The sequence below is a fragment of the Bombina bombina genome, chromosome 2 (assembly GCF_027579735.1).
Source record: "Bombina bombina isolate aBomBom1 chromosome 2, aBomBom1.pri, whole genome shotgun sequence".
Lineage (NCBI taxonomy): Eukaryota > Metazoa > Chordata > Amphibia > Anura > Bombinatoridae > Bombina > Bombina bombina.
In genome coordinates this window covers 659752367-659824455 of record NC_069500.1, presented here as the reverse complement: position 1 = coordinate 659824455, position 72089 = coordinate 659752367, and positions in this window count along the sequence as shown.

Sequence of the window (72089 nt, the reverse complement as noted above, 5' to 3'; positions counted from 1 at the left end):
AACGGCTTTTTCTTGTTGGAGCAGGCGGTCGAACATTTGGAGTGTTGAATTCCAACGTGTCGGGCTGTCGCAAATCAAGCGCCTCACTGGCATGTTGTTTCGCCGCTGGATATCTGAAAAGAGCGCCATGGCCGTGTAGGAACGCCTCAAATGGCCACATACCTTCCTGGCCTGCTTCAGGACGTCCTGTAAGCCTGGATACTTATGCACAAAGCGCTGTACGATCAGATTACACACATGTGCCATGCACGGCACATGTGTCAACTTGCCCAATTCAATGCCGCCACCAAATTACTTCCGTTGTCAGAAACCACTTTGCTGATCTCCAGTTGGTGCGGAGTCAGCCACTGATCCACTTGTGCGTTCAGGGCGGACAGGAGTGCTGGTCCGGTGTGACTCTCTGCTTTCAGGCAAGTCAACCCCAAGACGGCGTGACACTGCCGTATCCGGGATGTGGAATAGTACCTGGGGAGCTGGGGGGGTGCCGTTGATGTGGAGCAAGATGCAGCAGCAGAAGAGGACTCAGCTGAGGAGATTATGGAAGAGGATGGAGTAGGAGGAGTAGAGGAGGTGGCAGCAGGCCTGCCTGCAAGTCGTGGTGGTGTCACCAACTCCTCTGCAGAGCCACGCATTCCATGCTTGGCAGCCGTCAGCAGGATTACCCAATGCGCAGTGTAGGTGATATACCTGCCCTGACCATGCTTTGTAGACCAGCTATCAGTGGTCAGGTTGACCCTTGCCCCAACACTGTGTGTCAGACATGCCATTACTTCCTTTCACACAATCGAGTACAGGTTGGGGATTGCCTTTTGTGCAAAGAAATTTCGGCCGGGTACCTTCCACTGCGGTGTTCCAATAGCTACAAATTATTTGAACGCCTCAGACTCCACCAGCTTATATGGTAAAAGCTGGCGGGCTAAGAGTTCAGACAAGCCAGTGGTCAGACGCCGGGCAAGGGGGTGACTTTGTGACATTGGCTTCTTACGCTCAAACATGTCCTTGACAGACACCTGACTGTGGGCAGATGAGCAGAAACTGCTCCGGAAGAGAGACGGAGTGGCAGATGGTTGAGAGGGGGCAAGGAGGACAGCAGTGGTTGACAAAAAAGCAGACTGATGTTTCACAGTCCAAAAAGTTTTTTTTGTTTTAAATGTACACTTACACTACTATTAAACAAGATATATTAGTGGTGGCACTGGGCAAGTGGGCACAGTATAAGCTGTGAGCCTGACACAAAAAAGCAGACTGATGTTTCACAGTCCAAAATTTTTTTGTTGTTTTTAAATGTACACTTACACTACTATTAAACAAGATATGAATGGTGGCACTGGGCAAGTGGGCACAGTATACGCTGTGAGCCTGACACAAAAAAGCAGACTGATGTTTCACAGTCCAAAAAGTTTTTATTTTTTTAAATGTACACTTACACTACTATTAAACAAGAAATGAGTGGTGGCACTGGGCAAGTGGGCCCAGTATAAGCTGTGAGCCTGACAAAAAAAAAGCAGACTGATGTTTCACAGTCCAAACATTTTTTTTTTTTAAATGTACACTTACACTACTATTAAACAAGATATGAGTGGTGGCACTGGGCAAGTGGGCACAGTATACGCTGTGAGCCTGACACAAAAAAGCAGACTGATGTTTCACAGTCCAAAAAGTTTTTATTTTTTTAAATGTACACTTACACTACTATTAAACAAGAAATGAGTGGTGGCACTGGGCAAGTGGGCCCAGTATAAGCTGTGAGCCTGACACAAAAAAGCAGACTGATGTTTCACAGTCCAAAATTTTTTTTTTGTTTTTAAATGTACACTTACACTACTATTAAACAAGATATGAATGGTGGCACTGGGCAAGTGGGCACAGTATACGCAGTGGATTCAGGATATTGTTTCTCAGGGGTATCGAATAGGTTTCAGAATAAGACCTCCCATGGGAAGATTCTTTCCCATGTTCCAACAAACCCTGCAAAGGCTCAGACTTTTCTGAAGTGTGTTTCAGATCTAGAGCTTTCAGGGTGATTGTTCCAGTTCCTTAACAGGAACAGGGTTTGTATTTTTATAAAAAAATCTGTTCATTGTCCCAAAGAAGGAAGATTCATTCAGACCAATTCTGGATCTGAAAACTCTAAATCGTTTTGTAAGAGTCCCAACTTTCAAAATGGTGACTATAAGAACTATTCTGCCTTTTGTTCAGCAAGGTAATTTCATGTCCTCAATAGACTTATAGGACGCTTATCTTCATATTCCGATTCATCCAGACCACTATCGGTTTCTAAAATTCTCTTTTCTAGACAAGCATTACCAATTTGTCGCTCTTCCATTTGGCCTAGCGACAGCTCTGAGAATCTTTTCAAAGGTTCTCGGTGCCCTTCTATCTATAATCAGACAGCAGGGTATTGCAGTATTTCCTTATTTGGACGATATCTTGGTACTAACTCAATCTTTTCATTTTGCAGAATCTCACACAAAACAACTTGTGTGGTTTCTTCACAGACATGGTTGGAGGATCAATTTACAAAAGAGTTTCCTGATTCCTCAGACAAAGGTCACCTTTTTAGGTTTCCAGATAGATTCAGTGTTCATGACTCTTTCTTTGACAGACAAGAGAAGAATGAAGTTAGTTTTAGATTGTCTAAACCTTCAGTCTCTATCATTCCCTTCAGTGGCTATGTGCATAGAAGTTTTAGGTCTCATGACTGCAGCATCGGATGCGATCCCCTTTGCTCATTTTCATATGAGACCTCTACAGCTTTGCATGTTGCTCCAATGGTGCAGGGATTATACTCAGATATCACAGTTGATATACTTAAATCCCAACATTCAACACTTGGTGGTTAAACCATCACCTTATTGTTCAAGGGGCCTCTTTTGTTTGTCCTTCCTGGACTGTGATCACAACAGATGCAAGTCTTTTGAGTTGGGTAGCTGTCTATGGGTCTCTGACAGCACAAGAGGTTTGGGAACCTCAGGAGGCGAGGTTACCAATCAATATTATAGAACTCCATGCTATTTTCAGAGCTCTTCAGGCATGGCCTCTATTGAAGAGAGAACTTTACATACAATTTCAAACAGACAATGTCACTACAGTGGCATATGTCAATCATCAAGGGGGGACTCACAGTCCTTCTGAAATGAAAGAAGTATCCCATATACTTTCTTGGGCAGAATCCAACTCCGTAGACAATTGGGAAGCGGATTATCTCAGTCATCAGACTTTACATCCGGGAGAGTGGTCTCTCCATCCAGATGTGTTTTTTCAATTGGTACAGATGTGGGGTCCTCCAGAAATAGATCTGATGGCCTCACATCTAAACAAGAAGCTTCCAAGATACCTTTCCAGGCCCAAGGATCCTCAGGTGGAGATGGTGGATGCTCTAGCAGTTCCTTGGTTTTACCAACCTGCTTACATTTCTTTGCCTCTGGTTCTTCTTCCAAGGGTGATCTCCAAGATCCTAATGGAATGATCTTATGTGTTTCTAATAGCACCAGCTTGGCCTCTCAGGTTTTGGGATGTGGACCTTGTCAAGATGTCCAGTTTCCAGCCTTGGCCACTTCCTTTAAGGCCAGACCTTCTGTCTCAGGGACCGTTTTTCCACCAGGATCTCAAATCTCTAAATTTAAAGGGATAGAGGTTTCTCTGACTCAGTGATTATCACTATGATACAGGCTCGTAAGTCTATTTCAAGGAAGATGTTAATTGGGTTTGGAAAACGTATATTTCATGGTGTTCAACTTGTTATTATTCTTAGCATTGTTTTAGAATTCCTAGGATTTTACAGTTTCTTCAGGATGGTTTGGGTAAGGGTTTGTCTGCAAATACTTTGAAAGGACACATTTCTTCCCTTTCTATTTCATAGAAAGATTGCTAAACTTCCTGATATTCACTGTTTTGTTCAAGCTTTAAATCATATCAAACCTGTTTTTAAATCTATTTCTCCTCTCAATTTGATTTTGAAAACTTTACAGGCTCCTCCTTTTGAGCCTATGCATTCTCTGGACATTAAATTGCTTTCTTGGAAAGTATTATTTCTTTTGGGTATCTCTTCTGCTAGAAGAGTTTATAAATTGTCTGCTCTCTCTTGTGAGTCTCCTTATCTGATTTTCCATCAAGATAAAGCTGTTTTGCGGACTTCATTTACATTTTTGCCTAAAGTTGTGAATTCTAACAACATCAATAGGTAAATTGTTGTTCCTTCCTTGTGTCCTAATCCTAAAAATACACTCTTAAAAGGTCTTTACATTCTTTGTCAGGGTTTTTTCCCTGTTTTGTTTGCCATGTGCTGCTGGCAGTCATTTTACTCACCTCTTTTGCTGACTCTGGTGCATGCTGTGTGATGCTGCTCATTTCCTGCACTTCCTTTTATGGCCAGACTGGTGTACATCATCCGTGTGAGACAGGATGCAGTCTCAGAATTGTGATGTCATCACTTATTATTTAAAGGGCCTCTGTTCAGTATGCTTTGCCCTTGCGTTGTCTCAGACCTGTTTGTGAGAGCTCCTGTGTATTACCTGGCTGTCTGATGTCCCTCCTGGTTCCTGATCTCTGGCTTGTTCCTGACTCGGCTGTTCTCCTTGTTCCTGATTTTGACTCGTCTGACTACTCGCTTTGGCTCCTGACTCGGCTCGTCTGACTACCAGCTCTGGTTTTGATTCCTGGCTTGTTATTTGACTTGTGGACTTTTTATTATTTTTTGCTATTAATAAAGGTGTGATTATTTTTGCACTTCTCATCTCAGTCTGATTCCTGGCACCTTGACAAAAACTACTGCTTTATTTTATAATGGTAGCATCAGCTAAACCCTTATCATATGTAATTATCTCAGGTGGATCACTTTCAAGAACTGATTATCACTGCAGCTTTGAAACTCATGTTATGCTTTATCTTTTTCAGCATGTGGGTTAGCGCTTGTATCACAAGTTGAAAGTAAAAGTTTTTCATGTGAGCAAAACCCATGACGCTAACCAAAGGACTTTGGATATCACAACCGCGTTAACGTTAGCATGCCACTTATAATCTAGCCCTTATTTTTTCATCATTCCTGATTTGAGTATTTTGTATCTGTATTAAATTATACTTAGACACCAGCTCCTGAATTCCTAATATTACTAAAGACCTTTTGTGTTGTATGTTGATTTTATCCAAATACCCCCAAAAAAAATATTCAGTTGTCTTTAATTTATCGATCAGCAAAGAATTGTACTATTTTGTAGTCTTTAAAAAAATTTTTTCTAAATGTGTTTAATTTGCAGGTGCATATTTTGTGCTTGGATCAGAGTAAATGTGTACTCATTGTTTTCATACCTAATTGTGCCAAAAAAAACATTGTGGTCACTTTGTAGAAATCCTTTAGTTTCAGTAGAAGAATACCTTTCTGTTCTGCACATTGTTGACTGAGGAAATAAAGAGCCATAAATTTTGAGAAAAAGAATTGAATTAAAAAGACGAAAATAGATATTTCAAATATTTCTAGCCTAAATAGCAAAAACCTATTAAACCACAGGAATTTAATAGCATTCATTTGTTAGGTTATTAAAAGGCCATCTGATTCCACCTAGTGGTATGTAATAACTAATTTAAAAAAATTATTGAAAGGTATACTTATGTACACAATATATAATATATGGCGAAAAGTATGGGGACACACCTACTAATTATTGAGTTCAGCTGTTTTAGCCACACCCATTGCTAACAGGTGCATACAACCTAGCAAAAAATCATGAAATCTCAGTAGACAAACATTGGCAGTACAATGGGTTGTACTGAAAAGATTGATGAATCCAGACATGGCATTGTCATAGAATGCCACCTTTGCCACAAATCATTTTGGGAAATTTCTGCCCTACTAGATCTCTGCCAGTTAATTGTAAGTGCTATTATTTAGAATTGGAAATATCTAAGAGCAGCAACAGTCCAGCCATGAAGTCATGGACCAAGCAAACTAACAGAGCGGAATGATCGAGTGCTAAAGCGTATATCATATAAAAATTGCCTATCAAGCGTGTTCTCTGGAGTGACCAATTAATGCTTCACTATCTAGCAGTATGATGGAAGAATATAAGTATGGTGGATGCCCAACATCAGCGACTGACCTCCCAAATTCTTTTTTGGCTGAATGATTACAAATTACTAAAGACACACTCCAGATGCAAAGTGGGAACTAACTCCATATTAATGTCCATGGCTTTGGAATGGGACATCATATGAGTGTGATTGACAGGTGTCCACACACTTTGGGCCATATAGGGAATATTTAAAGGAACATTCATTAAATTATTTTGTAATGCATTTGGAGGAGCATAATTTAAAAACAAAAAAAGTTATGAGGAAATACATGCTTGAGTAAAAATTGTTCCTAGTAACAAATTGCTCACTAGCTGGCGTGTACTATTCTCTCAGCGATATTGGTGTGCTTTGTGATGCCCTAGAAGCAAAACATTATAAAGTATTTCTTCAGTACAGCAATATCCGTTTGAAAAAAAAAAAAGAACTTATACAATTTAAAACTATTTAACTGTGTAAGATGAAACAAATAAAACAAACAAAAAAGGACTTAAATGTCATTTTAAGAGCAAAAAAGGCAGATACTAAAATGTCATAATAACTTGTTGCAAATATGAAAACTAGACAGGTGTACAAACAAAAATGTTGTTTCAGAAGAATCATTTGTGACAAAAAAAATGTTTTGTCCTATATCTGGCCATTCAGAATTCATTTGTTAGTAAAAATGTGTTCATCTACTATTTACTATGGGTACAATGCTCAGGGTAGCAGAGACAGTATATAAGCAGAACAGTATCTTAAAGTTCAAGTAGAACAACAGCACCAAAAATAAAACAACCTTTTTTTAAAAAAATGTATTTATTTATTTTTTAAAGGGGTCAGGATTGTCAAGGACAAAAATGAATACTTTTTTTTTACTGACACAGAAATCAATCAAAGGTCATTGCTGGATTGCTATTGAATAGTTTAAATATAAAGTCTACTCCACCTACAGAAAAGACTTTCCAGCCTTTAGAATAAGACATGAAAAAGCATGTATGTCAAATACATTTTATTCATTAAAAGACTGCTTGTTTTGTGTTTTCAAACAAATGCAAAGAATACAGAAAAACTAGTGACTTGGTGGCGACCATCACACAATATTAACACAAATTTTCACAGGCTTTTCAATTGCAAGGCCATTCCCATTTATTAAACACAATTTTGGCATGGTTTTCTATTTTTCCTAAAAAAAAAAGTAATTTGCTTTCTCTTGATTTTTTAAATAAATCAAACACAACAGCTTTAAGCTCTTGAAAACCAATTTTGAACTATTTCAAATTGCTAATCTCAGCAGTTTTTATGCTTTTTACTTGTTCGATTGTTAATAAAACATATAGGGCTAGATTGTGATTTTGCGAGACATTTCCTTCTTCTGATATTACAAGTCGGGGAGAAATCACGATTGTGCTAGTGTCGCTTCAATCCTTACCGTGATCTAAGAGCTGTGGTAAACTGGGTTCCAAAAATAAAAAGTTGCACAAAGCACAACAAAAATACATTACAAAGTACACTTACACCCATAAACTACACTATTGACCCCAAAACCGTCATCCCCCCACATCGCAGACACTAAATAATACTATTGACCCCTAAACTCCCATCCCCCCACAACACAAAGTATCTAAATAAACTATTAACCCCTAAACCACCATCCTCCCACAATATAAGGTATTGAAATAAACTATTAACCCCTAAAACACCACCCCTCCACTACGCAAAGTAATAAACTAACATCTAAACCCCCTAACCTAACATCCCCTAACAACCCAAATTAAAATACCCATACATATACTAAAATAAATCCTAACTACCTTAAAATAAATAAAAATTACCTGTAAAATTAAATAAAAACCTAATCTTACCTTTAAAAAAAAGTACCATTACTGAAAAAACTACCATTACAAAAACAAAAATTAAATTACAATGAAAAACTAACATTGACAAAAAATAAATCCTACCATTACAAAAAAATAAAAACCTACATTTACAAAAAATAACAAATACCCCTTAAAAAAACAACACCCTAAAATAAAAAACCCTATTTTAAAAATAAACTACCAATAGTTCTTAAATGGGCCGTTTGTAGGGCATTGCCCTAAAGTGATCAGCTCTTAAAAAATCCTAAACTACCCATTGCCCGAAAAGGGTCCATCTTAAAAGGGCATTAAGCTCTTTAGCTGCCCCCCAAAAAATAAAAAATTCTAATTTAAAAAAAAACACCACAAAAAAACAACAAAAAGCTAACACTAATCCCAAAGTTGGTACTCACCGGTGATGATGATGGGCGGCGTTCCATCTTCATCCCGTCAGCACTCATTCTTCATCGCGGGTCCATCTTCTTCTATCTTCATCCCGGTGGCAGGGGTTCATCTTCTATTTTCATCCTGGTGGCGGCGGCGATGTCAGTGGTGGTGACGTCGATGGTCCCCTTCTGATATTCAACACAGAGATCCCTCTTCATGTGGAATTCATCTGCACACTGAATAGTGAATGTAAGGTACCAATTTATTTAGGGGTACCATTGCATTCCTGTTGCCCTATTTGAATCTTCAAATTCAAATCAGTCAATAGTATGAGAGAATTTTTCTATTGGTAGTTTATGTTTAGAATAGTGTTTTTCTTTATTTTGGGATGGGGTTTTTTAAGTTTATTTTTGGTAATTTAGTTTGTTATTTTTTGTAAATTTTAGGTTTTTTAATTTTTGTAATGGTAGGTTTTATTATTTTTTGTACATTTTAGGTTTTTTATTGTAATGTAATTATTTTGTAAAGGTAGGTTTTGTTTTTTATGGTTAAGATTCGGTTATTATTTAATTTTACAGATAGGTTTTAATTTTTTTTTAAGGTAGTTAGGATTTATTTTAGTATATTTTCGGGTATTTTATTCTGGGTTAAGTTAGGGGGTGTTAGGTTAGGGGGTTTAATTGTTAGTTTATAACTTTGCGAAGTTGGGGGATGGTGGTTTAGGGCTTAATAGTTTATTTAGGTACTTGCGATGTGGGGGGATGGCAGTTTAGGGTTTAATAGTATCATTTATTTATTGTGATGTGAGGGATGGCAGATTAGGGGTTATTAGGCAAGCAGCTAATGGTAGGGTGTTAGATTTTCCCCCCACTCTTTTCTCTCCATTGATTACTATGGGGGAACACATGCATGCGCACGCAAAAACTCTGCTAGCGTAAAATAATGATTTCTTTTCAACTTGTAATACCAGCGGAACCTGAGAAGCCCTAAAGCTAGCAATGTTTTCACTAGCGAAAAATCTAGATTTACCATAGCACTTGTAATCTAGCCCGTAGCTTCCTTGTTTAAAATAAAATAACTGTATCTACACTTAAAAAAAGCTATAGGGTTTCTTAACATATGAACTGAGTCTGTGGAAGACCTTGGTTTTCATGAGCTTAAGGCTGTTGAGAAAAACTTTCGGCTAGATTATGAGTTTTGCGGTATGAGTGAAAAAGCAGCGTTAAGGCTCCTTTTTACTGCACACTTTTTTGGCCGGAACGCAACATAACTACCGCAGCTTTCCAAAAGTCCTTTTTCAATGGGACTTCCTTTGCGCCGGTATTACGAGTTTAACTGGGAGGCTAAAAAGTGAGCGGTACAGCCTAAAACTACAAGATTCATAACGTAAACTGAAAATCAGTAGTTTTGGGTTTTATGCTACAACGCCGTAACATAAAACTCATAACTAAAGTGCTAAAAAGTACACTAACACCCATAAACTACCTATTAACCCCTAAACCGAGTCCCTCCCGCATCGCAAACACTAAAATTAAATTATTAACCCCTAATCTGCCGCTCCGGACATCGCCGCCACTAGAATAAACATATTAACCCCTAAACCGCCGCACTCCTGCATCGCAAACACTAGTTAAATATTATTAACCCCTAATCTGTTGTCCCTAACATCGCCGCAACCTACATTACTGTTATTAACCCCTAATCTGCTGCCCACAAAATCATTGCCACTATACTAAAGTTATTAACCCCTAAACCTAACCCTAAGTCTAACCCTAACAGCCACTAACTTTAATGTAATTAAAATAAATCTAAATAAAACCTACTATTAATAACTAAATAATTTCTATTTAAAACTAAATACTTACCTATAAAATAAACCCTAATCTAGCTACCATATAACTAATAGTTACATTGTAGTTAGCTTAGGTTTTATTTTTATTTCACAGGCAAGTTTGTATTTATTTTAACTAGGTAGTTAGTAAATAGTTAATAACTATTTAGTAACTATTCTACCTCGTTAAAATAAAAACAAACTTGCCTGTGAAATAAAAATAAAAACTAAGCTAACTACAATGTAACTCTTAGTTATATTGTAGCTATCTTAGGGTTTATTTTACAGGTAAGTATTTAGTTTTAAATAGAAATTATTTAGTTAATGATAGTAGGATTTATTTAGATTTATTTTAATTACATTAAAGTTAGGGGGTGTTAGGGTTAGACTTAGGGTTAGGTTTAGGGGTTAATAACTTTAGTATAGTGGCGGTGACTTTGGGGGTTGCAGATTAGGGGTTAATAAGTGTAGGTAGGTAGGTGACAGCAACATTGGGGCGGCAGATTAGGGGTTAATAACTGTAATGTAGGTTGCGGCGATGTTAGGGGCGACAGATTAGGGGTTAATAAGTGTATGTAGGTGGCGGCGACATTGCGGGCGGCAGATTAGGTGTTAATAAGTGTAGGTAGGTGGCGTCAGCGGTGGGGGCGGCAGATTAGGGGTCAATAAGTATAATATAGGTGTCGGCGATGTCGGGGGCGGCAGATTAGGGGTGTTTAGACTTGGGGTTTATGTTAGGGTGTTAGGTGTAAATATAACTTTTTCTTTCCCAATAGGAATCAATGGGGCTGCGTTACAGAGCTTTACGATCCTTTATTGCAGGTGTTAGGCTTTTTTTCAGCCATGTCTATGGGGAAATTGTGCACGAGCACGTAAAACCAGCTCACTGCATGCACTGGTATTAGAGTGCGGTATGGAGCTCAATTTTGCTTTACGCTGCAATATTGCCTGCTAACGCCGGGTTTATGAAAACCTGTAATAGCAGCGCAATAGGGAGGTGAGCGGTGACAATAACTTGAAAGTTAGCACCGAGCAGCTCTTACCACAAAGCTCATAATCTAGCCGATTGTTAGCAAAATTAGAAAACCATGCCATGACCATATACTCAACATAATTACACGCATTAAAAAAAAAAATCAAACAAGAAAGGCACTATACTTCCTTAATATTATTTCTATGAAATATTAAGTAGATAAGTTAGGTAATAGTATTTTAACTTTCACTATGCAAAAAAAAAAAATACTATACAATACTATAATATACTAGAGAAAGTCCCTGATGGACACGTTTAATACGTGACTTCATCATAGGGATTGTAATTAAGTGTTTAGACATTTTAAAATATTAATTATAAAATGAACTGTGAATTTATGTTATTGGTTAAAGTGAATGTAAATTTTGATGATAAAGTGCCCGTTTTTTAAAAATTTGATTAAAAACAGGGGAACTTTAATATATCAAAATTTACATTTCACTCGTGTTGTGAAAATACTTACCTTTTAATCTTGACCGCCGCTATGTCTGAAATGACAGATCGGTCATCCTCCAATCACGGCTTCCCCCCGGGGGAAATCAGTGTCTGATTCAATGCCATGATTGGAAGAAGCCGGATTCCTCATTTTAGACCTAGGAAGAGGCTTTGCGACGACTGGAGGAAGCTGGAGCAGCTGTCAAGATTAAAAGGTAAGTATTTTCACAACACGAGTGAAATGCAAATTTTGATGAATTAAAGTGCCCCTGTTTTTAATCAAATTTTATAAAAACCGGGCACTTTATCATCAACATTTACATTCACTTTAAGTGGAAAACTGCATTATATATAATATAATAATATATTAGATGTGTATCTCTAATATTAGGGTAGATGATAATCCTTTAGAAAAATATATTTTCTTCAAATAAACATCATTTAAGTATATAGGGATTTTTGATAAGTTTTTCTAAAGGCTTGTGATTGAACCCATTAAATTAATTAGTGCACATGCTTAAAGGGACAATAAACTCCAAAATTGTTATTGTTCAACATCCCTTTATTATCCATTTCTCAGTTTTGCACAGCCAACATGGTTGAATTAATATACTTTTTACCTCTGTGATTACCTTGTATCTAAGCATCTTCTGACAGACCCCTGATCACAACACTTTTTATTTATTATCTATTGATTTGCATTTTACCCAGTTAGTGCTGTGTTGTGTATAACTTCACAGGCATGAGTACAATGTTATCTATATAGCTCAAATGAACTAGCAGTCTCCTGTTGTGAAAAGCAAATAAAAAAGCATGTGATAAGAGGCTGTTTGTAGTGGTTTAGAAACAGGCAGAAATGTAGAGGTTTAAATGTTATAAAGTAAATTAATATAACAATGTTGGTTGCGCAAAGCTGGGGAATGGGTAATAAAGGCGTTATCTATCTTTTTAAACAATAACAATTTTGGTGTTGACTGTCCCTTTAACTTTACACTTTGGACAGTCTTTTGTTTCCGTTAATATGCAAAAGGTCACAATAAAAACTGATGCAAAAATCCAGGGGCTAGATTACATATGTGGCGCCTCCCGCAAAAGCCAGTGTCGCCAATTTTTTTGAGAATCTAGCGATCACATATACGGCTGCGAATACAAATATGGCACGTACTGTATATTTTACCCGTCGTCTGCTGTTTTTACTCCCATAAACTAACATAGAACCGGCATCACAAGTCGGTTTCATATTATCATATATTCAGCGCAAGGACTTACGTGGTGAAAATGGAGACATTTTACTCCATATTCACCTTGCCACACATAAGCAGACGCAGCAAGCCTTGCACTGAGTATATGAGCACCGTAACTACCTGAAAGTCTTAACAAACGACTATCACATGCACAATATATACCTCTCAACCGCCATCCCCCCACCGCAATAACTAATACATGTATTGACCCCTAATCCGCCAACCCCCACATTGCAAAGTATTTAATAAACGTATTAACCCCTAATCCGCCACCAACCCAAAATGCAAAGTATCTAATTACTTTAGTAACCACTAATCCGCCAACCCCCCACAACGCAAACTACTTATTAAAACTATTAACCCCTAATCTGCCAATCCCCACAATGCAATCTACCTAATTAACCTATTAACCCCTAAACTGCCTACCGCCCACAATTCAATCTACCTAATTAACCCATTAACCCCTAAACCACCAACCCCCACAATGCAATCTACCTAATAAACCTGTTAACCCCTAAACCTCCAACCACCCACAACGCAAAATATCTATCTAATCCCTAAGTCCCCTAACCTAACATTCCCTAAATTAACCCCAATTAACTACAATTACATACAATAAAAAAGACTTCCTTTAAAAATTAAAAAATATACCAAAAATTAAAAATGCTATCCTTACATAAAAAAACACCTAAGATTAAATTAAAATAAAAAATCTAATATTACAAAAAAATAAAAATGAAATTATCACTCCAGGTCCCTCTGTCTCCCCTCCTTGTCCTCTTTCTATCATAATCTAACTTATGAGTATAAACTTACTTGCTTACTCATGTATGTACCTACATATGTTTTATTAATCTGAAAATGAGAAAAGTTTAAATTGTTTTGCAACAGTCTAAAAGCCTTGATATAGAGATTGTTAATACTAATCTAGCTATCTTATTTGTCAATTTTGTATTACCAAAAATGTTGCATATTCTTGATATTTTTGTTATCTGTGAAATTTCTCAAATAAAAATATATTAAAAAAAAAAAATGAAATTATCCAAAATAAAAAAATGAAACCTAATCTAATACCCATATAAAAACAAAAAGCCACCCTCAAAATACCCCCCCCCCCCCCCAATTTAACATTAAACTACCAATACCCATTAAAAGTACCTTTTGTAGTTCATTACCCGGAAGAAATCAGCTATTTAACAGTAAAGCCCCCCACCCAACCTAACTCTAAAAAAAATCTAAGTTACCCATTGCACCTAAAGGGGCATTCGTATGGGCATTGCCCTTAGAAGGGCAATCAGCTCTTTAGTGCCCATTAAAAAAAAAGCCTTAATAAAACACCCACATTTTTTTTTAAAAAGCCTAATTTTTAAATGTAGTCTTTTTTATTTTATGTAATTGTAGTTAATTGGGGTTAATTTAGGGGATGTTAGGTTAGGGGGCTTAGTGATTAGATTGATACTTTGTTAATTAGTTATTTAGCACTGTGGGGGGGTCAGCAGTTTATGGGTAAATCAGTTAATTAGGTAGTTTGCGTTGTGGGGGGTTGGCGGTTTAGGTTTTAATAGTGTTAAAATGTAGATTGTGTTGTGGGGGGTGGCGGTTTAGGGGTTAATAGGTTAATTAGGTACTTTGCGATGTGGGGGGGTGGATTAGGGGTTAATACATTTATTAGGTACTTTGCGATGTGGGGGTTGACAGATTAGGGGTTAATAGTTTAAATAGGTAGATTGTGTTGTGGGGGGATGGTGGTTTAAAGTTTAATACATTTTATTATTATATGAGATATAGTGTGACCGCACCACCCTTTCTAGACAATATGCTCAGGCACGGGATAAAGTCCGGTCACAGACTGTATAATAATAATAAAAAATCATAAATCCCAGCCACTGAGTCTTAGAATCAAGAAGTTTTTATTCTTCAACAAAAGATATGATCAAATTGATCTTTCACACTATGCAATCATAACAACCATCAAGGAAACATCTGATGTAGGTTCACTCAGATCCACACATACCCCATCCACCAAACACATCCGTGTCTAACCCTCAGCACAAATTTTTAAAGAAAGAAAACATCAGAAGAACATCAGAAAAACAAAAATGAAAACTATATTATCACTCCCAGGGCGTCCCCAGGGAGTGAAATTCGACACCACCCACTAAGGACTTTGTAAGATTTAGAACCATTAAGAGTGTCCGCTAGATCCGTAACTCTGTAATATTATGTGAACCAAGAGTGTCTCGTATTGTTGCGGATATTCCTAAAACAAGAGTGTCTCGTACGTTACAAATCTTCCAACTGTAACAATGTGTAATTATTTGAAAACCATCAGCAACTATCTTATTGCCACTGTATGAAGGTGGTCACAGGAAACATAACATGTTACAGTATTTGTAATCCATCACAGTGAATTCTGGTAACGACTTTAATGACAAGTCTTGTAGTTGTAAGAGTATTACGGTTCAAATGTCCCTTTAACCTGACATGCTTCTGGCCATGTAATGTATTGCGGGGAGCTGCAAGCGTACTTTCGGCCCAAACACACACCCTCTTCACACTTCACTCACGGTATCCTGCACTACATCATCCTTGTAATGCCTTTATTGGAGAGGATACAGTACTTCCACATTTCACTTTTACCAAAACTGCGAGTATCTCATACCCTCATGGCAGTTAGTGGCCTTTAATGTGTTGAAAATAAAGAAAATGCTTAAGCAGCAGTGTTACCTCCTTCAGCGTATGTGTGCATATCTCGGTAATACCGTGAGGCTCTCTGTCTTCAGTGTGGTTCTATGGACCCCCCAGTGTAGAATTCTGGTCTCACCTCGCAGTTTCTGTGGCTCAGATAGCAAGATATACACGTCGGAACGAGGAGACGCCACCGCAGAGACCTGTATATCTTGCTATCTGAGCCACAGAAACTGCGAGGTGAGACCAGAATTCTACACTGGGGAGTCCATAGAACCACACTGAAGACAGAGAGCCTCACGGTATTACCGAGATATGCACACATACGCTGAAGGAGGTAATACACAGAATTCACTGTGATGGATTACAAATACTGTAACATGTTATGTTTCCTGTGACCGCCTTCATACAGTGGCAATAAGATAGTTGCTGATGGTTTTCAAATAATTACACATTGTTACAGTTGGAAGATTTGTAACGTACGAGACACTCTTGTTTTAGGAATATCCGCAACAATACGAGACACTCTTGGTTCACATAATATTACAGAGTTACGGATCTAGCGGACACTCTTAATGGTTCTAAATCTTACAAAGTCCTTAGTGGGTGGTGTCGAATTTCACTCCCTGGGGACGCCCTGGGAGTGATAATATAGTTTTCATTTTGTTTTTCTGATGTTCTTCTGATGTTTTCTTTCTTTAAAAATTTGTGCTGAGGGTTAGACACGGATGTGTTTGGTGGATGGGGTATGTGTGGATCTGAGTGAACCTACATCAGATGTTTCCTTGATGGTTGTTATGATTGCATAGTGTGAAAGATCAATTTGATCATATCTTTTGTTGAAGAATAAAAACTTCTTGATTCTAAGACTCAGTGGCTGGGATTTATGATTTTTTTTTTTTTAACATTTTATTATTAGTTGCAATGTAGGGGATGGCGGATATAGGGGTTTTGACATGGCAGGTTAATTTTTTGGAGGCGGGTGAGACTTTTACAGGCGATTAAACATTTTTTAGCTTTTTTTCTTCAGCGCCGGAAGTTCATAAGTCACTGGCGACTACAGATACAGTATTCCACAAAAGTGAGTACACCCCTCACATTTTTGAAAATATTTTATTATATCTTTTCATGTGACAACGCTGAAGAAATTACACTTTGCTACAATGTAAAGTAATGAGTGTACAGCCTGTATAACAGTGCAAATTTGCCATCCCCTCAAAATAACTCAACACACAGACATTAATGTCTAAACCAGTGGCAACAAAAGTGAGTACACCCCTAAGTGGAAATGTCCAAATTGGGCCCAAAGTGTCAATATTTTGTACGGCCACCATTATTTTCCAGCACTGCCTTAACCCTCTTGGGAATGGAGTTCTTCAGAGCTTCACAGGTTGCCACTGGAGTCCTCTTCCACTCCTCCATGACGACATCATGGAGCTGGTGGATGTTCGAGACCTTGCGCTTCCCCACCTTCCATTAGAGGATGCTCCACAAATGCTCAATAGGGTTTAGGTCTGGAGACATGCTTGGCCAGTTCATCACCAGCTTCTTTAGCAAGGCAGTGGTCGTCTTGGAGGTGTGTTTGGGGTCGTTATCATGTTGGAATACTGCCCTGCGGCCCAGTCTCCGAAGGGAGGTGATCATGCTCTGCTTCAGTATGTCACAGTACATGTTGGCATTCATGTTTCCCTCAATAAACTGTAGCTCCCCAGTGCCGGCTTGACTGTAGGCAAGACACATTTGTCTTTGTACTCCTCACCTGGTTGCCGCCTGGTTGACACCATCTGAACCAAATAAGTTTATCTTGGTCTCATCGGACCACAGGACATGGTTCCAGTAATCCATGTCCTTAGTCTGCTTGACTTCAGCAAACTGTTTGCGGGCTTTCTTATGCATCATCTTTAGAAGAGGCTTCCTTCTGGGATGACAGCCATGCAGACCAATTTGATGCAGTGTGCGGTGTATGGTCTGAGCACTGACAGGCTGACCCCCCCACCTCTTCAACCTCTGCAGCAATGCTGGCAGCACTCATACATATATTTCATAAAGACAACCTCTGGATATGACGCTGAACACGTGCACTCAACTTCTTTGGTCGACCATGGCGAGGCCTGTTCTGAGTGGAACCTGTCCTGTGAAACCGCTGTATGGTCTTGCCCACCGTGCTGCAGCTCAGTTTCAGAGTCTTGGCAATCTTCTTATATCCTAGGCCATGTTTATGTAAAGCAACAATTCTTTTTTTCAGATCCTCAGAAAGTGCCATGAGGTGCCATGTTGAACTTCCAGTGACCGGTATATTATAGAAAAGCAGTGCTATGGTTGTGTTTATATTGATAGTGTATCCTTTGAGATACAAACTATTCAGCTGGTGTACATTTTTATTATCTTTCATTTTCACTCAGTTTACATACTTTATCATTCTTTGTTAAGGAATGTGTAAAGTGTAGCCCCCCCCCCATTTTAATTTAAAATCCATAATCTTGGCAATTTTAGAGAAAAATTAGCATCTTAGAGTATGTTGCTTAGCAACTGTAACAAGATTCAATCAGATTGTTATAGTTATTGTTATAGTTATTATTCATTACTACTTAATATATAATATTTTAGGGCATGTTACTAGTGGCATGTTAACAGTTGTGCAAGCAATATTGGGTCTATCACGGCTGTAAGAGCGAGTCGGAAGTAGCTCACGTATTACCAGTTAAAAGTAAATGTGATCAGTTGAGCACAATTGAATTGAATGGGCGTCTGGATAGTGCAACCTCAGAGCTCTGGTTAACTGTTACGCTTGGAAAAAAAGTGTCACAAAACACATAAAAAATACATTTCAAAGTACAGTTACACTCATAATAACACTTTCTAATCAAAATTATTTTAAAAATTGCATAAAAAAAGTTCTAAGAGCTCAAAGATATGAGGTCTCAGGAGTTAGAAAACTGCAAAGGGCTTTAGCATAGAGATACATACATACATACATAAATACATATGTATACATATAAAGACATATATATATATATATATATATATATATATATATATATATATATATATATATATATATATATGTGCATTGGAGCAATATTCATATTTAAAATAGTGTTTAACTTTGGCGAGGCATTTTGCCAAGGCTAAACACAATGTTGCTGATCTCAAATATGTGATTATTGATCACGTTCCCAACCCCATCTGGGGGGGGGGGGGGGCGATAGAGCTAAAATTCTACTGCAGAGAGAATCCAAATTTTTATTTACATTCTGGACCCTCTGATCCCCAAAGGGATAAACACACAGTTTGATTTACACTGCTTTGTATAAACACGTCTAATGTTTGAAACAGGTCTTATAGGTAGAGGTGGCAGTTAGTATACACCAGATGAATTAACATTCTCAGATGATAAAAGTTATAGCATTTAAGTTTGAGGTTGTGACTAATCAATAATGCCTTATATGCTTGAGTATCTAACAATATTAATAGGCTTTCCAGGTGTTGAGTCTAAATGTATGTCTAAATGTTTTGAATAGGTTCAGCCAATTTATGTGACAGTCAGTATTAACCAGCAGACGTAATATACTCAGATGACAAGGGTTGTAGCATGTAAGCTTGAGTTTTTGACCTACTAGGTATGTCTTGTGTGCTCAAGTACCCTAATAACAGAAATGGGTTGTCCTGGTAAATTGGATATTATACTGTACATACAATGTATACATTTATGGTTTTTTTGCATGCTGTATCTGTGCTAATATTTGTTAATTTGTAACCGCAATGTATTGCAGATTTTTTGTTTTGCTTTTCAGTTTGCCCACTCAGGCTTCCATAGGTACCCATCGCGCATGCGCAGTTGCGCTGATGGAACGCTGGGGGAGTTCCTGGTTGGCAGAGCTGCAGAATTATGTTGGTATGGGGTATATATAGAGGTATGTAAATATGTAAACACTGTATATGTTTGATAAAGGGGGAGACCCTGTAACATCACATTAAACGAGTGATTGTTTTGTCTGATAACAAGTCCGGTGTGTGCGGTCTCTTTTTGTATGCTGTATATAGTATATATGAACCTGCACCCTGGCCATACAAACATGAATGTGAGTGCTTGGTTCTGGACTTTGGAGATATATACATATATATATATATATATTTATATATATATATAAATATATTTACATATATATATATATAACTAATGACCTAACCTCTCCTCCTTTAAACGTTCCTTTTTGTTAAGGTTTTTGGGAAGCTTATCACATGAATCATTAACAAATGAAATTCCCTTACCTAGCAGTTGACCTCATCTATCTCCTTACTGATATCATTCTCACATTTGCAGTCCCCACCTCCTGTTTCCCATCCTCCTACCCATCTAGATTGTAAGTTCCCATGGGAATAGGGCCCCTCAATTCCCCCTGTATTAGTCTATAAAATTTTGTATTTTATTGTATTGTTTCTCTGTTGTACTTTTATCCTTGTACTCATGGGCAGCACTGCGGAATCTGTTAGTGCTTTATAAATAAATAAAAATAATTATATATATATATATATATATATATATACACAGTATATATATATATATATATATATATATATATATATATATATATATATATATATATATACGTAGTTCTGGGTTCCAAGCACTCACTGTATTGGTGAATTGCTCATCCAAAATGGCGTCACTTAGATTGCGATTGGCTGATAGAATTCTATCAGCCAATCAGAATTAAGGTAGAAAAAATCCTATTGGCTGATGCAATCAGCCAATAGGATTGAAGTTCAATCCTATTGGCTGATCCAATCAGCCAATAGGATTGAGCTTGCATTCTATTGGCTGTTCCAATCAGGGTTTGTATGCATCGGGTAGCACTCGTATTACAAGTTGAAAGTAAAAAGTTTTCACTTGTGCTCTAACACGATGCAGGCAAAAAGCTGAACTTCGATTATCATGCTTGTGTTAGCGTATTCCCCCATAGACATCAAAGGAGCAAGAAAAGTAGAAAAAATAAACAACCTACTAGTACGCATACTCGATCACGCGTTCTCAAGTGCACTAACCTAAGGGACGCCATCTTGTATGATGAATCTTCATTTGTCTTTAGTCGTCGGATGAAGAGGATGCTCCGTGTTGGACGTCTTGAAGATGGACCCGCTCCGCGCCAGATGGATAAAGATAGAAGATGCTGTCTGGGTGAAGACTTCTGCCCGTCTGGAGGACCACTTTGCCCCGCTTGGATGAAGACTTCTCCCGGCTTCATTGAGGACTTCGGCCCGGCTTGGATGAAGACTTCTCCTGGTAAGTCGATCTTCAGGGTGTTAGTGTTAGGTTTTTTTAAGGGTGTATTGGGTGGGTTTTATTTTTAGGTTAGGGTTTGGGCCTGCAAAAGAGCTAACTGCCCTTTTAAGGGCAATGCCCATCCAAATGCCTTTTTCAGGGCAATGGGGAGCTTAGGTTTTTTTAGATAGTATTTTATTTGGGGGGTTGGTTGTGTGGGTGGTGGGTTTTACTGCTGGGGGGTTGTTTGTATTTTTTTTACAGGTAAAAGAGCTGATTACTTTGGGGCAATGCCTGCAAAAGGACCTTTTAAGGGCTATTGGTAGTTTAGTTTAGGCTAGGGTTTTTTTTATTTTGGGGGGCTTTTTTTATTTTGATAGGGCTATTAGATTAGGTGTAATTAGTTGAAATATCTTGTAATTTGTTTATTATTTTCTGTAATTTAGTGAGAGTTTTTTTGTACTTTAGCTAATTTAATTGATTTAATTGTTGTTAATTTAGTTAATTTATTTAATTATAGTGTAGTGTTAGGTGTTAGTGTAACTTAGGTTAGGTTTTATTTTACAGGTACTTTTGTATTTATTTTAGCCAGGTAATTATAAAATAGTTAATAACTATTTAATAACTATTCTACCTAGTTAAAATAAATACAAACTTGCCAGTAAAATAAAAATAAACCCTAAGCTAGCTACAATGTAACTATTAGTTATATTGTAGCTAGCTTAGGGTTTATTTTATAGGTAAGTATAGGGGTTAATAAGTGTAAGATTAGGGGTGTTTAGACTCGGGGTTCATGTTAGGGTGTTAGGTGTAGACATAAATTTTATTTCCCTATAGGAATCAATTGGGCTGCATTACTGAGTTTTACGCAGCTTTTTGGCAGGTGTTTGACTTTTTCTCAGCCGGCTCTCCCCATTGATTCCTATTGGGAAATCGTGCACGAGCACGTACGACCAGCTCACCGCTGACTTAAGCAGCGCTAGTATTGAAGTAAGATATGGAGCAAAATTTTGTTCAACGCTCACTTCTTGTCTTTTAATGCCGGGTTTCTGAAAACTTGTAATACCAGCGCTGTAGGTAAGTGAGCGGTGAGAGAAAACTGCTCATTAGCACCGCACAGCTCATAACGCAAAACTCGTAATCTAGGTGATAGTTTTTATTAGTATTTCTTCAATAAAATTTCAGTCAATGTTTCGGTCCTCACAGGGACATTTTTCAAGACTGTTTTGTAGTAATGTACGTTCAGTATGTTCAGCGGTCATACTGCACATACATTACTTTGAAACAGTCTTGAAAAAGGTCCCTGTGAGGACTGAAAAGTTGACTGAAACTTTATTGAAGAAATACTAATAAATACTATGTTCATTAAGTCCTGTGAGTGCCTCTTCTTTCTTTGAAGTTTCTCCCTCTCTCTCTCTCTCTCTCTTTCTCTCTCTGTATATATATATATATATATATATATATATATATATATATATACACTCACCGGCCACTTTATTAGGTACACCTTGCTAGTACGGGGTTGGACCCCCTTTTCCCTTCAGAACCAACTTAATTCTTTGTGGCATAGATTCAACAAGGTGTTTGAAACATTTCCCAGACATTTTGGTCCATATTGACATGATAGCATCCTGCAGTTGCTGCAGATTTGCTGGCTGCACATCCATGATGCAAATCTCCCATTCTAAAACATCCCAAAGGTGCTTTATTGGATTGAGATCTGGTGACTTATGGAGGCCTTTGAAATACAGTGAACTCATTGTCATAATCAAGAAACCAGTTTAAAAAGATTTGAGCTTTGTGACATGGTACATTATCTTGCTAGAAAAAGCCATCAGAAGATGGGCACACTGTAGTCATAAAGGGAGGGACATGGTCAGCAAAAATACTCAGGTAGGCGGTGGCATTTAAACAATGCTTAATTGGTACTAAGGGGCCCAAAATGTGCCAAGAAAACATCCCCCACACCATTACACCACCACCACCAGCCAGGACTGTTGATACAAGGCAGGATGGATCCATACTTTTATGTTGTTTACGGCAAATTCTGACCTTACTATCTGATTGTCGTAGCTGAAATCAAGACTCATCAGACCCGGCATTGTTTTTCCAATAGTCTATTGTCCAATTTTAGTGAGCCTGTGCAAATTGTAGACTCAGTTTCCTGTTCTTAGCTTACAGGAGGTTCACCCGGTGTGGTCTTCTGCTCCTGTAGCCCATCTGCTTCAAGGTTTGACGTGTTGTGCATTCAGAGATGGTATTCTGCATACCTTGGTTGTGTCTCCTCTGACATCAACAAGGCATTTTCATCCACACAACTGACGCTCACTGTATATTTTCTCTTTTTCAGACCATTCTCTGTAAACCCTAGAGATGGTTGTGCATGAAAATCCCAGTAGATCAGCAGTTTTTTAAATACTCAGACCAGGCCGTTTGGCACCAACAACCATCTCGCGTTTAAAGTCGCTTAAAATCCCCTTTCTTCCCAATTCTGATGCTCGGTTTGAACTTCAGCAAGTCATCTTCGCTAAGTCTAGATGCCTAAATTCATTGAGTTGTTGCCATGTGATTGGCTGATTAGGCATTTGTGTGTTACCAAGCAATTGAATAGGTTTAACTAATAAAGTTGCCGGTGAGTGTATATTTATGTATACATATATATAGTACCGAAATACCATAATATATATGTAGAAATGTGTATTTCTGAATAAATAGAACATGTTCTTCTATGTGAAGAACATTGAAATGTGAAATAAGTAAATTTATGCTTACCTGATAAATTGATTTCTTCTATGAAAGACGAGTCCACGGATTCATCCTTTACTTGTGGGATATTATCCTCCTGCTAACAGGAAGTGGCAAAGAGCAGAGCTGTCTATATAGCTCCTCCCTTGACTCCACCCCCCAGTCATTCGACCGAAGGTATAGGAAGAAAAAGGAGAAACTAAAAGGTGCAGAGGTGACTGAAGTTTTAAATAAAAAAATATAATCTGTCTTAAATTGACAGGGCGGGCCGTGGACTTGTCGTATCATAGAAGAAATCAATTTATCAGGTAAGCATAAATTTACTTTTCTTCTATAAGATACGACGAGTCCACGGATTCATCCTTTACTTGTGGGATACAATACCAAAGCTACAGGACACGGATGAACGGGAGGGACTAGACAGATACCTAAACTGAAGGCACCACTGCTTGAAGAACTTTTCTCCCAAAAATAGCCTCCGAAGAAGCAAAAGTGTCAAATTTGTAAAATTTGGAAAAGGTATGAAGGGAAGACCAAGTCGCAGCCTTACAAATATGAACAGAAACAAAAGCATCATTTTTAAAAGCCCATGTGGAAGCCACCGCTCTAGTAGAATGAGCTGTAATCCTTTCAGGAGGCTGCTGTCCATCAGTCTCGTATGCCAAACGGATTATGCTTTTCAGCCAAAAAGAAAGAGAGGTAGCCGTAGCTTTTTGACCTCTACGTTTTCCAGAATAGACAACAAACAGAGAAGATGTTTGACGGAAATCTTTGGTTGCTTGCAAGTAAAACTTCAAGGCATGAACCACGTCCAAGTTATGTAACAGACGCTCCTTCTTAGAAGAAGGGTTAGGACACAGAGAAGGAACAACAATTTCCTGATTAATATTCTTATTAGAAACAACCTTAGGAAGGAAACCAGGTTTGGTACGCAAAACCACCTTATCAGAATGGAAAATAAGATAAGGCGAGTCGCATTGGAATGCAGATAGTTCAGAAACTCTTCAAGCAGAAGAGATAGCAACTAAAAAAAGAACTTTCCAAGATAGAAGCTTAATATCTATGGAATGCATAGGTTCAAACGGAACCCCTTGAAGAACTTTAAGAACTAAATTCAAACTCCATGGCGGAGCAACAGGTTTAAACACAGGCTTAATTCTAACCAAAGCCTGACAAAGCAGACATCTGTCCCTTTAAGGAACTAGCTGATAACCCCTTCTCCAATCCTTCTTGGAGAAAGGACAAAATCCTAGGAATCCTGATCTTACTCCATGAGTTGCCTTTGGATTTGCACCAATAAAGATATTTACGCCATAGCTTATGGTAAATTTTCCTAGTGATAGGCTTTCGAGCCTGAATCAAGGTATCTATGACCGACTCAGAGAATCCCCGCTTAGATAAAATCAAGCGTTCAATCTCCAGGCAGTCAGCCACAGAGAAACTAGATTTGGCTGTTGGAACGGACCCTGAATGAGCAGGTCCTGTCTTATTGGCAGTTTCCACGATGGCAGAGATGAAATCTCCACCAGATCAGCATACCAAGTCCTGCGTGGCCACGCAGGTGCTATCAAAATTACTGAAGCCCTCTCCTGTTTGATTCTGACAATCAGACGAGGAAGGAGAGGAAAAGGAGGAAACACATAAGCCAGGTTGAACGACCACGGTACTGCTAGAGCATCTATCAGTACTGCTTGAGGATCCCTTGATCTGGACCCATAACAAGGAAGTTTGGCATTCTGACGAGATGCCATCAGATCCAATTCTGGTGTGCCCCATTGATGAATCAATTGTGCAAACACCTCCGGATGGAGCTACCACTCCCCCGGATGAAAAGTCTGACGACTGAGAAAATCCGCTTCCCAGTTCTCCACTCCTGGGATATAGATTGCTGATAGATGGCAAGAGTGAGTCTCTGTCCATAAAATTATTTTGGAAACCTCTATCATCGCTAGAGAACTCTTTGTTCCCCTTTGATGATTGATATATGCTACAGTCGTGATATTGTCCGACTGGAATCTTATGAATTTGGCTGAAGCCAGCTGAGGCCACTCCTGAAGCGTGTTGAATATCGCTCTCAGTTCTAGAATATGTATTGGAAGGAGAGTCTCCTCCTGAATCCACACACCCTGTGCCTTCAGGGAATTCCAGACTGCACCTCAGCCCAATAGGCTGGCATCTGTCGTCACTATGACCCATGCTGGCCTGCGGAAACACATTCCCTGGGACAGATGATCCTGTGACAACCACCAAAGAAGAGAGTCTCTGGTCTCTTGATCCAGATTTATCTGAGGAGATATATTTGCATAGTCCCCATTCCACTGTCTGAGCATGCATAGTTGCAGTGGTCCGAGATGCAAGCGAGCAAACGGAACTATGTCCATTGCCGCTACCATTAGTCCAATTACCTCCATACACTGAGCCACTGATGGCCGAGGAATGGAATGAAGTGATCGGCAGGTGGTTAAGATCTTTGATTTTCTGACCTCCGTCAGAAAAATTTTCATGTCTACCGAGTCTATCAGAGTTCCCAGAAATGGAACTCTTGTGAGAGGGATAAGTGAACTCTTTTTTATGTTCACCTTCCACCCGTGAGATCTTAGAAAAGCCAACACGATGTCCGTGTGTGATTTGGCTAGTTGGTAAGTTGATGCCTGAATTAAAATATCATCCAGATAAGGCGCCACTGCTATGCCCCTCTGCCTTAGAACCACCAGAAGGGACCCTAGCATCTTTGTGAAAATTCTGGGAGCTGTGGCCAACCCGAAGGGAAGAGCCACAAACTGGTAATGCTTGTCCAGAAAGGCGAACCTGAGGAACTGGTGATGATCTTTGTGGATAGGGATGTGAAGATACGCATCCTTCAAATCCACGGTGGTCATATATTGACCATCCTGGTTCATTGGTAAAATAGTTTGAATGGTCTCCATCTTGAAGGATGGGACTCTGAGAAATTTGTTTAGGATCTTGAGATCTAAAATCGGTCTGAAGTTTCCCTCTTTTTTGGGAACCACGAACAGATTGGAGTAAAAACCCTGCCCCTGTTCTGCTTTTGGAACTGGGCAGGTTACCCCCATAGTATACAGGTCTTCTACACAGCGTAAGAACGCCTCTCTTTTTGTCTGGTTTACAGACAACCGTGAAAGATGAAATCTCCCCCTTGGAGGAGAATCTTGAAGTCTAGAAGATACCCCTGGGTCACGATTTCTAAAGCCCAGGAATCCTGAACGTCTCTTGCCCAAGCCTGAGCGAAGAGAGAAAGTCTGCCCCCTACTAAATCTAGTCCCAGATCGGGGGCTGCCCCTTCATGCTGTCTTGGTAGCAGCAGCGGGCTTCTTGACCTGTTTACCTTTATTCCAGGTCTGGCTAGGTCTGCAGACTGACTTGGATTGAGCAAAATTCCCCTCTTGCTTTGTGGCAGGGGAGGAGGTAGAGGGACCACCTTTGAAGTTTCGAAAGGAACAAAAAATTATTTTGTTTGGCCCTCATTCTATTTGTCTTATCCTGAGGAAGGGCATGGCCTTTTACTCCAGTGATGTCAGAAATAATCTCCTTCAGTTCAGTGCCGAATAGGGTCTTACCCTTGAAAGGAATAGCTAATAGCTTAGATTTTGATGACACATCAGCAGACCAGGACTTAAGCCATAACGCTCTACACGCTAAAATGGCAAAACCTGAATTATTTGCCGCTAATTTAGCCAGTTGAAAAGCGGCATCTGTAATAAAGGAATTAGCTAGCTTGAGAGCCTTAATTCTATCTAAAATATCATCTAATGGGGTCTCAACCTTAAGAGCCTCCTCAAGAGCCTCGAACCAAAAAGCAGCTGCAGTAGTTACAGGAACAATGCACGCTATAGGTTGCAGAAGAAAACCCTGATGAATAAATATCTTCTTTAGAAGACCCTCTAATTTTTTATCCATAGGATCTTTGAAAGCACAACTGTCCTCAATAGGTATAGTTTTATGCTTAGCTAGGGTAGAAACAGCTCCCTCCACCTTAGGGACCGTCTGCCACGAATCCCGAATGGTGTCAGATATGGGAAACATTTTTTTAAAAGTAGGAGGGGGAGAGAACGGAATGCTTGGTCTATCCCATTCCTTAGTAACAATGTCCGAAATCCTCTTAGGGACCGGAAAAACATTAGTGTGAGTAGGAACCTCTATATATCTATCCATTTTACACAATTTCTCTGGAGGAATTACAATAGGGTCACAGTCATCCAGAGTCGCTAAAATCTCCCTGAGTAACAAGCGGAGGTGTTCAAGCTTAAACTTAAAAGCCATCACATCTGAGTCTGTTTGAGGGAACATCTTTCCTGAATCAGAAAGCTCTCCCTCAGACAGCAATTCCCCTACCCCCAGTTCAGAACATTGTGAGGGTACATTGGAGATGGCTAATAAAGCGTCAGAGGGCTCAGCATTTACTCTCATACCGGACCTACTGCACTTCCCCTGCAAACCAGGCAGTTTAGATAATACCTCTGTGAGGGTAGTAGACATAACTGCAGCCATATCTTGCAGGGTGAAAGAATTAGACGTACTAGAAGTACTTGGCGTCGCTTGTGCAGGCGTTAAAGGTTGTGACACTTGGGGAAAAGTAGATGGCAAAACCTGATTCTCTTCTGACTGAGAATCATCCTGAGACATACTTTTATCAGCTAAAATATGTTCTTTGCAATTAAGGCCCTTTCAGTACATGAGGGACACATTTTAAGTGGGAGTTCCACAATGGCTTCTAAACACATGGAACATTGGCTTTCCTCAATGTCAGACATGTTAAACAGGCTAGTAATTACCACAAACAGGCTTGAAAACACTTTTTTAGTGAAAAAATAACAATCTTAAAAAACGGTACTGCGCCTTTAAGAGAAAAAAAAGCATACAATTTTTCTAAAACTGCTTGAAAACAATAAAATTGTCCAAATTTTATGGTAGAAGCATCCCAATTCTGCAGCTAAGTTTGCCCCACAAGGAAAGGAATACTTAACCCTTACCAGAAAAAACTGAAAATTATAAAACGTTTATTTCAATAAAAGCACCACATGCACGTCGCCACAGCCCTGCTGTGGTGCCTACCTGCCCTCAGGGGTCTGTAAAACCGGGTTAAACCTTCGTTTTGGCCCAATACAGCTCACAAAGGCCCACCGGATTTGGAGCTTGCTGCTTGCTTGAGAAAAACAACTGCGCAACTGAGGCATGAAAATAGGCCCCGCCCATCTCACTCGATGTCTCACAGCCCAAATTAACCACACCAGAGTGGTCTAGAACCTAGCCATGTGGGTTCATAAACCCAAAAATTATGCCATGTGTACCCTTCTTAAATAAAGCATAAAAACGTCTCTCCTTTAAAAACGTTATCTGCACTCCCAGACATGTAAACGTTTGCCCACAAACATTCAAACATCAGTGTCAACCATTTTTATATAGCCCATATATGCAAGCTCAGTAATACCCCTCTTTATACTTTAGGATTACTGCTTACCCTCTCCCTCATGGGGATACTGTCAGCCAATTCTGAAATAACACAGTCTCTCTAGAAAAAAATGACTGAACATACCTCACTGCTTATAGCATGAAAAACGTTCCTCACACTGAAGTTTCTTAAGTACTCCTCAGCCATTCTGTGGTAACTGCACTGGATCTTAGTAACAACTGCTAAGATCATCAGCCTCCAGGCAGAAGTCTTCATCCATCTGCTGCCTGAGGGAAAATAGTACACACCGGTACCATTTCAAATAAAAAACTCTTGCTTGAATAAAATAAAAACTAACATTTTATCACCTCTTTCACTTTACCCTTACTAGTATTTAGAGTAGGCAAAGAGAATGACTGGGAGGTGGAGTCAAGGGAGAAGCTATATAGACAGCTCTGCTGTGGTGCTCTTTGCCACTTCCTGTTAGCAGGAGGATAATATCCCACAAGTAAAGGATGAATCCGTGGACTCGTCGTTAGGGATGGACGAATGTGTAAATTTTCGAATTTCGAATGTAGAACGAATGTTATTACCGAAATTCGAATTCTAAATCCGAATGTCGATAAGAACGAATATTCTTAAAAATTCAAAAATCAAATGTTATTTACAGTTTTTGAATGTCACTTTCGAATTCGAATGTTTATAATTATATCGAATGTCCACATTCGAAATTTCGAATTTAACATTCTATTTAACAAATACTATTCAGAAGTTCAATAGTTCATGTGGTAGGGCGGGAATCTAGTAAATTGATACATAATAGATACAAATATATAATTTTGAATGTTTCCATATAGAATATTGCATAATTTGAATATTACATTTAAAGAAAGCATTAGAAATACTATTACAAACATATAAATTCGAATTTTTCGAATTCGAATATAAATTTGAATTTTTCGAATTCGAATATTGCATAATTCGAATATTAAATTTAAAGAAAAAGCATTAGAAATACTATTACAATCTAAATTAAAATTTTTCAAATTCGAATACACGTATTGCATAATTCGAATATTACATTTAAAGAAAAAGCATTAGAAATACTATTACAATCTAAATTTTAATTTTTCGAATTCAAATATTGCATAATTCGAATATTACATTTAAAGAAAAAGCATTAGAAATATTATTACAATCTAAATTTTAATTTTTCGAATTCGAATACACGTATTGCATAATTCGAATATTACATTTAAAGAAAAAGCATTAGCAATACTATTACAATCTAAATTAGAATTTTTCAAATTCGAATATTGCATAATTCGAATATTACATTTAAAGAAAAAGCATTAGAAATACTATTACAATCTAAATTCGAATTTTTCGAAAAGAATATTTTCGAATGTAATCGTAAAATTTGAAACCGAACATTCGAAAATCGAATGTTAGAATGTTATGTAAACATTCAAAATTCAATTCGAACGAACGAATGTGTTAAAATTCGTGCCATTTTTCGAATGTTGCAAAACATTTGCCCATCCCTACTCGTCATATCTTAAAGAAGAAATTAATATTTTCATGTCAGGTTAGCACACTTGAGAAAGCGTGATCGAGTTTGCGTACTAGTAGGGTGTTTTTTTCCCACTTTTCTTGCTTCTTTGATGTCTGTGGGGGAAAACGTTAACACAATAATGATAATCAAAGTTCAGCTTTTTGCGTGCATCGGGTTAGAGCACAAGTGAAAATTTTTTACTTTCAACTTATAATACAAGTGTTTCCCGACGCATACAAAAAGCATACTTGTAGCGGAGTTATCGTGCAAGTGGGAGCGATAATATTGCTCCACTCGTAAGCTAGCCCTTATTGTTTAACATATTACATGTTAATACTTAAATATACATTTTACAGCTAAAATATCAATTAACACAAATCTTAATAATTCTTATGATCTGATTGAATTTGTGTACATTTTACATATTTTAAATGTATTTCATACTCATTTTAACACTTTTCAACTAGTAGAGACTGTCAAAATGCCATGAATGGCCACATACAACAATTGCACAGACTCAACTGAGATCCACTTGGCTGAGAATGCAGTTTGGCTAGAGTGAAATGTGAATCTGAAAGCTTTAGTAATTGACAGATGGTATTATTTTTAATTGACAACCATTTAAAAGTCTTACAGTCTGCCAAAAATGCCCCCAATGGAAGCTATGCCTTAGGGCCAGATTACAAGTAACATGATACCAGTTGCATGCGAGCGTTATTAAGTTTATTGCGGCTGTTTGCATGCATCGGAAGTAGCGTGTATATTACAAGTTAAAAGTAAATGAGCTCGCTCAAGCGCAATTTAATTTAACGCTTGTTGGGTTAGCATGACTTTAACTGTTATGCTTGAATAAAATGTTGTACAAAAAACATCAAAAACATATTTAAAAGTACAGTTACACTCATAATAACAGTATCTAATAAATTGCAATAAAAAGTTATAAGGGCTCAAAGATATGAGATCTCAGGTATTAGGGAAAAAAATGCCTTTAACTTAGAGAAACATTCATATGTATGTGTAAATATGTTTATGTATGTTTATATTTATTTATTCATATCTATGTGTGTGTACATATGTATTTATGTATTTATTTTACATATTTCACATTCCAATGTTCTTCACTTACAGGATAATGTTATATATATATATATATATATATATATATATATATATATATATATATATTTATTTATATATATAAATATATATATATATATACCTATACCTGCATATCTATTCCTATAAATATATAGGTATAGATATATATATTTTGCATAAACAGTATCATATATATTTATATATATTTCATAATAAAAAGGCCTTATTTTCTATCACCTAGAATGCATGTTTTGCGCTATAGAGGGTGTGAAACGAACGCAACAAAAGTTGTGTTATTTCTCCCTCCATAGCGCTGCCATTACGAGTTTTGAAAAACCCGGCTTGTGCGTGCGATATGGTTGCGTTAAGCTCCATACCACACAAAATACAAGCGCTGCTTTGACGTGCTTGTGCACACATTCCCCATAGACATCAATAGGGAGAGAGTGTTAGAAAAACACCTGCGATCGCGGAATGAAAAGCTCTGTAACGCAGCCCCATTGATGTCTATGGGGAAAAAAAACTTACGTTTAAACCCTGACATAAACCCCTAATCTGCTGCCTCCAACATCACAGACACCTATATAATGTTATTAACCCCTAATCTGCTGCTCTCGATATTGCCGCCACCGAAATAAATCTATTAACCCCTAATCTGATGATCCCGATATCGCCGCCACTATAATAAAGTTATTAACCCCTATTCCCCCTCACCCCAACATCGCCCACACTATAATAAAGATATGAACCCCTATTCCGCCACTCCCCGACATCCCCACCACTAAATAAAGTTATTAACCCCTAAACCTCTGGCCTCTCACATCACTACCACTAAATAAACCTATTAACCCCTAAACCACCAGCACCCCACATTGCAAAAACCTAAATTAAACTATTAACCCCTAAACCTAATCCTAAACCTAACCGTAACCCTAACCGTAACCCTAACCCTAATACCCCTAACTTTAACATAATTAAAATAGACCTAAATTAAAGTTACAATTATTAACTAACAAAAATACCTATTTAAAACTAAATACAAACTTACCTGTGAAATAAAAATAAAACCTAAGATAGCTACAAATAACTAATATAAATATGCATTTTGCTCATTGTGTTTCTCGATTTAGATCTAGATTTCGATCTTAACGTGGTCGGGTTAGTGATGAAAATGTAGTATTCTTAAAGGGACACTGAACCCAAATGTTTTCTTTCATGATTCAGATAGAGCATGACATTTTAAGCAACTTTCTAATTTACTCCTATTATCAAATGTTCTTCATTTTCTTGGTATCTTTATTTGAAATGCAAGAATGTAAGTCTAGATGCCGGCCTATTTTTGGTGAACATCCTGGGTTGACCTTGCTGATTGCTGGATAAATTCATCCACAAATAAAAAAGTGCTGTCCATGCGTTATTGAAATTTTACATAAAAAAAAATAATAAAAAAAATAATAAAGAGTATTACAAATTATTAAACATACTGTAAAATATTCTAAATAATCCATAGATATACATTTTGCAGTATGTTTAATATTTTGTTTTATATATATATATATATATATATATATATATATATATATATATATATATATATATATATATATACAGTATATTTAAAATATTTTAATAACGCACCTTATGAATACCAAGTTTTCATATGCGCTTGACCACGTAAAGATCTAAGGGCTAGGTAATGAGTGAAGTACAAATCAAAGCGTGATATTTGAGATTTGTTCTCTGGTTAATAAATTTGAGCATAAAGTGCTCTTGAGAGTTTGAGGTAGCATTAGACAGCCACTTGTAAATGGGAGCACATTAAATTAGCACTCAACTTATAATATAGCCCTATATTGGGAAACACAATGCACAAAACGCATATTTTACTATACTATGTTCTTCACATAGAAAAATGTTTTACTTTTTATTATGAAATATATATTTCTATATATATCTGATACTATTCATATAAAATACAGATCTATACCTATATATCTATAGGAATAAATATGCAAGTATAGGTATATACATATATATATATATATATATATATATATATATATATATTTAGAAATATGTATTTAGAAATAAAATATATATGTGTGTGTGTGTGTGTGTGTGTCTGCATTGGAGCCCATTGCAGTCAAGTAGCTGAAAACATGAAGTAATTTATTCAATATTCATATTTATAAATATATATTTCTATGAATCTCTGTATATATCTGTATATGTCTATATATTTATATATATATATATATATTTATATATCTACATCTATCTATCTGTATAGATATAAGTATATATATATATATATATATATATATATATATATAGTATATATATATATGTATATATATATATTATATATACTGTATATGTAAATATATATGTATGTATATGTGTGTGTATATATATATATATATATATATATATATATATATATATATATATATATATATATATATATATATATATATTGTACCAAGATACCATCAGATATATGTAGAAATATGTATTTATTAATAAATAGAACATATTTGGGTATGTGAAGAACATTGGAATGTGAAATATTAATATTTTCTTGTAAAACACGCAAAAAGCCAAAGTCAAGCACAGTAGGTAATTAGCGATCCACTCATAATCTAGCCCTTAGTTGGTAAAATCTCTTTTATAACTCGAGGGCCTCAAACAGTGGAAGTCAAACTAGCCCAGAGCCCTCACTCTTATAAACCAAGATTTATTTGTATCTATTTTTTTAGTCAAGGTGATTAATTAATAATTTTTATTCCTGATATCCAGTTGTGGGAGAAATCTGAAGTTAGGTATGAGTTCCTCTGATGAAATCTGATTTATAAAAAAATCTTTCTTATGGGGGAACAGGACATAAAACATCTGCAAACAGTTTTCGTGGCTCCAGGGAAAAAGCAGAACTAATAATGTGTTATTTGAATACTTCTAGTGGCCACAACTCAAAGGCACCATAGTGAGGAGAGATACCTGAAGTTTACAGAAATATGGTCATGTGCTGTGTTTAAGAAATCTATTATTATTTTTGTTTTTAACAGCCACAAATTAAAGAGACATAATACTCATATGATAAATCACTTGTGATGCAGCATAACTAAAAATCTGACAGTAAAATATCACCTGAGAATCTCTATGTAAAAAAGGAAGATATTTTACCTCACAATTTCCTCAGCTCAGCAGAGTAAGTTCTGTGTAAAAAGTTATACTCAGCTGCCTCCCAGCTGCAGGTAAAAACAAATAAAAAAATGAAGAAATGAACAGCAGCCAATCAGCATCACCAGTGCTGAGGTCATGAACTCTTTCACTGTGATCTCATGCGATTTCACTTAACTCTCATGAGATTTCATGGTAAATTTCCTTACACTGAATAGGGAAATAAAATGAGTGTGCATGAAAGCTCACTCCTTCCGCTGTCCCGGGACAGACATACTGATTTGCTGCTTAGAAGTCCTTTACAATGGGATGTGGCTACTGAGAAACTTTTGAGGTAAAATATCTTTCTTTTTTACATAGAGATGTTCAGGTGATATTTTCTAGTCAGCTTTTTACAGCTATACTGCATCACTTTCAAGTGTTTAAACATTTGGGTATTATGGCCCTTTAATTCTCATGAGATTTCAATGTAAACTTCCTTAAACTGAATAGGGAAATAACATAAGTGTGCATGAGGCATGCTCCCTTGCAGGTCTCAGGACAGGCATAATGATTTGCAGGGCCATCTTTAATATTGACTGGACCCTGGGCAAACATTTTCTTGGGCCCCCCAGCACATGCAATTTCGCTCTCCACCCCAACATCCCAAAAAACAATTAATCATTTTTTTAAAAAACATTATTAGCCCAGCAGTGAATCATCCACTGTTGGGCTAATCATTTTTTAAAAAAATATGAAATAAATTGCAATATGTGAAACTGGAGCAGTACTAATAAGTAATAAATATATACATTTCTCCACTGTGGATTAATTTACTATATTTACTAATTAATTAATTCAATGTTGGTTTTTAATTTATTTTATATATTTTTTAAAGTACATAAATATTTAATGCAATACACGGTATCGCATAGTAAAAATCAGTGGCGGACCAAATGTCTACAGGGCCATGGTGCAAGAATTTATTTTGGGCCCCCCTAAAAGCATCACACCAGTTTTGGGATATTCACTACATATTTATTGTTTAGACAGCCACTGTACAGCAAAATGACCACTTTCATGAATACCAAGGGAATGCCTAACATAACAAAATCCCCTAACCCATAAAAGCACACTCTCCAGAGCATACACATATACACTCAAGAGCACACTCTCCAGAGCATACACATATACACACAAAAACACACTCTCCAGAGGATACACATGTACACACAAACACACACTCTCCAGAGCATACACATATATACTCTTCAGAGCATACACATATACATGTACACACAAACACACACTCTCCAGAGCATACACATGTACACACAAACACACACTCTCCAGAGCATACACATGCACATGTACATACACTCTCCAGAGCATACACATGTATGCACAAACACACACTACAGAGCACACACAAATATATGTACACACTCTATATAATCCAATATTAAAAATACAAAGTATGTGTGCACTGTGCAGTATACTGAGCTGTTTCTGACCTGTAAGGGGGAATCCTGACATTTGGTGGTGAGAACAAGATCAGCTATGGATCATCTAATCAATCAAGCTGATGCTTTTCAATGTGATTCTGGTGTGAGGTTAGCTGGTTATATAGATTTAGGGCTGGTTAAAGAGATTTAGGGCAGCCAACAGGAGCAAAGCAAGGCAAAGACTTAGGAGGAAGCATAGAGGTGCAGACAAATATAAGTTTACTGACTGGAACAGCAGAACTACTATGGGAAGCTGTAAAATCTGAGACAGAGAGAAAAAAAATCTATACAAATAAACCTTACCTTACTGTTTGAAGTATCAGCATAAGACTATACATCAGCCACAGAAGCATATGTCACTTCCCTCTCACCCTGTACTAGACAATGCTGCATGGGGGGGGGGGTGCACTTATTCTTCCCACTGACACCTTTCTACAAAGCACTGTTCCCCTAACAAAATTCAGTTAGTTGATCTGAGGGCGCCTACGGTCAGCCCTACCCTGAACAATCCCCACCACCAGAGCAGTTACCTGGTAACAGTGGTAACCCCAGCAGGTCCTTTTCTGATGCAGTAGGATTGGCTGGATGCCGAGTAAGGGCTTAGCATTCAGTGCTGCACAGTGCACACCTAAAACAGCACATGGCACTAGCTTGGCATATCACATGACACCGGCACGGTCTGGCACAGTTTCTCACAAATAAATATAAGCAGATAACTTCTTTTTTTTTTACTGTGACAGTATTAGGACTGACTGTGTGTGTTAGTACTGACATCAGCAGTCTGGCATGACTCTTGGGCCCCACAACAAAGACTGGGCCCTGGGCAGCTGCCCCTTTTGCCCTGTGTTAAAGACGGCACTGATGATTTGCTGCTTAAAGTCCTTTACAATGGGATGTGAATACTTAGGACATTTTGAGGTTAAATATATTTCTTTTTTACATAGAGATGATCAGGTGATATTTTCTACTCAGCTTTTTACAGCTATGCTGCATCACTTTAAAGTGTTTCAACATTTGGGTATCATGGCCCTTTAATAAACAGAGAAGGCTTCCAAAATATTGATCTGCAGTCCCCATGTGTTAGGAAGTTGGCCATACCTGCTCTAACTGATAAACAACTATAAAACACGTCAGAATGTTGATTATTTTAGCAAACTATTATAGTAAAAATGTATTTTTTAATTATAGTTATGAAGTGTAATTTCTGCAGTTATTATGTCATTACATTTGTCAAATTTTAATTTTCCTGAAAAGGAACTAATTAAACCACAAATTATTTGTTATTACATACCACTGAAACATTCAGCTTAAATATTTTCTTTAAATAGAAAAATTTGCAGAACCACTGTAAGGAGCATTATTCAGACTCATTTTGAAAACTTTCTTAGTCACTTCCTAGCAGAGGTCAAGAAATGAACGTTATGACTCACTGCTGAAATGCATTGCAAGGACAAAGCCCTAACTCAGGTCCTCTGGGATTGAGAAACAGAAGTTACTGTTCGATTCAGTATAACTTATTTTCATTGTGAATGCTCTAATTCTAATGCAAAGGCTGAAGTTACGGCTCTACTTTGGTGCTACGTTCTTTGCACTATAGTTTACATTTGTCAAATATTTGTTCAGTCTATATGAAGCTCAACAAACATCTCAATACAATCAGAAAAATAACCAAAACAATAAGATACAAACAAATGGAACTACACACAGTGAACATAACATTGAAAAAATCCTGGATTTCTAGCATTTTCAAATAATGCATTTTTTTGTTATGTTAAGAAAATACCTTTCTTATACAGGATATTGATACATTTTAAGTTAAAGTGTGTGTGTGTTAAATTCTGTTTTTCTAATACTTATAACTTTGGATTGGTTTACAAATTTACAGCTTTATCTTGGATGGACAGTTACCAGAAAGCCTGAAATGTCTTAGTAAAAATGGATAGAGTTCATTTAAAGGGACATTAATAAGCACCTCACTAACACTGCCAAATACACCTTAAAGTGAAGGTTAATTTGATGAATTAGTGCCCGGTTTTTAATAATCCTATTAAAAACAAGGGCACTTTAATTCATCAAAATTGACATTTCACTCTTTTTCTTCAAAAGCTTACCTTTTTATTCTGGCAGCCGCTCCAGCGATTCCCATGGCCGTCGGAAGCCTCTGCAGACGTCAGAAATTACGAATTCGGCTTCCTCCAATCACGGTTCCCCCCCCCCCCCCCCCGGGGAATCTTGGCCTGATGCAATGCCGTGATCGGAGGAAGCCGGATTCGTCATTTTGGAACCGCAAAGACAATTTGCGACGGGCGGAGGAAGAGCTGGAGCGGCTGCCAGAATGAAAAGGTAAGTTTTTGAAGAAATTAGTGAAATTTCAATTTTGATGAACTAAAGTGCCCTTGTTTTTAATAGGATTATTAAAAACCGGGCACTAATTCATCACAATTGACCTTCACTTTAAAAAAAAGCCATGTTAATGCAATAATAAAACTTTAGTAAAAATATTTTACTTTTGCATTTATGCTCACAGGTGTTTAAACCCCTACATTGCGTAAGTATCCAGATCATCACAGCTTGCCCTGGGGTTGAGAGTAACATAGAGTAACATGCTCTTTCCTCTTGCATCTCATAAACATATTTATAAAAGAGCTTTGTTTCTGCAATTAATCGCAGGCTGCGCCAGCTCACATGCTTTCAAAATGAATGTTACTACATGCACATAAACATTTGATAAAACAATATGAAACTCATTTTCTAAATTATAGATCTAGTAGATAGATTTACTTTTATGTTTGGAATGCATGTGATCTTGTTTAAAAAAAAAAAAAAAAGTGCTTATACATTATGCATTAATTTTCTAGTACAGCCAAGATATGGGTTAGATTTATCATAGTGCGAGCGGACATGATACAATGTAGCGTATCATGTCTGCTGCACATCGATAAATACACTGTTGTGCAATTTATCATTGCACAAGCAGTTCTTGTGAACTGCTTGTGCAATGCCGACCCCTGCAGATTCGCAGCCAATCGCCCGCTAGCAGGGTGTGTCAATCAACCCAATCATATTCGATCAGGTTCATTTCTGTCCGTGACCTCAGAGCAGGCGGATCAGTTATGGAGCAGTGGTCTTTAGACCGCTGCTTCACAACTTCTGTTTTCAGCGAGCCTGAAGGCTCGTGAGGAAACAGGGGCGGATAAATTGTGCGGATAAATCGGCCCCATGGAGTCTATTTCAGCCAAGGGGTTAAACATTTTTTTTAACTAGTCTAATGGCAAACATGGTATTAGATACTAAAACAATAAGGGTGCCTAAGTTGTTAGAATGTCTAGGTAAAAGTAATAAAGAGCACATAAAATGCAAATATAAAAATGCAACTTTATCACAGCTTAAAGGGACATGAAACCCAGATTTTCAGGTAAAGAATACAATTTTAAACAGCATTCCAATTTACTTCTATTACCTAATTTGCTTAATTCTTCAGATATCCTTTGTTGAAGAAATACCAATGCACATAGGTGAGACAATCACACAAGACATATATGTGCAGCCAACAATCAGCAGCTACTGAGCTTATTTAGATATGCTTTTCAACAAAGGATAAAAAGGGAATGATGCAAATTAGATAATAGAAGTAAATTGGAACGTTGTATAAAATTGCATGCTCTTTCTGAATCATGAAAGAAAAAACTTTATATTAGTGCCAAAGAAAAAAATACAAATAGGCAGATGCAACTTTTTTACATGTTGAGCTTAATTTTTTTTTTTACTGCTTTTTAATTTGTATTTTACAGGGGACATGGATTTCTGGTGGTTCTCCATGTGTCTCTTGGGGGATATTTTGGGGGTTGTTAAGGATGAATTCATCCATCCTTTGGCTGAAGTGGTCTCTGCATAGTCTTTGCAGAACCTTAAATGTGCTTTGTTGGTTTGGCATATGGTGAGAAAAACTTCCAAAGTTCATGGGTGGCAAAGGCTGGTGCGGGTGAATAATTATTTTCATCTTCATACATGTGAATAAGAGTTTTCTGCAATTATTTCTCATTTAAGTAGATTCAATAAAATCTGAAGTATTCCACCATCATACTAACACACTAAAGATTAACTTCCAAAAACATGGATCCATCATAGAGTGCAGTGGTCACTTCAGAAACCTTGACATAGTGTCCAACAAGAACAACTACGTAGCGTAGACATGATTTAAGAAATAGAAAAAGAGAGTGGTTGTTGAAGTACTAAAGCACTTCATGGTAATCCACACCTTTGTGCATCACTATGATGTTCACTTCCTCCACCAAAGCCTAATTTTACAAATGAGATGTCTCCCTTGCATTTAAGCTGGGCTTCTGAAAGATGCTGCTCGTGCTAAAGGAATTTCACAAGATATATTTAAACAGAAGTGTGAATTGAGTCTCCAAGGATAACTACCTTTATGGTACTTGAAGTATAGAACATGAAGGTAAAACGTGAACCTTTATCTGTATGCAACACATTTGTATCACATTGTGAGAAAGCTGAAAGGCTTCATATCTTGTCTCCAGCCCCCTCACACAGCCCATGCTGAGCACAGACAGAATTATGAAGTTCAGGTCACACAGCTTTAGGCCTCATGTATATATTTTATGTCACTTTAAGCCTGAAACATACCAAGAACATTGAATGGCATATTTATACATTTTAAAGACGTATGTCTTTTCAGACATACTGTTCTCCATTCTTTTCAAAAGCCTGTTTTATGATAATAAAGCCATGTAATAATTATCAGCAAGATTACAAGTTGTGTGCTAAACCTGGTGCGTAACTATAACGCTAAATATATAGCAATATCGCACTTGCCATAGGGCTGCCATTACAAGTTACAGAAAAACCTTCTTGTGTTGTGTGTTATGGTGCGTTAAGCTCCATTCCGCACAAAAGCCAAAGCCTGACTTAACGTGCTCATTAGTTATGTCGCGAATAGTTCACCGGCGAATAGTTCCCGGCCAACATAGCATGTTTGCGTTCGCCGCGAACAGCGAACATATGCGATGTTTGATCCGCCCCCTATTCATCATCATTGAGTAAACTTTGACCCTGTACCTCAGCAGACACATTCCAGCCAATCAGCAGCAGACCCTCCCTCCCAGACCCTCCCACCTCCTGGACAGCATCCATTTTAGATTCATTCGGAAGCTGCATTCTTAGTGAGAGGAGGGACAGTGTAGCTGCTGCTGATTTAATAGGGAAATCGATAGCTAGGCTAGTGTATTCAGTGTCCACTACAGTCCTGAAGGACTCATCTGATCTCTGCTGTAAGGACAGCACCCCAAAATGCCCTTTTTAGGGCTAGAACATCAGTCTGCTTTTTTTTTTTTTCCTGTGTAATCTAATTGCAGTTGCCTGCCTGCCAGCTCAGGCTCACAGCATATACTGTGCCCACTTGCCCAGTGCCACCACTCATATCTGGTGTAACAGTAGTGTACATTTAAAAAAAAAAAACAACACTTTTTTGACTGTGAAATAATAGCAGTCAGTTTCCTTCACACGTGTGTGTTTCAGTGCCTGCCAGGGCACAGTGTCACCCCAGTGCAACTCATATCTGGTATAACAGTAGTGTACATTAACCCTTTAATGACCACAGCACTTTTCCATTTTCTGTCCGTTTGGGACCAGGGCTATTTTTACATTTCTGTGGTGTTTGTGTTTAGCTGTAATTTTCCTCTTACTCGTTTACTGTACCCACACATATTATATACCGTTTTTCTCGCCATTAAATGGAATTTCTAAAGATACCATTATTTTCATCATATCCTAAAATTTACTATAAAAAATTATAAAATATGAGGAAAAAATGGAAAAAAACACACTTTTTCTAACTTTGACCCCGAAAATCTGTTACTCATCTACAACCACCAAAAAACACCAATGCTAAATAGTTTCTAAATTTTGCCCTGAGTTTAGAAATACCCAATGTTTACATGTTCTTTGCTTTTTTTTTGCAATTTATAGGGCCATAAATTCAAGTAGCACTTTGCTATTTCCAAACCATTTTTTTTTTCAAAATTAGCGCTAGTTACATTGGAACACTGATATCTGTCAGGAATCCCTGAATAGCCATTGACATGTGTATATTTGTTTTTAGAAGACATCCCAAAGTATTGATCTAGGCCCTTTTGGTATATTTCATGCCACCATTTCACCACCAAATAAGATCAAATAAAAAAAATTGTTCACTTTTTGACAAATTTTTTCACAAACTTTAGGTTTCTCACTGAAATTATTTACAAATAGCTTGTGCAATTATGGCATAAATGGTTGTACATTTTTCTCTGGGATCCCCTTTGTTCAGAAATAGCAGACATATATGGCTTTGACGTTGCTTTTTGATAATTAGAAGGCCGCTAAATGCCACTGCGCACCACACGTGTATTATGTCCAGCAGTGAAGGGGTTAATTAGGGAGCATGTAGGGAGCTTTTTGGGGTAATTTTAGCTTTAGTGTAGTGTAGTAGACAACCCAAAGTATTGATCTAGGCCCATCTTGGTATATTTCATGCCACCATTTCACCGCCAAATGCGATCAAATAAAAAAAAACTTTACATATTTCCAAATTTTAGGTTTCTCACTGAAATCATTTACAAACATTTTGTGCAATTATGGCACAAATGGTTGTAAATGCTTCTCTGGGATTCCCTTTTTCAGAAATAGCAGACATATATGGCTTTGGCATTGCTTTTTGGTATCTAGAAGGCCGCTAAATGCCGCTGCGCACTACACATGTATTATGCTCAGCAGTGCAGGGGTTAATTAGGGAGCTTGTAGGGAGCTTGTAGGGTTAATTTTAGCTTTAGTGTAGTGTAGTAGACAACCCCAAGTATTGATCTAGGCCCATTTTGGTATATTTCATGCCACCATTTTACCGCCAAATGCGATCAAATTAAAAAAAATAGTCAACTTTTTCACAAACTTTAGGTTTCTCACTGAAATTATTTACAAACAGCTTGTGCAATTATGGCACAAATGGTTGTAAATGCTTCTCTGGGATCCCTTTTGTTCAGAAATAGCAGACATATATGGCTTTGGCGTTGCTTTTTGGTAGTTAGAAGGCCACTAAATGCAACTGCGCACAACACATGAATTATGCCCAGCAGTGAAGGGGTTAATTAGGTAGCTTGTAGGGAGCTTGCAGGGTTAATTTTAGCTTTAGTGTAGAGATCAGCTTCCCACCGGACACATCAGACCCCCTGATCCCTCCCAAAGAGCTTTCTTCCCTCCCCCACCCCACAATTGTCCCCACCATCGTAAGTACTGGCAGAAAGTCTGCCAGTACTAAAATAAAAGGTATCTTTTTTTTTTATATATATCTTTTTTTTTAGCATATTTACATATGCTGTTGTGTAGGATCCCCCCCTTAGCCCCCAACCTCCCTGTGTAGGATCCCCCCCAAAACAGCTTCCAAACCCTCCCCCTCTGCCTTATTGGGGGCCATATTGGGTACTGGCAGCTGTCTGCCAGTACCCAGTTTGCAAATAAAATGTTTTTTTTTTATTTTTATTTCATTTTTCTGTAGTGTAGCTTCCCCCCCCCCCCAAGACCAATCCCCCACCCGCTCCCAGATCACTTAGATTTCCAAGTACTAAATATTTTGCAACCCTTTCTCCCACTTATAAAAACATTTTTTTCTGTAGTGTAGCGGTTCCCACCCGCTCCCTCCCCGTGCATGCGCCCGCTTCCTCCCGTGCACGCGCGCGCGCCCCCGGCAATCCCGCCCCCGATCTCGCCCCCTCTCTGACAAGGACCGCATCGATGGCCGCCCACCCGCCTCCCACTTCAGCTCCCACCCACCAACGAATGCGGCCATCGATGCACGGTGCAGAGAGGGCCACAGAGTGGCTCTTTCTGCACCGGAGGGGTAAAATTTGTTATTGCAGGATGCCTTGATATCGAAGTATCCTGCAATAACTGGAAAGCAGCTGGAAGCGATCAGGATCGCTTCCAGCTGCTTTCCAAACCGAGGACGTACGCCATACGTCCTCAGGCGTTAACTGTATTTTTTCTGAGGACATATGGCGTACGTCCTCGATCATTAAGGGGTTAAAAAAAACTAGAAATTTGACTGTGAAATAATAGCAGTCAGTTTCCTTCACACGTGTGCGTTTCAGGGCCTGCCAGGGCACAGTGTCACACCAGTGCAACTCATATCTGGTGTAACAGTAGTGTACATTAAAAAAAAAAACTAGAAATTTGGCTGTGAAATAATAGCAGTCAGTTTCCTTCCCACGTGTGCGTTTCAGGGCCTGCCAGGGCACAGTGTCACACCAGTGCAACTCATATCTGGTGTAACAGTAGTGTACATTAAAAAAAAACTAGAAATTTGACTGTGAAATAATAGCAGTCAGTTTCCTTCACACGTGTGCATTTCAGGGCCTGCCAGGGCACAGTGTCACACCAGTGCAACTCATATCTGGTGTAACAGTAGTGTACATTTAAAAAAAAAATACAATTTTGACTGTAATAGATTGAATAGCAGTTAGTTGTCTGCAAGCGTGTGTGTCAGGCCTACAGCGTCTACTCTGCCAATTTCTGCCAGTGCACAGTGCCACTCATATCTGTTGTCACAGTAGCTTGCACGCATAGTACCACTAATCGAAAAAAAAATGACAGGCAGAGGCAGGCCACCCCACAGGGGCCGTCGTGGTCGTGGTGCTGTGATTCCCTTTGGCCCTAGAATAATGCCCAGTGTTCAGAGGCCACGTACCCTGAACTCGAAAAGTTCTGAGGACCTAGTTGACTGGCTAACACAGGACACCCAATCTTCTACAGCTTCCGCTCAGAACCTTGACGCACCATCCTCCTCCAGCTTAGCTTCGGGCACCTCTCAAGTTACCACTCGCCCGCCTGCCCCACCACCAACACTAGCACCACAGTCGCTTCACTTGATCTGTCAGAGGAGTTATTTATCACAACCAGAAAGAAGTGACAGCATAGATATTTATTGTTGAGACAGCAGGACAAACAGCAACGTTTCGAGACTTCTGTCTCTTTGTCAAGCTTGACAAAGAGACAGAAGTCTCGAAACGTTGCTGTTTGTCCTGCTGTCTCAACAATAAATATCTATGCTGTCACTCCTTTCTGGTTGTGATATTATTACCTTTTGACCTTGGAAGCAGGTCATTGTGACTTTGCATGATATTACCTGTGTGCTGGACTTTCTTCATTGCTCTAAGAGGAGTTATTAACACATCAGTTGGAAGAAATGAGTGATGCACAACCATTATTGCCAGAGGATGTAGATAACAGGGATATGTCTCAGTCAGGCAGCATTACACACATGGACGTACGGTGCGATGATGATGATGTTGTACCCGCTGCTGCTTCCTTTGCTGAGTTGTCAGATACAAGTGAAGTGGTTGATGATGACGATGCGTCTGTGGATGTCATGTGGGTGCCCGCTAGAAGAGAAGAAGAACAGGGGGAAAGTTCAGAAGGGGAGACAGAGAGGAGGAGGAGACGAGTTGGAAGCAGGGGGAGGTCGTCGCAAGGAGCTAGTGGCACAGTCAGACAGCATGCATCGGCACCTGGGGTCAGCCAGACAGCACGCCAATCAACGCATGCTGTTGCCACCACCAGAATGCCGTCATTGCAGAGCTCAAGTCCAACCTTGTGCAAATGGGGAGTTTGCGGTTGTGCAAATGGACTGTTTGCGGTTGTTTCGGTGCATTAAACGGGGAGTTTGGTCTGTCACTGTGAAGCGGGCGTAACCCTTACACTACCTGATCAATACAACATCATACCTGATGTTTTAAAGCACGTTATTCCAAACAATTTAGGAATGTTAGGTGATTTATGCCCTTTATGGATTAAAACCAGACTCTGCATCAACTATGTCATTTTCCATGGGAGTTTTGCCATGGATCCCCCTCCGGCATGCCACAGTCCAGGTGTTAGTCCCCTTAAAACAACTTTTCCATCACTATTGTGGCCAGAAAGAGTCCCTGTGGGTTTTAAAATTCGGCTGCCTATTGAAGTCTATGGCGGTTCGCCCGGTTCGCGAACATTTGCGGAAGTTCGCGTTCGCCGCTCGCGAACTTAAAATTTTAGGTTTGCGACATCACTAGTGCTCATGCACGATTCCCCCCATAGGCATCAATGGAGAGAAGGTTTTGGAAAAAACTAACACCCGCGATTGCGAAATGGCAATCGCTATAACGCAATCCCCATAGATGTCTATGGGGACAAGAAGGTTACGTAAAAACCTAACACCTTAACATAAAACCCTAGTCTAAATACCCCTAATCCGCCGCCCCCTGACATCGCCGACACTAATTCAAATTAATAAATCCTAATCCACCGCACACCCGCATCGCTAGCACCTAAATAAACCTATTAACCCCTAAACTGCCAGCCCCTTACATCACAACATACTAAATTAAACTATAAACCCCTAAACCTAACACCCCCTAACTTTAAATTAAAGTTACAATGTAACTACCTTTAAATTAAAAAAACTTACCAGTAAAATAAAAAAAAACTAAGCTTAAACTATAAATAAACCTAATATAACTATTTTAAAAACTAAAATAAACGAAAAATAAAAAAACTAAGTTACAAAATTAAAAAAACAAACACTAAAATTACGAAAAAGAAAAAAAATCTAAGATTACAAAAAATAATAAACATTAAACAAAATATAACTATTTTAAAAACTAAAATAAACGAAAAAGAAAAAAACTAAGTTACAAAATTAAAAAAACAAACACTAAAATTACAAAAAAGAAAAAAAAATCTAAGATTACAAAAAATAATAAACTAAATTATCCAAAACTATAAAAATTAAACCTAATCTATTACCCCTTTAAAAACAAAAAAGCCACTCGAAAATAAAAAAACCCTAATCTAACAATAAACTACCAATAGCAGTTAAAAGGGCCTTTTGTAGGGAATTGCCCAGAAGCAATCAGCTTTTTTACATAAAAAAATTACAAAGTACTCCCTAGCAGTAAAAACCCCCACCCAACCAACCCCCAAAATAAAAAAACCTAAGTCTAAAAAAACCTTAGCTACCCATTTTCTCTAAAGGGGCATTTGTATGGGCATTGACCTTAAAAGGGCAATCAGCTCTTTTGCTGCCCATAAAAAATTAAAAAAGCCCTAATCTAAAAAAAAAAAAAAAAAAAAAAAAAAATAAAAAACTAACACTAACCCCAAAAAATGTACTCACAGTTCCTGAAGTCCGGACATCCATCTACATCCAGGCGGCGACAAGTCTTCATCCAGGCGGCGACATCTTCATCTATCACGGGGCATCTTCTATCTTCATCCCAGAGGTGCGGAGCTGTGGCGGCGCGGAGCTGAGCAGGACCAGCGGCAACAATGACATCTAGCGTGGAGGCTCCTCTTCATGCGATCTCCGCAGCACACTGAAGATTGAATGCAAGGTACCCCTTTTATATTTAGGGTACCTTGCATTCCTATTGGCTGAAAAATTAAAATCATCCAATAGGATGAGAACTGCTTAAATCCTATTGGCTGATTTGAGTTTGAGTCAAATACACTTACATATAATAATGTCTAGGGCATTGACCAAGTCTTGGTCTTCAACATTCTGGGTCCTTACAATACTTTCTCCAGAAGGTAATTGATAATACCTGGTGCTTTTTTTATAAGCTTACAGCAGGAGGGTCTTCTGGCTGAGGTTCCAGTAAATGTGCAGGATGGTGCTGAGAAGACAGGGGATGTTTAACATGAGCCAAGCTTTCTATGCAACCAAGTTTGAGTAAACCTAATTGATGAGTATTTTTAGAGTGATTTTAAACATTTAGGCCACATTTACATTGCTGGTGTTTATCTTTTTGTCAGGCTAATAGCTGTTAAAATGGCTGATGAATTATTTATACCTTACTGCTATCACAAAGATCTCAGATTTTTATTTTGTGCCTGTAGTAATAAATTAAGTGAAGATCACTTCCGCCTGTCACTGAACATTGTTTCATTAAAATATATATTGTAAATATAGTGCTAGATTACAAGTGGCAAGGTAATTGTTGTGCACAAGCAAAATTGGCTTTTTGCATGGATCAGACATAGCACACGTATTACAAGTTGAAAGTAAACGTGATTGTGAGAGTGAAATCGCATTTTATGCTTGTCTAGTTAGCATGACTAAAACCCTCTTGTAAAGGGTGGTGCATTAAAAAAGTTGCACTAAACACAACATAAATTGTAAATTACAGTTACACTCATATAAACAATGATAAGAAAAATGATTCATATGAATATTAAAAAAAAGTTATAAGGGTTAAACGGTATATGGTATATGACAATATGTTTGACTGAAAATGGTTATATTGTGTAAATCTATTCCAGTAAATTAAACGTGCATTTTCAACATATAGTCCAGCATATAATCCAAATAGCAACAGTCTTTTAACACTGGTTCATTCCAGTATAATATACTCCAACACTTTCCTTCACCATAATGACACAGATCTCCCTCATTACTCACTTAACTCCAAGTGAAGTTAATCAAATTAATTAACACAGTGAAAAAGGACCCAGTAAAATCTGGACTGAATACTGTACAATGAATCACTCTGATATTGGAGTGGTGAATCGGCCCACCTGTCTCTTCCAAATACTCCACTCCAGGAAACCCATAATACACAATAACTAAAAAAGGTTAGTTTCTGCACAGTCTTTCCCTGGTATTACCAGTATTATCCTACACATCAGGGTAGTGATTTCTTAAAACACTGGGTCCTAAATAAACCCCATCCACAACAAAGCCTAGCACTCTGTAACATAACTTCCCCCTGCTAAGACCTTGCGGGCTGAGTGACCATGGACATAAATTAATGGATTTGGGATAGGCTATTAGCATTTCCATGTTTAAACCCAGCCCTATGTCCAACAGTAAAACTATAACATTGCAAGCTAAAGAACCATCTAGTCACCCTAGCATTCTTATCTTTATTTTCACTCATGCACGTTAAAGGGACAGTATACACTCATTTTCATATAACTGCATGTAATAGACACTACTATAAAGAATAAGATGCACAGATACTGATATAAAAATCCAGTATAAAACTGTTTAAAAACTTACTTAGAAGTTGTCAGTTTGGCTCTGTTGAAAAGGTAGCTGGAAAGCCCACTGCAAGTGGCAAATAAGACACTCCCCCTTCTTTTACATATGAAAAGACCCTTTACACAAGCTGGAGAAGGTAGCTGACAGTATTCACATAAAACTTTGGGGCTTGGTTAGGAGTCTGAAAATCAGAGCAATGTTATTTAAAAATAAGCAAAACTATACATTTATTTAAAAAAAAACTTTATGGGCTATATAAATAGATCATCTACAAAACATTTATGCAAAGAAAAAATGAGTGTATAATGTCCCTTTAAGGGAGAATGATCAGTGACCAACTTAAATTTACGGCCCAGAAGATAATACCTTAGAGACTCCAATATCTCAACTATAAAATATTTTTTCTCTTGGGGAGACAGTTTAGATACAACATAGGATGTTCTTCATCATTCAGTTCCTGAGATAATACTGCTCCCAAACCAATCTCAGATAAATCATTGGACAGGTTGTGTACACAAAACTTCCTTCAACTTTACAAATGCTTATTCACACTCTGAAGACTTCTTTACCATTATTAAAGCCTTTCCCTTTGTAAGGTCAGTGGGAGAGTTAGTAATTGTAGTAACATCTGGAACAAACCTCCTATAGTATCCAATTACCCTCCAAAACTTGCTTCTTAGTGAGTGGTTGGGGACAGTTTTGTATGGTTTTCACTTTTACTGTTTCAGGCTTCACCAAACTTCTGACAATTGAATAATCCAGGAATTGCACCTTTTACAAACCTATTGTACACTTTGAAGGATTAGATGTTAGCCCTGCCAAGCAAATATAATCCAAACCTGCCTTCATTTTTGGAAGATGAGTCCCAATCTGCACTGTGAATGACAACATAATCCAAATATGCTGCAGCATAATGACTATGGGATTTCAGAATTCTGTCCATTAATCTCTGAAAAATAGCAGGGCCCCATGTAACCCAAATGGTAACACTTTATATTGAAGAAAACTATCTATTGTAGAAACAGCTTTATTTCCCTTTGTTCTGTCCATTAGGGGTACCTGCCAATAGCCTTTTGTGAGGTCTAAAGTTGTCAAATAGCAGGTTTTACCCAACCTCTCTTTGAGTATATCAATTCTGGGCATTAGATAGACATTACATTTAGACACATTATTTAATTTACAGTAGTTATTACAAAATCTCAATGACCCATCAGGCTTTAGTATCAAAACAATAGGACTATTCCATTCACTTTCACCTAAATTACAAGTTATGTACTATAACCGGTGCGTAAATAATGCTAAAACAATAGTGCTACCACACTTTCCATAGCTCCAGTATTACAAGTTAACTAAAAACCTTCTTCTGTTGTTACCTACACTTATTAACCCCTAATCTTAAGACTGGACCTCGCCACCACTATAATAAATGTATTAACCCCTAAACCGCTGCACTCCCACCTCGCAAACACTATAATAAATAGTATTAACCCCTAATCTGCCCTCCCTAACATCGCCGCCACCTACCTACAATTATTAACCCCTAATCTCCCACCCGCACCATCTCCGCTACTATAATAAAGTTATTAACCCCTAAACCTAAGTCTAACCCTAACCCTAACACCCCCTAACATAAATATAATTTAAATGAAACAAAATAATATTCCTAAAATTAACTAAATGAATCCTATTTAAAACTAAATACTTACCTATAAAATAAACCATAATATAGCTACAATATAACTAATAATTACATTGTAGCTATTTTAGGATTTATATTTATTTTACAGAAAACTTTGTATTTATTTTAACTAGGTACAATAGCTATTAAATAGTTAAGAACTATTTAATAGCTACCTAGTTAAAATAAGTACAAAATTACCTGTAAAATAAATCCTAACCTAAGTTACAATTAAACCTAACACTACACTATCATTAAATTAATTAAATAAATTACCTACATTTAGCTAAAATAAAATACAATAAAATAAACTATTCTATAATACAAAAAAAAAACAAACACTAAATTTCACAAAATAAAAAAGAATTACAAGAAGTTTAAACTAATTACACCTAATCTAAGTCCCCTAATAAAATAAAAAAGCCCCCCAAAATAAAAAAATCCCTACCCTATTCTAAACTACTAAAGTAATCAGCTCTTTTACCAGCCCTTAAAAGGGCTTTTTGCGGGGCATTGCCCCAAAGTAATCAGCTCTTTTACCTGAAAATAAAATACAATACCCCCCTAACATTATAACCTACCACCCACATACCCCTACTCTAACCCACCCAAACCCCCCTTAAATAAACCTAACACTACCCCCCTGAAGATCTCCCTACCTTGAGTCGTCTTCACCCAGCCAAAGTCTTCATCCGATGGGGCAGAAGAGGACATCCAGACCGGCAGAAGTCTTCATCCTATCCGGGCAGAAGAGGACATCCGGACCAGCATACATCTTCATCCAAGCGGCATCTTCTATCTTCATCCATCCGATGAGGAGCGGCTCCATCTTCAAGACCTAAGGCGCGGAGCATCCTTCCTGGCCGACGGACTAACAACGAATGCCTGGTCCTTTAAATGATGTCATCCAAGATGGCGTCCCTCGAATTCCAATTGGCTGATAGGATCAGCCAATCGGAATTAAGGTAGAAAAAATCTGTTTGGCTGATGCAATCAGCCAACCAGATTGAAGTTCAATCTGATTGGCTGATCCAATCAACCAATCGTGTTGAACACACATTCTATTGGCTGATCGGAACAGCCAATAGAATGCGAGTTCAATACGATTGGCTGATTGGATCAGCCAATCGGATTGAACTTCAATCTGATTGGCTGATTGAATCAGCCAATCAGATTTTTTCCTACCTTAATTCCGATTGGCTGATAGAATCCGATCAGCCAATCGGAATTCGAGGGACGTCATCTTGGATGACGTCATTTAAAGGACCAGGCATTCGTTGTTAGTCCGTCAGCCAGGAAGGATGCTCTGCGCTGGAGGTCTTGAAGATGGAGACACTCCTCGTGGGATGGATGAAGATAGAAGATGCCGCTTGGATGAAGATATCTGCCGGTCCGGATGTCCTCTTCTGCCCGGATAGGATGAATACTTCTGCCGGTCTGGATGTCCTCTTCTGCCCCATAGGATGAAGACTTTGGCCAGGCTGGGTGAAGACGACTCAAGGTAGGGAGATCTTCAGGGGGTAGTGTTAGGTTTATTTAAGGGGGGTTTGGGTGGGTTAGAGTAGGGGTATGTGGGTGGTGGGTTGTAATGTTGGGGGGTTGTAATTTTTTTTACAGGTAAAAGAGCTGATTACTTTGGGGCAATGCCGTGCAAAAAGCCCTTTTAAGGGCTGGTAAAAGAGCTGATTACTTTGGTAGTTTAGAATTGGGTAGGGAATTTTTTATTTTTGGGGGCTTTTTTATTTTATTAGGGGGCTTAGATTAGGTGTAATTAGTTTAAACTTCTTGTAATTCTTTTTTATTTTTTGTATTTTAGTGTTTTTTTTTGTATTATAGAATAGTTTATTTTGTTGTATTTTATTTTAGGTAATTGTAGGTAATTTATTTAATTAATTTAATGATAGTGTAGTGTTAGGTTTAATTGTAATTTAGGTTAGGATTTATTTTACAGGTAATTTTGTACTTATTTTAGCTAGGTAGCTATTAAATAGTTCTTAACTATTTACTAGCTATTGTACCTAGTTAAAATAAATACAAAGTTGCCTGTAAAATAAATATAAATCCTAAAATAGCTACAATGTAATTATTAGTTATATTGTAGCTATATTAGGGTTTATTTTATAGGTAAGTATTTAGTTTTAAATAGGATTAATTTAGTTAATTTTAGGAATATTATTTCATTTTATTTAAATTATATTTATGTTAGGGGGGTGTTAGGTTTAGGGTTAGAGTTAGGTTTAGGGGTTAATAACTTTATTATAGTGGCGACGACGGTGCAGGCGGGAGATTAGGGGTTAATAATTGTAGGTAGGTGGCGGCGATGTTAGGGACAGCAGATTAGAGGTTAATACTATTTATTATAGTGTTTGCGAGGCGGGAGTGCGGCGGTTTAGGGGTTAATACATTTATTATAGTGGTGGCGAGGTCTGGTCGGCAGATTAGGGGTTAATAAGTGTAGTTAGGTAGTGGCGACATTGGGGGGGCAGATTAGGGGTTAATAAATATAATATAGGGGTCGGCGGTGTTAGGGGCAGCAGATTAGGGATTCATAGGGATAATGTAGGCGGCGGCGGTGTCCGGTCGGCAGATTAGGGGTTAATTTTTTTTTTTATAGTGGCGGCGATGTGGGGGGGCCTCAGTTTAGGGGTACATAGGTAGTTTATGGGTGTTAGTGTACTTTAGAGCACAGTAGTTAAGTGCTTTATATTCACGCGTTAGCCCATAAAGCTCTTAACTAATGACTTTTTTTGTCGGTAGGAGTCTTGTCAGTAGAGGGTCTACCGCTCACTTCTTCCAAGACTCCAAATACCGGTGTTAGGCAGATCCCATTGAAAAGATAGGATACGCAATTGGCGTAAGGGGATCTGCGGTAGCCTGGAATCGCGGTAGGGAAGTGAGTGTTAGACCCTTTCCTGTCTGACTGTAAATACTAGCGGGCGGTAAAAAGCAGCGTTAGGACCCCTTAACGCTGCTTTTGACGGCTAACGCAGAACTCTAAATCTAGGTGTAAGTCTAAAAAACCTAAGCTAAAGGGGCATTTGTATGGGCATTGCCCTTAAAAGGCAATAAAAGAGCCCTAAACTAAAAAAAAACACCAAAAAAACTAAAAAACAAAACCTTAGTCTAATCCGAAATAGGTACTCACCATTCCTGAAGTCTGGTGGTGAAGGTCTTCTTCCAGGCGGCATAATCTTCATCCAGTGTGGGGACATCTTCTTTCTTCATCCAGATCGAAGGCGGCGTGGAGCAAAGGCGGCCACGGAGCAGGAATGGCGGCTGCGGAGCCATCCAGAGTGGAGGATCCTCTTCATGTTATCGTTACTGCACGCTGAAGATTGAATGTAAGGTACCCCATTCAAATCAGCCAATAGGATTTAAGTAGCTCTCATCCTATTGGCTGATTTAGAAATTTCAGCCAATAGGAATGCAAGGTACCCCTCTTTATTAAAGGTTTCCCTATTTGGAGTGTGCTGCTTCTCTTCTATTTTTTAGGTAGTATATGGGTGTTAGTGTACTTTTTTGTTTCGCAAAATCCATAAATACTGGGGTTTTTCTTTGCGGAATGCATCATTGTGGCTTGAGCTATAACGCTAGCAGTATAGCCGGACCGCACAACCTGTAATACATGTGACCTGAAAATTCCACACTCAAAAGCCATTTTTTGAGTGCGGAATGGAGAGTTGCAGTACAGGCTAAAATGCTTTCAGAATAGCTGTACCACTGCAACTTGTAATACTGGTGACCTTCCATTACGCTCAAAAAGGCCATTTTTTCAGTGGTATAAGCTTACCACAACACTTGTAATTTAGGTGATTGTGACTCCTCAGTAATATCAAGTTCCAACATTTTCTTAATTTCGACACTAAGAACTTCCTTCTTCCGGGTTTACTCTTACAACCGGTTCAGCAACAATATCATTTTTCTGCCAGGTTGTCTCACTTTATAATTTACCTCACTAACTTGTTCAATAATCTTATACGGGCCCTGCCAAGAATCAAGAAACTTGTTTTTTACTGTAGGAACAAGAACCAATATCCTGTCTCCTAGGTGAACAATATTAAGTCTGTTATAGCTAGTGTTCTGGGCCTCCTGGGAATTCTGCATATTTTCCTTTATTATGGGCATGACACTGCTGCCATTCTATTCTGCATCTGGCCTATGTACTCAATAACACTACGGTATGAGTTAGATGCTTGTTCCTGTTCCTACATTTCTTTAACTATATCTAGTTTCCCCTTGGGATGCTGTGCATACTGTATAGAAGCTCAAAACAGAATCAGTGGATGCTTGTTGCATCTCCCGTATGGAAAACATCAAATAAGGCAACAAACTATCTAAATTTTCCAATCCTTATCAATCTACATACTTTGTATAGTTGTATTAAAACTTTCTACTAGACCGTCAGTCTGACAAAGTTTTAAGATGTTTAATCTGGAGAAGTTTACACATCTCTTTCATAACCTTTGACATAAAAGGAGTACCCTGGTCAGTCAAAATGTCTTTCTTTTGCTTTCAGATAGACACACAGTTTTAAACAACTTTGCAATTCACTTTTATCAACAAATTTGCTTTGTTCTCTTAACATTCTTAGTTGAAAGCTAAACCTTGGTGGGCTCATATGCTATTTTTTTACAGTTAGAGGGCATTGGTTCATGTGTGCTATATAGATAACATTGTGCTCACACCCATGGAGTTACTTAGTGCACTAATTGGCTAAAATGCAAGTCTGTCAAAAGAACTAAAATAAGGTAGCAGTCTGCAGAGGCTTACATGCAAAGTAATCACAGAGGTAAAAAGTATATTAATAACACTGTATTTGTTATTCAAAACTGGTGAATAGGTAATAAAGAGATTATCTCTCTTTTAAACAATACAAATTCTGGAGTATACTGTCCTTTTAACTTAGCAGAAGTATTTCGAATAGTACTGCTCCCGGGTATTTCATGGCATAGTTTAAAATAACCAGTATATATTGGTGCCCCCTTGCCAATTTTACCAGCAAACCTACCAAGTCCATAGCAATTCTTTCAATGGCACTGCCTGTACTGGAGTATCATTGGAAACCTGAATATTCTTTCTAGCTTCTGCCAGAGTGGGGTTTTCCTATTGTACTTTCCTAAAGTTAACAGGACGGACATCTAGCTTCGTTATTCTACTGTCATGCTCCTGACTGCCATCTGGTTCCTCACTACTTTGTTCTGTACCTTCTCCCACTGAGGGATAGATTACAAGTTGTATGGAATCATTAGAGCGAGGAGCATAAACGTGATCACAAGATCAAGGTGTTTTTTTATGCTCAAATCCATATTACAAGTGGAGTGCTGTTTAAATTACTGCAATTTTGTTTGCACCAAACTCACAGTAATTTACGATCCCCATATTGTGTATGGGCAGCATTTAGCGACAATGGGAGCTTGTATTACAAGTTGAAAATGAATGCAATCACATTTAATGTTCAAACTTTTTACACAACTTGAAAGTTTGTGTAAAGAGTTTGGCTGGTGGAAAAAGTTTCACTCAACTATACTATTAACCCCTAAACAACCACAAATCCAAATCGCAAAGTACATGCTATACTATTGACCTCTAAAAAAGATTACCCGCTACACTATTAAACCCTAAACCGCCACAGCCCCACATTGCAAATTACCCAAAACACTATTAATCCCTAAACTGCCACACACCCACATCGCAATGTACCCGCTACATTATTTACCCCTAAACCAACACACCCAATCACATGCAAAAAGCCAAAGTCAATTGAAGTTTACTCATAATCTAACCCTTAAGCAGGCACATATTTAAGTTGCTTCTGATATTTGTTCCTCACATATTAGATTAGAAAAGGGAAATACAATTTCAGAACAAACATCACTCCATGAGTTACTTTCTCAGAGGTTCCCCATGAATCTGAAAAATGAGGAAAATCCCTCCCCAATATTATTTCATGGACTAGATTATCTACCACACCAAATCGGTAACTTAAATAACCAAAGGGACTTTTAATCTCAACTATTGCTGTGGGATATTTGCGTTTGTCCCCATGAACACAAATTATACAAATTTTCTGATATTTATCAATTTCTGATTCAGGCACGAGGAGTTTTGCTACCGGTGTAGCCATACTACCTTAATTTAATCTCTATGTCTATGATTAAGGCAGTGATCTGACAAAATGCGTAAGACGTGGTCTCATACTGTGACCTTATCATGCTTGTTTTTAAACCTGTTTTAATCTCCATAATAAAGATCCTTCTTTGACTTAAAAACACCTGGAGACTCACCGGTCCTTTTTTGTTTTTCTATACCTTTATTTAATAATGCTTTTACAGCTTTGCTATTTACATAACATACAAGTGGGGATTTGGACAACAATTTGTAATAGCAAATTCTACATTTTACATTCATGAATTTTTTCCACCAGTATTACCCATGTTGCATTGCATCAGTTCAACTATTAAGGGACAGTCTTTCACTTTATGACCCAGTTCATTTCAACAAAAACATTTCATAACATAGTCTGTTCCCACATAGATTGACTCTGGGGGGTAAACCTATAGGTATGCCCTGTCTTCCTCAGTGTCTCTCAAACCCAGAACAGTCTTACCAGTTCTTGCAGCATCTTAATCTCTCACTCGCTCTGAGCAGGCCTTTTCTTTTCCTCTGCAGCAACATATCTCTCCACCAGACCAATCAATTGATCTGCAGACTGAGGTCACTCTGACTGACCCAACATCGCACAGTTGCAGGTAAACCTCTCAGGAACTGGTCCATCACAATATGGCAAGAAGAGTTCACCTCTGGTTGCAGATACTTGCAAGGGTGATGTATAAGGTCAAACATCTGAGGAGTTTTCTCTAGATAAAAAGACCATACATCTAAAAGATCATAAATCTTTGGGCATGCTCTGCTGTAGTCACTTCCAGCCTTGTCTGGATCTCAGATTTCAGCTTGAAGTAAGCCCCTGCTTGTTTTGGCTCCAAATCATAAAAAGCCTTCTTGGGTTCTCCACTCAAAAAAGGTGATAGTATGCTTGCCCGTTCACTTGTAGGCCATCTTTCCCTCTCAACAGTCCATTTAAATGCCAAAAGGTATGCCTTAACACCATCTGCAGGTGTCATCTTCTGAAGGTAACAACTGGCACAGATCATCTTAGCCTCTGGAAGTGTCTCTTTAGGCATTCTAGTCAAACCCTAAATAGGGCCTGATTCTCCTGCTGTATAATGCTGGTAGCCTGTTGCTGCTCCTCCCTGAGCACACAGTCCATGACGGATTGTGGACTGTTCTGCCACAAAGGCTACCTCTACTAAGGGTTCTAAATAGGACATCCAACAAGTGAGAGTGTATACGCCAATCAAACCACACATTACAGGTTATTTGACCGGCTCCGGAGATTAACCCATCAACGTCAAAGTACAAGCTACTACAGGAACAGCGGGTTTGATGAGTCACGGAGAGTGGTTAGAAGAACCCTCTGAATACTGCAGCAAGTAAGTCATTGGCAGTGTACCACTGTAGCAAGAAGAGAAATATAGTGGTTGTATATGTGAACATTTATACAATAAGACTGGATGAACGTTACAAATGTGGATTGCTTCATTAACATATTAATCTAAACATAGAAATAATCTTAAATGAAGGTGGTATAGTTTTCTTTGATCAACAACTTTGTTACTGTGAACTTGCTAGTTTCATATTTTTGCAATTTTAAAGACTAATTATATTGCTGCAGTTATTTGCTTTAAGGAAGATGTCCCTAACTAATGTTTTAATTCACTCTCATTTAATAAATTAAAAGATATATGATCCTATAATTGTATTTATTTAGAGGTTTTACTGTGTTTTAGCTTTATCTATGCATATATAAAAAAATTGATTTGAATGTCCATTTTAAGCCATAATGCTGTTTGGTTTTTTTTTAAATATTTTATCAGAATTAATTGTCAATTACTTATGTAATTCAAATCTTAAAATCAGCCAGCTCTATGCAATCAATGATTCTATCTACTGTGTGGCTGTAGAGGGATTACCTTGAATGTTTAACTTGCTGTTGTCCTAAAATGAGGTGCGTATTTATTGTTCTTTTTAAATGTTCCCATTACATTCTGTTTACATTTTGTAGACATATAAAATCTTATCATATTAGGTTACAGTGTTAACTTATGTTACAATCAAATGATGTGTCACAAAACCTTTACAAATATGTGGTACATAAAACTTTAAATAAACTCATCAATATCATGTTTTTGGTTAGTAAACAAGTTATGAATCTGCAAGTAACCATGATTACAGTATGTATTTTTTTCAGATACATTTCTATGCTCGACAGTGAAGTCAAAATGAAACTTTCATGATTATGATAGAGCACACAATGTTAAACAACTTTCAAAGTGTATTTTATCATCTAATTGGCTTTGTTCCATTATTATCCTTTGTTGACAAGCATAACTTGGTAGGCTCCGGAACAGCAATGCACCACTGGGAGTTAGCTGCTGCACATATATGCCTCTTGTCATAGGCTCACCATATGCATTCAGCTACTGTAACTCCCAATGGTGTATTACTGCTCCTTCAATATGGGCACCAAGAGAAAGAAGCACATTCAATGATAGAAATAAATTGCAAAAAATAATTGATGCCTATCTGAGAGTCAACGAGCCATTAATCCTGGGAATTATACTCCTGTCCACTAGTAGAAGGTGAAGATTCCTAAAACTCTAAGAGCCCTTAAAAACCCTCCCACCTCACTGGTAAATGAGTCTGACATATAGCCAAGTAAGAAGAAGAAGAAAAATAGGAGAAGAAAAGAGCAAATATTAAGAGCATAATTAAACTGCCGCCAGAAAAAAATAAAATTTAAGGGACACTTAACCCAATTTTTTTTCTTTCGTGTTTCAGATAGAGCATGGCATTTTAAGAAACTTTCTAATTTACTCATATTATCTTCATTCTCTTGGTATCTTTAATTGAAATGCAAGAATGTAAGTTTAGATGCCGGCCCATTTTTGGTGAACAACCTGGGTTGTTCTTGCTGATTGGTGGATAAATTCATCCACCAATAAAAATGTGCTGTCCAGAGGTCTGAACCAAGAAACTTCAAATAAAGATTGCAAGAGAATGAAGAAAAATTGATAATAGGAGTAAATTAGAAAGTTGCTTAAAATTGCATGCTCTATCTGAATCACAAAAGAAAAAATTTGGGTTCAGGGCCGCTTTAAATAAAAATGTGTGGATCTTGTGGACTCTCACCACCATGAAATAAATTAATGTATCAGGTAAGTATATATTATATTTTCTTTCATAAATGTGGTGAGAGTCCATGAGCTGTTACTCCTAGGAAACTAATACCCAAGCTAGCTATGATGTACAACACTAATTTGCGCTCCTGTGAATGCAATATCTGCGTGCAATATCTGAGTGCTGGATTGCAATGAGAGATATATTTCTGTATCTTTGTACATATGTATATCAGTATTTATATGTGTATATATGTCTGTAAATACTGATATACATATAAATACATATACACATATAAATACATATATACATATGTATAGAAATACATGCATATATATTTATATACATACATATATTTATACATGTGTTCCTATGGATCCCTATGTAAAAGCACTTCTAGCTTGCTTTTTTAACATCTGACATTTCATACTTCTGAGCCCTTATACATTTTATTGCAATCTAAAAAAAAATAACACACAGCCATTAATGTCTAAACCCCTGGCAACAAAAGTGAGTAGACCCCTAAGTGGAAATGTCCAAATTGGGCCCAAAGTGTCAATATTTTATGTGGCCACCATTATTTTCCAGCACTTAACCCTCTTGGGCATGGAGTTCACCAGAGCTTCACAGGTTGCAACTGGAGTCCTCTTCCACTCCTCCATGACAACATCACAGAGCTGATGGATGTTAGAGACCTTGTGCTCCCCAACCTTCAATTTGAGGATGCCCCACAGCTACTCAATAGGGTTTAGGTCTGGAGACATGCTTGGCCAGTCCATCAACTTTAGCCTCAGTTTCTTAAGCAAGGCAGTAGTCGTCTTGGAGGTGTTTTTGGGGTTGTTATCATGTTGGGGATCATGCTCTGCTTCTGTGTGTCACAGTACATTTTGTCATTCATGGTTGCCTCAGTGAACTGTAGCTCCCCAGTGCTGGCAGCACTCATGCAGGCCCAGACCATGACACTCCCACCACCATGCTTGACTGTAGGCAAGACCCACTTGTCTTTGTACTCCTCACCTGGTTGCCACAACACATGCTTGACACCATCTGAACCAGATAAGTTTATCTTGGTCTCATCGGAGCACAGGACATGGTTCCAGTAATCCATGTCTATAGTCTGCTTGTCTTCAGCAAACTGATTGCAGGCTTTCTTGTGCATCATCTTTAGAAGAGGCTTCCTTCTGGGATGACAGCCATGCAGACCAATTTGATGCAGTGTGTGGCGTATGGTCTGAGCACTGACAGGCTGACCCCCCCCCACCCCTTCAACCTCTTCAGCAATGCTGGCAGCACTCATATGTCTATTTCCCAAAGACAACCTCTGGATATGACGCCGAACACGTGCGCTCAACTTCTTTGGTCGACCATGGTGAGGCCTGTTCTGAGTGGAACCTGTCCTGTGAAACTGCTGTATGGTCTTGCCCACCGTGCTGCAGCTCAGTTTCATGGTCTTGGTAATCTTATACCGTGGAAAAAAAGATTTTGTAAGGGCGCTAATAGCTGAAGATACTCGTGTGAAATTGTTTACACTATCTGTGATAAATATCCGTGATAAATGTTTTAAGTGTTAATCAAATCAGATCAGAAAAGCTTCTATCAAAAACAAAGTAATTTATTCGATAACAATATATTTAAAATTTAGAGACGTCTCTAGCACAATTCGGTCAAACATAAAGTAGTACTCATTAGTACTTCATGAGAAATATTAGTTTAATGCTTATTTTGTTGGTCACAGGGAGAATATCTATTGATGTGTGACTAAGCAATTTGCCAAAATCTCTCATGAATTATTCAGAGTTCATACAATTACAAATTGACATCTGTTTAAAACAACAATTTAACATATAACAATTTGATAACATTTGTGTAAAATGGAGCTTGAAATAGAGCTGTGCATAAGAAGGAGAATTATATAAAATTATGTCTCTGTACCGGATTAGGTCAATCCTTTGTATTTGTATCACAGCGTGCTTTCAGAGATAATTATCGTGTCCATATATATGAACCAAGAAGAATGTCCAGTAATCATATACTGATATTAGCTTTAAATTGCAGTTTGTAACTCTCATACAGATTGTACCTTATCGTGTGCGTGAGCAACAGCAGGGTATCCTGTGCGTCTTGCGGCTCAGTTCTTCTGGCAGTATCCTCGTGTTGTTGGCGTCTGACGTCACACCCGATGTATGGGGGCTTGACTTGCGCCTGCCAATCACTGCTTGGCGGATCGTTAGTATACAAAGTTTTCTTCTTGTATCAGATACTTTGTACTTCTCAGGTACCGATCAGCGGAGATGTATATATTGGAGATAAATTCACCTGCACTTAGTGCTATTTGCACGCAGGTTCCGATAATGCTTGTCTTTGATATCCTTTAGTGGCAGTCAACCCGGGTTGGTTCAATCGGCTCAAAGAATAGTGGAGTCAGGTGTACAGTCTTTTACTTCTACGTGTTTCACTCCCTCCAGGAGCTTTATCAAGAATGATTTGGACTGTTTGACTCCTTTCTTTAATAGGTGTATCCTGTTTCCCATTGGTTCATCGTAAACCCATAGTTAAGATGGTATAATTTATTTATTTGCACCAGCCTCCTTATACATTGCTCCATTGTATTGCTTTTCATAAATTTGACCAAACATATTTGGATATTAAAATATTAAAAATTGACCAAACATATTAAAAATGTATTAAAAATGAATACTAATAAGTATAGGAGTGTGGAAAATACATTTGTTGGGGAAATGAATTATTGTGTTAGGGTGCATAAAAGTTATATTCTCTAATCAAGAAGAAATGGTGAGATATCGAGCTCTGAATTTAGGCCTTTGGGGAATAGCGTATCAAATTTAAAGATATACTCTGCTTCTTTTAGAAGCAATTTTTTCTGTATGTCCCCACCTCTCCAATGTTTTTCTACTTTGTATATACCCCAGTAAGACAAATCTTTTGAATTACCCTTATGTATAGTTTTAAAATGTGTATAGAGATGCGTATCATCTGTTTCATTCTCTATATTATTAAGATGTTCCCTGATTCTATCTCTCAGAGTTCTCTTAGTTTCTCCAAAATAAAAAAGATTGCAAGTGCATTTTAGGACATAAGTGATACCTTTATGTGAGCATCTTATAAGTTCTTTGATTAGTATGATATTATCAGGACCTATCTGAATCTTATTGGATTTATTACTGTGTCTGCATGATTTACATGAGTAACATGGAAAAAAACCTGTTAGCTTCTGTCCATAAAGATCTTTTTGTATTAATTTTTTGTTTTTGGGTTTTCTTAGTTCACTGGGTGCAAGGGCTGATTTTAGGTTACTCGCTTTTTTAAAGACAAAGCTGGGGTTATCTGTTACTTTTTCTCCCAGGATATTGTCCTCCTTAATGAGGTGCCAATGCCTTTTTATAATTTTTTTCACCATATTATGGTCAGTGTGGTAATCAGTTATAAAAGGAATTTTTATTCTATTTTCGTCTGTATTTGTTTTTTCTTTGTATACTAGTAATGATTCCCTATTGGTATTTTTTGCCCTTTCTAATGCTTTTTTGGTATGTGTTGTGTTGTAACCTCTTGAGTTGAATCTTTCAATTAATGTTCCTGCCTGGTCCTCAAAATCTGTCATCCTAGAGCAGTTTTTTCGTACTCTGAGACACTGCCCTATTGGTATGTTGTCTTTCCAGGCGTCCAGATGACAACTTTTGGCATGCAGATAATTGTTACAGTCAACTTTTTTAAAATGTGTTTTAGTCTCTATCTTATTACCCAGTGCCATGATTTCCAAATCCAAGAAAGTAATTGACTCTTTACTTTGGTTATGTGTGAAATGCAGACCTAAATTATTTTGGTTCATTTTTTCAAACATTTTAATTAGATCAGTTTCTGGCCCTTTCCAAATTATTATAAGGTCATCAATATATCTTTTATAGAGTACAAGGTTTGCACCATAGCCACCGGATCCGAAGAAACTTTCTTCCCAAAGACCCATAAAAAGATTGGCGTAGCTAGGTGCAAACCTTGTACCCATTGCTGTTCCTTCTATTTGGAGATAGAACTTATTATTAAAAGAGAAATAGTTGTTCTCTAGGATAAATTTGATGCTCATCAAAATAAATTCCTTATGTATTTCTGGCATATCTGTGTCTTTTGTTAGATAGTGTTTGATTGCCTTCATTCCCTTTTTGTGGTCTATCACTGTATACAGTGACGTTACGTCACAGGTGGCCAGATACATATCATCTTCCCACTGGAAAGTATTTAAAATATTAAGTACTTGAGTTGAGTCCCTCAAGTAAGAACTTAGATTTGTTACGTATTTTTGTAGATATCCATCCACATATCTTGAGAGATTGGAGGAAATGGAATCAATCCCTGATATGATGGGCCTACCAGGGGGATCGATTAGGCTCTTGTGAATTTTTGGTAGAAAGTAAAAGATCGGTATTCTAGGATTTTGAGGAGTAAGAAATTGATATTCTTTTTCATTTAATACACCTGATCTTTTACCTTCTACCAACAATTTATTAAGTATTTGTATATATTTATTTGTAGGATTAAGATCCAGTTTTTTATATGTTGTGGTATTGTCTAAGAGTCTATGGGCTTCATTAAGATATTTTGTGGTGTCCATCACGACTATACCGCCGCCCTTATCTGCAGATTTTATAGTTAACTCTTTATTGTTCTGTAGTTTATTAATAATAGCTTTTTCCTTCAGGCTTAGGTTGAACTGTTTTGGTTGTGGAGGATTACATCTTTTAATGTCTTTGAGCACTAGTTTTTCAAAGGTATCTAGATAATTCCCTTTTGATTGTATAGGGTTAAATTTAGATTTTGGTTTTAAGTTAGAGTGATTAATTTTCACAGATGTTTGTGTATTCAGCTGTCTCTCTATAGGGTTTTTTAAGAAATGTCTTTTTAGGGTTAGATTTCTCACAAATTTTTTTACATGCATAAAAGTATTAAATTTATTGAGTCTGGCAGTAGGAGCATATGTGAGACCTAGGCTTAGGACTTTTTCTTCCTCTTTGTTTAGGGGAGTACTACTTAAGTTATATATTCCTTGGTTATTGTTAGTTATCTCCCTCTTTTTGCTAGTTTTTCTGGATAATCCCCTTCCTCTCTTTCCTCTAATCCCCTTTTTCTTCTGGGATTTGTTTCTGTTTCTGGCTGAAAGAGGTCCCTTGAGGTGCCCTCTTTCAGAGGGCTTTTCCCTAAAAAAAGAGGGGAATCATTATGTATTTGATTTTCTCTTCTTTGGTCTAGGTCTCTTAAAGGTTCAAACCTATTGTGGGTCGGAGTTCTCCAAGAGTCCCATTGTCTGTTATCTCTCCTATATGTTCTTGGATACTCCCACTCATTGGGTTTTTCATTATATGTCCTAGAATAGGTATTATCTGTCCTATTGTGTGGATAATAATGTTCTCTTGCTCTATACCATGGTTGTTGATTATAGTGATGGTCTTTGTTATAGTTAGATGATCTTTCATTTTGATATGCATTCCTATTATATGTATTTTGATACCTATTATTCTCATAATGATGGTAAGTATTATGTTGTCTTTTGTTTTTGTAGGTGTTACTGTGTGGATGATAATTAGTATGGGTCTTGGATGTGTCTATATTATCTTCAGTAATTTCTTCTGTTTGTTGAGATTGACTATTATTTTTTATGTCCCTTTCCATTTTTCCCCATTTTGTTCTTAATAGATCTTTATTCAGATTATTTAGTTTATCCATAATTACTTTTTGTCTTTCTTTGTATTCATTTTCGTTTTTCCTGTCCTTTAATTTCTCTTTAATTTCTAAAATATTTTTCTCAATGGTTAGAAGTGTTTCTTTTCTAGATCTTTTCAAGATTTCAATTAGTGTGTTAGAGGCTTTAGTCAGTGTATCTTTCCATTCTATTTGTAAAGTGTCACTTAAAGTGAAAGTGCAATTTTTCTTTAGAAGTAGTCCTTTTGGTATAATACCTTTTTTTGTGTATCTATTAAGGAAAACTAATTCCATTTGTTGTTTTAATTCTTTTGTGAGTTCATGTTCTAAACTTTGCATTAGGTCTGAAATTTTATCTGAACTGATCGAATTCGTTAAGGGAATGTTTTCCTCTCTCATATCTAGAAAGATTTTATCCCTGAAGTCAAAAATATCCTCCATATTTAGTTAGGTGGTATATCAAAAGGAAAACCTGCTGCAACTATTATTTTGAAGGAAAATCGTGATGTGAAAAAGTGTGGGGAAATAGTGCGCTGGTTAAATAAAGTATCAAACCCCTTACAGTGTTTTAGATCCTTCAATCTAAAAAATGGTAAGCCGTGGAAAAAAAGATTTTGTAAGGGCACTAATAGCTGAAGATACTCGTGTGAAATTGTTTACACTATCTGTGATAAATATCCGTGATAAATGTTTTAAGTGTTAATTAAATCAGATCAGAAAGCTTCTATCAAAAACAAAGTAATTTATTCGATAACAATATATTTAAAATTTAGAGACGTCTCTAGCACAATTCGGTCAAACATATAGTAGTACTCATTAGTACTTCATGAGAAATATTAGTTTACTGCTTATTTTGTTGGTCACAGGGAGAATATCTATTGATGTGTGACTAAGCAATTTGCCAAAATCTCTCATGAATTATTCAGAGTTCATACAATTACAAATTGACATCTGTTTAAAACAACAATTTAACATATAACAATTTGATAACATTTGTGTAAAATGGAGCTTGAAATAGAGCTGTGCATAAGAAGAATTATATAAAATTATGTCTCTGTACCAGATTAGGTCAATCCTTTGTATTTGTATCACAGCGTGCTTTCAGAGATAATTATCGTGTCCATATATATGAACCAAGAAGAATGTCCAGTAATCATATACTGATATTAGCTTTAAATTGCAGTTTGTAACTCTCATACAGATTGTACCTTATCGTGTGCGTGAGCAACAGCAGGGTATCCTGTGCGTCCTGCGGCTCAGTTCTTCTGGCAGTATCCTTGTGTTGTTGGCGTCTGACGTCACACCCGATGTATGGGGGCTTGACTTGCGCCTGCCAATCACTGCTTGGCGGATCGTTAGTATACAAAGTTTTCTTCTTGTATCCGATACTTTGTACTTCTCAGGTACCGATCAGCGGAGATGTATATATTGGAGATAAATTCACCTGCACTTAGTGCTATTTGCACGCAGGTTCCGATAATGCTTGTCTTTGATATCCTTTAGTGGCAGTCAACCCGGGTTGGTTCAATCGGCTCAAAGAATAGTGGAGTCAGGTGTACAGTCTTTTACTTCTACGCGTTTCACTCCCTCCAGGAGCTTTATCAAGAATGATTTGGACTGTTTGACTCCTTTCTTTAATAGGTGTATCCTGTTTCCCATTGGTTCATCGTAAACCCATAGTTAAGGTGGTATAATTTATTTGCACCAGCCTCCTTATACATTGCTCCATTGTATTGCTTTTCATAAATTTGACCAAACATATTTGGATATTAAAATATTAAAAATTGACCAAACATATTAAAAATGTATTAAAAATGAATACTAATAAGTATAGGAGTGTGGAAAATACATTTGTTGGGGAAATGAATTATTGTGTTAGGGTGCATAAAAGTTATATTCTCTAATCAAGAAGAAATGGTGAGATATCGAGTTCTGAATTTAGGCCTTTGGGGAATAGCGTATCAAATTTAAAGATATACTCTGCTTCTTTTAGAAGCAATTTTTTCTGTATGTCCCCACCTCTCCAATGTTTTTCTACTTTGTATATACCCCAGTAAGACAAATCTTTTGTATTACCCTTATGTATAGTTTTAAAATGTGTATAGAGATGCGTATCATCTGTTTCATTCTCTATATTATTAAGATGTTCCCTGATTCTATCTCTCAGAGTTCTCTTAGTTTCTCCAAAATAAAAAAGATTGCAAGTGCATTTTAGGACATAAGTGATACCTTTATGTGAGCATCTTATAAGTTCTTTGATTAGTATGATATTATCAGGACCTATCTGAATCTTATTGGATTTATTACTGTGTCTGCATGATTTACATGAGTAACATGGAAAAAAACCTGTTAGCTTCTGTCCATAAAGATCTTTTTGTATTAATTTTTTGTTTTTGGGTTTTTGGGTAAAATGCACTTGCAATCTTTTTTATTTTGGAGAAACTAAGAGAACTCTGAGAGATAGAATCAGGGAACATCTTAATAATATAGAGAATGAAACAGATGATACGCATCTCTATAAACATTTTAAAACTATACATAAGGGTAATACAAAAGATTTGTCTTACTGGGGTATATACAAAGTAGAAAAACATTGGAGAGGTGGGGACATACAGAAAAAATTGCTTCTAAAAGAAGCAGAGTATATCTTTAAATTTGATACGCTATTCCCCAAAGGCCTAAATTCAGAGCTCGATATCTCACCATTTCTTCTTGATTAGAGAATATAACTTTTATGCACCCTAACACAATAATTCATTTCCCCAACAAATGTATTTTCCACACTCCTATACTTATTAGTATTCATTTTTAATACATTTTTAATATGTTTGGTCAATTTTTAATATTTTAATATCCAAATATGTTTGGTCAAATTTATGAAAAGCAATACAATGGAGCAATGTATAAGGAGGCTGGTGCAAATAAATTATACCACCTTAACTATGGGTTTACGATGAACCAATGGGAAACAGGATACACCTATTAAAGAAAGGAGTCAAACAGTCCAAATCATTCTTGATAAAGCTCCTGGAGGGAGTGAAACGCATAGAAGTAAAAGACTGTACACCTGACTCCACTATTCTTTGAGCCGATTGAACCAACCCGGGTTGACTGCCACTAAAGGATATCAAAGACAAGCATTATCGGAACCTGCGTGCAAATAGCACTAAGTGCAGGTGAATTTATCTCCAATATATACATCTCCGCTGATCGGTACCTGAGAAGTACAAAGTATCTGATACAAGAAGAAAACTTTGTATACTAACGATCCGCCAAGCAGTGATTGGCATGCGCAAGTCAAGCCCCCATACATCGGGTGTGACGTCAGACGCCAACAACACGAGGATACTGCCAGAAGAACTGAGCCGCAGGACGCACAGGATACCCTGCTGTTGCTCACGCACACGATAAGGTACAATCTGTATGAGAGTTACAAACTGCAATTTAAAGCTAATATCAGTATATGATTACTGGACATTCTTCTTGGTTCATATATATGGACACGATAATTATCTCTGAAAGCACGCTGTGATACAAATACAAAGGATTGACCTAATCCGGTACAGAGACATAATTTTATATAATTCTCCTTCTTATGCACAGCTCTATTTCAAGCTCCATTTTACACAAATGTTATCAAATTGTTATATGTTAAATTGTTGTTTTAAACAGATGTCAATTTGTAATTGTATGAACTCTGAATAATTCATGAGAGATTTTGGCAAATTGCTTAGTCACACATCAATAGATATTCTCCCTGTGACCAACAAAATAAGCATTAAACTAATATTTCTCATGAAGTACTAATGAGTACTACTTTATGTTTGACCGAATTGTGCTAGAGACGTCTCTAAATTTTAAATATATTGTTATCGAATAAATTACTTTGTTTTTGATAGAAGCTTTTCTGATCTGATTTAATTAACACTTAAAACATTTATCACGGATATTTATCACAGATAGTGTAAACAATTTCACACAAGTATCTTCAGCTATTAGCGCCCTTACAAAATCTTTTTTTCCATGGCTTACCATTTTTTAGATTGAAGGATCTAAAACACTGTAAGGGGTTTGATACTTTATTTAACCAGCGCACTATTTCCCCACACTTTTTCACATCTTGGTAATCTTATAGCCTAGGCCATCTTTATGTATCCCAAAAATTCATTTTTTAAGATGAGGTGCCATGTTGAACTTCCAGTGACCAGTATGAGAGAGTGTGAGAGTGATAACACCAAATCTAACACACCTGCTCCCCATTCACACCTGAGACCTTGTAACACTAATGAGTCACATGACACCGGGAAGAGAAAATGGCTAATTGGGCCTAAATTGGACATTTCTACTTAGGGGTGTACTCACTTTTGTTGCCAATGGTTTAGACATTAATGACTGTGTGTTGAGTTATTTTGAGGGGACAGCAAATTTACACTGTTATACAGGCTGTACACTCACTACTTTACATTGTAGCAAAGTGTCATTTCTTCAGTGTTGTCACATGAAAAGATATCATAAAATATTTACAAAAATGTAAGGGGTATACCCACTTTTGTGAGATACTGTATATTTGATGTGTTTTGTGACACTATTTATTTAAGTGTAACAGTTAACCAGAGCTCTGAAGTCGCAGTAATCAGTCTAGTGTAAGTCGTGATTGTGCTCACGCTTTTGCATTTACTTTCAACTTTGTAATACGGGTGGAATTAAAAAAACTTCAATAAATAGAACAGGGTGCTTAAGTAAGTATATTTGACCCCAGGGCAAGTAGTCTTTATAGTCTCTGCCTCCACAAGATACTGCTTGTCCCTTGCAGTGCTCTTTGTTAGACTGCCTGTCACTAAATAACTATTATGCCACTTACAGAGTGCTTCTCTAAGATTGTGACAGCTTACTCTAGAACACATGCTTTAATGATAAACTGCTGTTCCTTTAAGATTAAGATGCCGATTTAACAATGTCTGCCTGACATGATACGCTGTAGCGTATCATGTCCAACAAATATTGCTGAATGCCGACAGCATACGCTGTCAGCATTTACCATTGCACAAGCAGTTCTGGTGAACTGCTTGTGCAATACTGCCCCTGCAGATTTGCGGCCAACCGTCTGCTAGCAGGGGGTTTCCGTCAACACGATTGTATCGGATCGGGTTGATAGCTGTCAGCCACTCAGTTCAAGTTCCAGTTTACGGCGACAACCATATTGAAGATAAGCTCCACGCAGGATGTCTTCAGGATGGACCCACTCCGCGCCGGATGGATGAAGATAAAAGAGGCTGCATGGATGAAGGCTTCGCCGGCTTGAAGAAGATAGAAGAGGCCGTCTGTATGAAGACCTCTTGCCGGCTGGATGGATCCTTCAAGCGGAACTTCACAAACTGTAAGTGGTTCTTCGGGGGTTAGTGTTAGGTTTATTTAAGGTTTTTTTGGGTGGGTTTTATTTTTTGAGTAGGGTCTGGGCATGTAAAAGAGCTAAATGCCCTTTTAAGGGCAATGCCCATACAAATGCCCTTTTCAAGGCAATGGGGAGCTTAGGTTTTTTAGATAGGCTATTTATTTGGGGGGTTGGTTTGGGGTGATGGGTTTAACTGTTGGGGGGTGTTTGTATTTTTTTTTACAGGTAAAAGAGTTGATTTCTTTGGGGCAATGCCCCGCAAAAGGCCCTTTTAAGGGCCATTGGTAGTTTATTGTAGGCTAGGGTTTTTTTATTGGGGGGGGGGCTTTTTTATTTTGATAGGGCTATTAGATTAGGTGTAATTTGTTTTTATTTTTGATACTTTTTTTTGTAATTTAGTGGGGGGGGTTTTTGTAACAGTGTTTGTTTTTGTAACAGCAATTTTTAATATTAGATTTAAATAATTTGAGTAGGGTTTTTTTAATATGTAATATAGTTAATTTAATTGCTAGCTTAATGTAATTTTAGTATAATAGTTAGGGTAGGTTAATTAATAGTTTAATATAGTTTATTTTAATTCTAAAGGTAAAATATAGGGATGTTGTAATTTTAATGTTAAGTTAGCGGGTTGTTAATTTTAGGGGTTAATAGCTTAATTTAGTTTATGGTGATGTGGGGGTCTGGCGGTCTAGGGGTAAATAGGTTTAGTTAATGGTAGTAATGTGGGAGGCCAGAGGTTTAGGGGTTAATACA